The sequence below is a fragment of the Acinonyx jubatus genome, chromosome A2 (assembly GCF_027475565.1).
Source record: "Acinonyx jubatus isolate Ajub_Pintada_27869175 chromosome A2, VMU_Ajub_asm_v1.0, whole genome shotgun sequence".
NCBI classification, from domain to species: Eukaryota; Metazoa; Chordata; class Mammalia; order Carnivora; family Felidae; genus Acinonyx; species Acinonyx jubatus.
This window is the reverse complement of record NC_069383.1, coordinates 155,374,254-155,438,930: the sequence shown is the minus strand read 5'-3', so window position 1 is coordinate 155,438,930 and position 64,677 is coordinate 155,374,254. Positions and strand designations below refer to the sequence as shown.

The 64,677-nt window shown below is 49.0% G+C and overlaps 2 protein-coding genes across 8 annotated transcripts in view; both read left to right on the top strand.

Moving 5' to 3' along the window:
• ZNF333 (zinc finger protein 333) overlaps window positions 1–19,295 on the top strand; it is a 23,886-nt gene extending 4,591 nt beyond the window's left edge. For 2 of the 7 annotated variants that reach the window (XM_027050386.2, XM_053219747.1), the window contains 8 exons: window positions 1–28; window positions 2,359–2,441; window positions 6,362–6,449; window positions 13,165–13,253; window positions 13,872–13,998; window positions 14,438–14,533; window positions 15,036–15,109; window positions 15,994–19,295. The exon at window positions 1–28 is cut by the window's left edge and continues 96 nt beyond it. In XM_027050386.2, coding sequence (XP_026906187.1) covers window positions 1–28; window positions 2,359–2,441; window positions 6,362–6,449; window positions 13,165–13,253; window positions 13,872–13,998; window positions 14,438–14,533; window positions 15,036–15,109; window positions 15,994–17,091 — 1,683 coding nt within the window. In that variant the 3' untranslated portion in view covers window positions 17,092–19,295. Of the gene's footprint in view, window positions 29–2,358; window positions 2,442–3,693; window positions 5,161–6,361; window positions 6,450–13,164; window positions 13,254–13,871; window positions 13,999–14,437; window positions 14,534–15,035; window positions 15,110–15,993 lie in introns of all 7 variants that reach the window. The other 5 variants (XR_008297223.1, XM_053219749.1, XM_027050388.2 and 2 more) reach the window with 5 other exon arrangements.
• A 12,158-nt stretch (window positions 19,296–31,453) lies between these two features.
• Window positions 31,454–62,814, top strand: ADGRE2 (adhesion G protein-coupled receptor E2). The gene is given in 22 exon segments (XM_053219741.1): window positions 31,454–31,528; window positions 35,246–35,299; window positions 35,612–35,731; window positions 38,143–38,298; window positions 38,914–39,045; window positions 39,623–39,769; window positions 40,234–40,380; window positions 40,469–40,515; window positions 40,660–40,737; window positions 41,126–41,303; window positions 44,019–44,126; window positions 44,291–44,511; window positions 44,703–44,882; window positions 45,440–45,637; window positions 45,924–46,159; window positions 54,061–54,127; window positions 54,405–54,496; window positions 55,525–55,693; window positions 55,779–55,889; window positions 57,726–57,758; window positions 57,760–57,933; window positions 60,969–62,814. Coding segments are annotated over 21 exon segments (2,643 nt in total). The 5' UTR covers window positions 31,454–31,497; the 3' UTR covers window positions 57,898–57,933; window positions 60,969–62,814.
• Window positions 62,815–64,677: the final 1,863 nt, after the last annotated feature.

Here is a 64,677-nt window from a genome sequence, read left to right as displayed (position 1 = left end):
GACAAGTGCAGGACTCTGGCCCCCAAGGGTAAGGCTGGCATCGGGCTGGTCCTCCTTCTCCTCCTCCTCCTCCTCCTCCTTCTTCTTCTTCTTCTTCTTCTTTTCAAGTTTATTTTTTATTTATTTTGAGAGAGAGAGAGAGCAAGCAGGGGAAGGGCATAGAGAGTGGGAGAAAGAATCCTAAGCAGGCTCTGAGCTGTCAGCACAGAGCCTGATGCAGGGCTCGAGCCCACAAACGGCGATACCGTGACCCGAGCCAAAGGCAAGAGTCAGATGCTCAGCCGACTGAGCCATCCAGGCGTCCCATGGCTGGTCCTTATATGCAGGTGCCTAATGCTTCTTAAGGGTCGGCTACGCGACCAAGGAAGGTTTGTGGGTATCTGCAGGATGAGAGCCTCATCCATGGCAGTGCCTCCATTCTCCCCATAGTCAGAACCACGTGGGTCTCACTGAGCTTGGGCTTGGGCTTCAGGGCTTCATCCCCATGGCGCAGAGAGGAGGGTATTTGCGGTGTGGGCCCTTGTGAAAGAGCTTCGCTGAGTTCATTGGAAATGGGGCGTGATCACTTTGCTACCCGTGGTGGTCGCTCACCGCCAGGAGCTGAAGCCCACTGCCAACCCTCGCTCCCTCTCTGAGCACGGGTATCTTTGTCCAGGAGCGGGGACTCCACCACGCAAACCCAGTCTGGGCTCCCAGCTGGGGCCAGGGGCAGAGCTGAGGGCCCCATGGGTGTGGGTGAGTGTGTGTGCGGTGCCCGCCGGGTTGAGGGGGGGCGGCGTGCTGGGAAGTGTCAGCCTGAGAGCGTTTCAGAGGTCCAAGGGGGAACGGGGCTCTTTGGGGTGACGTTTCTCTAGTGAGCTCCTTCAGTGTTCCTTCTCTTCTGCTGGCCTTCCTCTCCTACCTGTCTTTGGTCTCAGAAAAAGATCTGTTTGAATCTCTCTCTTTTAGTTTTTTAAGTGGAAATACTCACAAACCATAAAATTCACCCTTTTAAAGTGTATACAGTTCAGTGGTTTTTAGTATATTCACAACGTGCAGCCATCACCAGTATCCGCCCCCCCCTCCCCTCTCTGCCACCTCCATCTGCTTTCTGTCTCTGGATTTGCCTGTTCTGGACGTTTTGTACAAATAGGATCACGTAAATATGGCCTTTGGTCTCTCTTCTTTCCCTAGTGTGACGTTTTCCATGTTCGTCCACACGTAGCATGTGTCCCAGCCTTGTTCCTTTTTAGTGCTGAGTCCTGTTCCGTTGTACGGGTAGACCACGTTTTGTTTGTCCAGTCATCTGCTGATGGGCATTTGGTTTGTTTTCACTTTTTTGGCTCTTGTGAGTAGTGTTGTGAACATTCACGTACCAGATTTTACGTCTCCAGTTCTGTTCGGTTGATACTTAGGAGAGGAGTGGCTGGGTCATTGACTTAACTTTTTTTTTGTTTAATCTTTTTTTAATGTTTACTTATTTTTGAGAGAGGGAGAGAGAGAGCACAAGCTGGGGAGGGACAGAGAGAGGGAGACACAGGGTCCGAAGCAGGCTCCAGGCTCCGAGCTGTCAGCACAGAGCCCGACGCGAGGCTGGAACTCACAGACCGTGAGATCATGACCTGAGCGGAAGTTGGACGCCTAACCGACTGAGCCACCCAAGCGCCCCGTATACTTAACTTTTTGAGGAACACCAAACTGCTCCCTCGGACAGGCGCACGCACCATTTTACATTCCCACCAGTGGTGGTGGAGAGTTCTGACTTTTCCACGTTATACCCACACTTACTGTCCAATCCCTCTTTTTTTTTGTTATTGTTTATTTATTTTGAGAGAGAGGGAGAGAGCATGAGCAGGGGAGGGGCAGAGAGAGGGAGAGAGAATCCCAAGCAGGCTCCACACTGCCAGTGCAGAGCCAGATGCGGGGCTCGATCCCACCACTGTGAGATCACGATCTGAGCCCAGATCAAGAGCCGGACGCTTAACCGACTGAACCACCCAGGCGCCCCTCCGGTTCCTCTTTAAATTGAACATTTCTGGTGTGTTCTTTGTCTAATTGCTTGCTACTTGTTTCTGTGATAATGCTGTCTTACTGGCGACATCTGTCTCCGTCTCCATGGGAAACAGCCTCTCATCCCGGCCCCCCGCCCTGGTCGCTGCCAAGTTCGTCACACGCCCATAGTCCTCAAGAGCCTCCCTTTGCTCACTGATGCCTTCTTGCCTTTCAGTATTGTCCCCAGTTGAGAGTCAATACTTCAAAAACAGTATTTTAAAACAGCAAATAAATAAATAAATACACAAGTGTATATTTTGGTCAGTTTCATACCCCTATTTGTTTCTGAAAGAACTTAACTTTTTTTTCCCCCCCAATTCATTTTAGACTGGGACTCTCGACTCAAATCCCAAGCGTCTCCTCCTGTGCAGGATATTTTGGAGGGAAATTCATCCCCGGGTTTGCACATGGTAAGATTCACAGGGGCTTGTCCTTGTTCCCCCTCTCGGGAGAAGGTGAGGAGTACGTGGGTTGCAAATGCACACCAGGGCCAGGGGGCCATGGGGGGGGCACTTCCTCAAAGACATTCCCACGTCGTGTGAAGCCGGTGCCCATGGCTCATGAATTTGGACAAGCCCTGCCTGTCCCTCGAGACCCTTTCTTCCCGGAAGGTTCCCCCGAGTCAACATGTCCGTTAGCGGGAGTCAGACATTGGTCGTGTGCGGTGCGGTTTGCTCCTCAACAGTCACGGGAAACTCCTGCCTGCTGGAGAAGCCCCAAGGAAGTCGGGAACGGGAGAGAGCCCGCACTGCCCTGGAGCCTGCAGCCCGCCTGAGCGAGGCGCATGTCTGAGCACGCTGCAAATGTGCCTCGGCGGGGAGGGGAGCAGCCCTGGGTGCTTCACGGGTGTCAGCAAGGTTGCCCTCATCGCTCACCCGCTGCCAGGAGCGGACTCTGCCCGGAGAGCGGATTCGGCCACAGCCCGAGCGCCTTCAGGAGGAACTCTAACCTGGACTTGACTGAGACAGCCCTGGGGGACAGCCACCCTGACTTATGTAAAGGATGTGAGAGCGCTCTCGTGGATCGCTCCCCACTTAGGGGACATGTCGAGATCCCACGCTGGAAATCAGCCCTTGTCAGGGCGTGGAAAAGCCTTCAGAGCCGGCTGGCGCGTCCCAGTGCACCAGGGAACACACATCGGGCCCCCCGGCCCCCCACTTTGGCCCTGGCTTCCTGCCTCCCCAAACTATAGGAATTTCCAAGGTTTGAGTCCCCAGACTTTTGGGGACTTCAAAGGTTAGGGTTCAGGTTTGGATAGAGGGACATACAGAGCCCAGTCTCCCCACCCCCACCCCCACCCCCACCCTCACCCCCACCCCCACCCAAGCCTGGGCCCGTTTGTGCCAGAGTCAGTGAGATCTCTGGGCTCCCTCAGTCTGAGCCCCTCCACCTCTGTCATGGCTGGTGTCAGTCTGACAGCGTCAGAGACGCCGGCTAGTGGAGGGGGTGGTGTGGCCTGGGTGGTAGAGACCTGCTTCATTCCTTTGCTCTGAGTGTGCAGAGCCTCATCCCTGCACAGCCTGGTGTGGGCTGCAGGGCATTGGAAACCCTCAGCCCTGCACGGCTCGCATCAGACCCCAGAGCAGCTGAGACTACCCACCCCCCCACGCCCCCCCCCCCCCCCCCAGGTCCTCCTCACCGTTGTTTCACGTTTTTGTTTAGGTGGAGAATGTCCTCCAGTAGCTGCTTGGGAAAGGGCGTGTTGCTTTTGAGTCCCTGAAAATATGTGAAAATATCTTACTGGAGCTGCCGGCTTGCAGGGGCCTCATCTGGCAGGATCGTTGTGGTAACCCCATGCAGAACATTCTGTGCATCGTTACAGAGCCCTGGACTAATGCTTGTGCAGGGAAGGAATGAACACGGGTACCCCAGGCCTTCACCCCCGCCATGAGCAGATGGACCCTGTGAGGGAGGGAGCGAGGATGGCCCACATCTGTCCTCTCCAGTTTCTGTGGGCTCTTTCCTCTTAGTACGGGGTTCCAGCACCTTCCACAGAGCTCCACCTTCAGCTCAGAAGCGAGCACCGAGTGTGGGAGAGGAGGGGCTTCTGCTGCATCGAGCCCCAGGAAGCAGGCGGTCGCAGAACGTTCTGAGCGGGGAGAGGAGGGCCACTCGGACACGCGCGTGCAGAAGTTGAGTGGTTCGTCATGAAGACACGTAGCCCGTAAGTGGTACGGCCACGTTTGGAGCTGGGAGTCCAATCCAGGCCTACCGCAGAGGTGCAGAGGTAGCCACCGGGACCTGCTGCCCGGGGGTCACACATCCTGCCACGCGGCTGAAGGCGCTGACTGTTGGGCTCTTCCTTCCGGGCTTCAGTGGGCCTTGTCCCGACGACTGAGGCCCCCATGGCGGCCCTGAGGCCTCCCCGTCATGGCTAGATAGGCCAGGGGACGGCACGAGAGAGCTGGGGACTGCTTGCACAAGAGTCCCGAGAGGAGGCTGCGGAAGGGGTGTCTCCGGGCTCAGTCCTTCTACCGTCCCAGCCGCCCTCCCCGCTGCCGTGTCTCCTCCATGCTGTTTCAGGGCACGGGGATGTTAGCTTGTGCGAGCGCTGGAGAAGGGCAGCGTTCAGAGGACGGGCTCTGGATGGCAGGGCAGATGTAAGCCAACTGTGGCCCGTAGGTAGGCCCCGCGATTGATGGGTGTCAAATAGACAAACACAGGCTAAGAAAACACCGAACAACGTTCCTATTCAGAGCTCAGGGCTCCCAGCCTTCCTTGAGTGAAGCACGTTGCAGTGTCTCTGAGGGCCCGTGGCCTGACCTGCAGTCGGGCCCCCCACCCCAGAACCAGAAAGGGTCGGGTCCACCTCGGCGCCTGTGGCACGATTGGTCCTTGAGACCCTTGGTGGCTGGCGCTCACCGTGGAATAGGGGGAGTCACCGGATCTGAAGCTGCCAGACCTGCACGCCTGACTTCTCACAGCACTGCCCCCAAACTGAGGGTCCCTCGGGCCCAGAACACACTCAGTGCCGCCTCTGTCCTGCTCCGTCCCCTCCGTGCCTTCTCCTAGGGGCCGGGGCCAGACCTGAGGATGCACATCAGGCCCACAATTGGAGACAGAGAGACACCTTTGATTCCAGAGGACCGGCTATCTCTCTGGCTGTCACCTTGGTCTTCTGGATACGTAGTAAGCCTGGGAGGAGGTTTGCTGCGAGGGCCCAGCCCCAGCCAGAAAGGCCTGGGCTTTGAGACTTCTGCAGATGGGGTCGCGGGGGGAGAGGGAGGAATCTAGGACCAACTCTTGGAAACTGGGGACAGGCTGGAGGCGCAGGCTCAGCTCCCCGGTAGGAACTACCGCATGGGTCCTGGCGTTCCTGTGTCCCCAGGGTGGTGGTGGCCCAGAGCAGGCCTCCAGGAGGAGCAAGCACCCAGGGCCTTGGCCCTGCCTCCCCTGGCCCAGCCTTTCTTCCTCCATTCCTTCCACTTTCACTCCCACCCTGTCCATGACCGTGAAGCCTATAGGAATGAGTGATCGTGTGATCCCAGGGCTGGGTGGAGAGCCCAGGCTGGTGACTGAGCTCTTGGCTCAGGGTCCTGTGTTTCCACCCTAAGGTGGAGAGAGGATCAGAGAAGGACACTTTAAGGCATGCTTTGATTCTTCCCCCGGGGAGAAGGGCTGCCCCCACCTGCCCAGGCCCCTCGCCTGTCCTGAGACACCTGCCACATTTTCTTCCCTTCCACCACTAAGTCCTGGGAGTCCCCTCCCTGCCAAACGTAACTTATCTCTAACTGTTCCTGCTGTCCACACTGCCACCACCCTGCCCAGAGCCACTGTTAGTTCTCGGGGGCCCCTGGAACTGCTCCCTACAGGCCCCTGTTCCCACTGGGCCCTACCTTGGACAGAGTCTAGAGACATCCCTTAGACATACAAGTCAGATGAGACACCTTTCCTGGGGAAGCAGCCACCAGTGGAGGAGAGTTCAGATCCGTTCTCTCACAACAGGGCTGCCTTCCGAGAATAACTTACAACCATTCCTCGCGTGTCCAGGCCCACCTCCACATCACCCCCCCCCCCCCCCCCCCGCCCCGCCACCCCAGCCTGCTGGTCGTCTCCGCCCTTCTTTGCTCCAGCGTTTCCCCTGCTGCTGGAGGCAACTCCCCCAAGGCGGCCCCCTCTCCATCCCATTTTGAAGTTGAAATTCTACCACAGGGATGAGTGTTGTACTCATGAATTGGATTGGTTTGGACAGGCTGAATTGGGCATTGTCCCAATTTTACCTTCGTGTGGCTTGGAGCAGGGTCAGTCTTGCAAATTCAGTCAGGGCGAATGGCTGTGAGCAGATTCCATCGACCGTGTGACCCTAATCTGTCCCTGTCACTGTGTCTAGGGGCGGAAGGCGGCCGCGCAGATTCAGAGGGTGGCTGTGCCGGTGCCTGCACTGAGTCTCCCTGAGCTGAGGATGGCTGGGGATTCTGGTGAGTGAGCACTGGCTGGAAATGGCAGCCCGAGGGCCTCCCATATGCTGTGCTGTGTCTGGGAACTTGGATCTCCCGCCTTCATTTCCTGGGACAGCAGGCATTTCCTTGCCCCTTAAGGAGGATCCATAAAATCATGTCACCATTCTTTACGTATTCAAGGGGAAAGGCACTTTCTCAGGATCGTGAGCTGGGATTCTTTCTGTGTATGTGGTTTTTTTTTTTTTTTTTTTGGTCTTTGGTCTTTTTGTTCAGAAAGAGTAGACTCCATTCACCTGTGGCTAAGTCCAGACCTCTTTCTGGGCAAGGTTAAATTCTTCACTCCACAATTTTGTTGGTGCTGAATTGACAGTCAAATTTACTCTAAATTGAATATGTTTTAACTGAGCTTATAAAAAATGAGGTTGAAACAGGCCACATGTCCTGAGGAGTGGGAGGGGAGGGGGGTGGAATTAATTCTGGAGGACAAATGGTATCTTAGCTTTAATTTCAAGGGATTTGCTTCCTTCCATCGTGCCTTCTTTAAAAAAATTTTTTTTTATACATTTATTTAATTTTGAGAGAGAGGGACAGAGCACTAGTCGGGGAGGGATAGGGAGAGAGGGAGACACAGAATCTGAAGCAGGCTCCAAGCTCCGAGCTGTTAGCACAGAGCCCGATGTGGGGCTTGAACTCCCAAACTGTGAGATCGTGACCTGAGCCAGAGTCGGACGCTTAACCAACTGAGCCACCCAGGCGCCCCTGCCTTGAAGTACTCTTAAGATACTTAGAGTACCTCATGCCTTTGAAGTACTCTTAAAAATTTTTTTTAATGTTTATTTTTGAGAGAGAGACAGAGACAGAGACAAGAGTGCGAGCAGGGGGCGGGCAGAGAGAGAGGGAGACCCAGAATCCGAAGCAGGCTCCAGGCTCTGAGCTGTCAGCACAGAGCCCAACGCGGGGCTCGAACTCACAAGCTGTGAGATCATGATCAGAGCCGAAGTCAGACGCTTAACTGACTGAGCCAGGCGCCCCTCGAAGTACTCTTAAAGTGCTTAGAGTACCCTGTACTTGAAGGACTCTTGAAACACTTGGAATACTCCATGCTCTTGAAGGACTCCTGAAGTGCTCTAGTTGGCCACCCTGTGGTGAGACGGGCCCTGCGAGAGAATCTCAAACAAGACATTGACCCCTCCCCTGTGGAGCTCACAGTCTGCCTGGGCAGTCAGATGTTTCAGTGAAGACCAGAATATGATGGAAGCATGTAACACAAGGACTTACCCAGAAGGCAGAGAGGAGTTTCGGGAAATTTGAAGTCAGACCATGGGTTCTCACCTGTGGCACTGGCGACACTGGGACCAGATCATTCTCCTTGGGGGCGGGGGGCGCCTTCTGTGTGTTGTGGGGCCTCCACCCCCTAGATGTCAGTAGCATGTCCTGCATTAGCCAGCCAGGGCCGCCATAACACAAAGGGCCACAGACTGAGCAGCTCAAAGAAGAAACATTTGTTTTCTCACAGCTCTGGGGGCCAGCAGTCCGAGATCTAAGGGCTGTGATCTGTTCTGGGCATCTCTCCTTGGCTTGTAGATGATTGTCTTGAGTTTTCTCTTTGTATGTGTCTGTGTTCAAGTTTTGTTCTTACAAGGACACCAGTCAGAGTGGATTAGGGCCCACCCAACTGGCCTCATTTTAGTTTGATTAGACCTCATGTCCGGATATGGTTATATTCTGAGGTACTGGGTAGCTGAAGTTTTGGAGGGGCACAAGGCCATAATAGGTCCTAGTCGTGACAGTCGAAAATGTCTCCAGAAGCTGTGACTGGTCCCTGCCTCTGCCCCCCAAGATCATACGCTGAAGTCCTAACCTCCCATCTGACAGTGTTGGAGACTGGGCCTTTAAGGAGGTGGCTAAGATTAGTTGAGGTTGTAAGGGTTAAGCTCCAATCCCATAGAACTGGTGTCCTTATAAGAAGAGGGAGAGACACCACATTCTCTGCTGTGTGAGGACACAGTGAGAAGGCAGTTGTGTACAAGCCAGGAAGACAGCTCTCATCAGAACCCAACCATGCTGGCACCCAGCCTCCAGAACTGGGAGTAAGTATTTTTTTTTTTTAATTTTTAAAATATTTTTATTTATTTTTGAGAGAGCGAGAGAGAGAGAGAGACAGAGCACGAGTGGGAGAGGGGCAGAGAGAGAGAGGGAGACACAGAATCCCAAGCAGGCTCCAGGCTCTGAGCTGTCAGCACAGAGCCCGACGCGGGCTCGAACCCATGAACTAGAAGATCATGACCTGAGCTGAAGTCGGGCACTCAACCGACTGAACCACCCAAGCGCCCCAGTAATTTTTTTTTAAAGTTTATTTATTTTGAGAGAGTGCATAGGAGGGGCAGGAGAGAGAGAAAGAGACAGAGAGAGGGAATCCCAAGCACTGTCATTGTAGAGTCCAATGCAGGGCTCAAACTCATGAACTTCAAGACCATGACCTAAGCCAAAATCAAGAGTCAGACACGTAAATGACTGAGCCACCGAGGTGCCCCGGAAATAAATTTCTACTGTTTCAGCCCCCCTGTCTGTGGTATCTTGTTATGTAGCAGATCTGACCAAGATGCCAGACTGCCATGTGTCCCCTGGGGGACGAGTGTTGGCTTAGACCGTGATGCACGATTACTGTATCATTTAGGTTGGCGAGATGTTGGGCTGTTTGGAGAAGGTTTGGGGGGAGGATTTCAGGCCTGGAAATGGCATCTGGAAAATTCCTTGGGGGGCAGAGAGGCCGGGGTGCCCAGGGGCCCACGGAAGGCTGTGCAAAGGGAGCAGAGGGAAGGGGAGTGTGGTGTGAGCTGACTAGAGAGGGTGGGGCTCTGGAACACTCAGGCCTGGAAGCATGAATCCTGGCCTGTGTCCTTAGGCTGCTGGGAGCCAGGGATGTGTTTGGGTGAGCAGTGCTGTGCATCTGTGGTTTTAGCAGAACTCTCCAGCACCTGGGGGGTGGCAGGGCCTCAGGGAGTGGGGGGGGGGGGTGCGTGGAGGCAGTGAGGAACAGAGTGGTCGTGGCCTAGGCCCCAGGTGAGTGCGGAGTGGGTGTGGCGGGGTCCCTGAGACCGTACCCGGTCGTGGCCATTCGCTAGGAAACCCAGGCCTCGGCCTGCAGTCGTGCTCAAGGTGGTGATTTATCACAGCGAAGGGACACAGAGCTGAGTCCTTGGCGCATGAGGTGAAGTCTGGAGGAGTCCAGGCCCGAGCTTCCGGAATCCTCTCCCAGTGGAGTCACACAGGAAGGACGTGCTTAATACCCCCTGCAGCAAGCCGTGACAACACATGTGAGGTGATGTCTACCAGGGGAGCTCAGTAGAGGCTCAGAGCGCAGGTTTTCACTCGGGGCTGGTCACACAGGCACCCTTGACTCTGCCTTGAAGTACTCTTAAGTCAGGCGTGCACCTGACTCTGGTCAGCGTGTCCCAGCCTCCCGGAAGGAAAGCAGGCGTTCGGCACAAACCCCAGTGTTCGTAGAAGGAATTTAAGCAGGGTGAGCCCCTCTTACCAGTTAAGGTGCTGGGAACCCTCTCAAGATCCGTGTTCCCAAGGGCCGCCAGTCAGGCCTGTGGCGTTAGCTCTTGTCTACACGGTAGGGAATTGCAGGGTGATTTAAGGCCTGTGTGGGTGGTTGAGTTGAGATAATTTGCTGAGTCCTGTATGCTTTCATTTACCAGACAATCTGGAGCATTCCTGTACCAAGTGGGGCGGGGGGCGGTGAAAGGAGAGGGGCCCAGGCTTGTTTTCGCGAAGCTTCCAATCCCACGAAGGTGGCGGAAAATACACACCTAAGGCAGCAGATGACCACGTGGTACAAATAGGTGAGGGCTGTGAGGAAAGGGGGACGGTCCTTCTAGAGAAAGGAAGGACACTGGGGAGGGGGACGGGGAGGTGCTCTGAGGGAGTGACCTTTCAGTGGACTCAGAAAGGAAAGGCCTGATGTGGCATTAGCCACAGTGAGGACAGGGGTAGGAGGAAGGGGAGTGACGGTGGGGTGCTCCCTGTAGAGATGGCGGCACTGATTTTCTTTTTTTGGATTACTTGTTGGGGTCTGGAGAGCGTCAGGGAGGGGTGAGAGGCATGGATATCACTTCCTGAGATCAGGGGCACTGGAAAGAGAACAGGCTTTGAGAATGAGGCGATGAGCACATATTTTGGGGAGGGAGGGCACGAGACAACAGAAATTCACGTCTCACGGTTCTGGAGGCCAGAAGTCTGAGATCAGGGTGCTGGTGGGGCTGTGCTGCCTGCGAGGCCTGGAGGGAGGCTCCTTCCTGGCATCCAGTGGCGGCTGGCAGTCCCTTGGCCTGAAGTTACATGGCTCCGGTCTTGGCCTGCATCGTCACGTGGCCTTCTCCCCTCGTGTGTCCCTGCTTCTGTCTTTCCTCCTCTTAGGACACCAGTCATATTGGGTTTGGGACCCCCCCGACTCCACTGTGACTTCGTCTTAGCTAATCACACCTGCCAAGACCCTCTTCCCAAGTAAGGTCACGTTTTGAGGTACTGGGGAGGTTACGACTCCATAACTCTGGGGGGGGGCGCAATTCAACCCATGACGGTCTGCCCTCTGTACCCCCCCAACCAAATTCATGTCCTCCCCAGATACCAAGTACACTCAGATGATCTTGACACCCCCAGAGTGGGTGTCTTGACACCCACTTCAGCATCGACTCCCAAGTCCCAAATCTCATCAGCTCAGAAAAGTCCTTGTGTCCTCATATGAATCATCCAAATCAGGCATGGGTGAGATTCAGGGTGTGGTCCGTCCCGGGTGGCAAAATTCTTCATCTGTGAACCTGTGAACCGAGGAAACAAGTCCTCTGCTCCATAATGCAGTGGTGGGACACGTACCGGGAGCTCGTTCCCTCTCCCGAAGGGAGAGAAAGAAGAGCTCATGGGTCCCAAGCAAGCTCCACACCCAGAAGGGCAAGTTCAAGGCTTGATGGCAATCCTCTGCTTGTGGTGGGGGGGGGGGGGCGAGGGGAGGAGGGGGGCAGTAGTCTCACCCCCCAGCTCACTGAGTCCGCAGGACAGATGAGTGGGGACACGAGCTGATGGTATGGAGGTGGGTCTGGAGTTGAGGGGGGAGAGTCAGCCCGGGGTCTGGGCCTGGTCAGGCCATGAGGCTGCCTGCTGAGGCAGAGGCTAAGGGGAGTGAGGACAGGGGTCACAGTCACGTGAGGGATGGAGGAGGGTCTTGTACGGAGGAGGCTGGGGCCGTGGTCACTGAAGCCCCCGGGGTGGTGGGCTTCAGTGTGGAAGGATGGAGGGCCGAACACACGACTGGATCCCCACCGCAGGTGGGGGTCGCTGGTGGTCCGAGTGCGGTGCCTGTCCTTGTGATCATGAGTGAGCGGGAGGTGAGGAAAGGGACACAGAGGCTTGGTTGCCCACGGTGGGGAAGCAAAAACATTATGCATTATGTAGAGGGAAAAGCAGAGTGTTGTGGCTTAAATTGCGGTGACCCCCAAAAGATCCACTGAAGTCCTAACCACCGGTACCCGTGACCGGGACTGAGACCTTACTTGGAAATAGGGTCTGTGCAGCTGCAGGTTAAGATGAGGTCGTGATGCGGGGGCCCAGAGTGACTGGTGTCCTTTTAAGGAGAAAACACCAGGTGCAGACAGGGACACTCGGGAGAGGATGGCCATGTGATGACAGGTGCATAGATCGGAGGGACGCAGCTGCAGGCCAAGGAGCACCCAGGATTCTGGACAGTCGCCGCCAGAAGCCAGGAGGAGGCGAGGAGGGATTCTACCCAGAGTCTCAGAGGGAGTGAAGCCCTGCCGCCACCTTGGTCTTGGACTTGTGGCCTCCGGAGCTGAGACAGAAGATGTATCTGGGGTTTTGAGCCTCTCAGTTGGCGGTGCTTGGTTACAGCAGCCCCAGGAAAGGCATACATGGGGTCAGAGATTGGACGTGGGTCAGGGTTCTGTGTTTTTGTTTTTTTTAATGATTAGATGCAATTAATTTTCTTCATTTGCATGATATGCTTTATTTTTCAGTTCAGGATTAGTTCCCAGGGGGAAAGGTCCCGTGGCAGGGGGAGGTGAGCATGTAGGGAGACAAGGGATGGTGGGGGAGGTCACTCGCTCACCTGTCACGGGCCCCGGGCAGATGGAGGGGTGTGGTGGATTTGAAGGCAGGAAGGGGAGATCCTTCCTTCTCGTAGGCGGACCCCTGGGGTGGTGGCCGCTTCTCTGGCCCCTGCTTGTGCTAAGTCCTGGGCTGCCCCTGGCCCTGCAGAGTGGGGCAGAGGAAGGAGCTGAGCAGCTTGGGAGGGAATGCTGACCCAGGGCTGAATCAAGGGGCAGTGGGGGTGCCCCAGAAACCCCAGGGTCTGTTGACTTGGGACTGTATAACTCCAGAGATTTGGAACGGAAGCAACATGTGCATATATGTGCGTGTTTGCACGTGTGTCCGTGTGTCTGTCTGTTTCTGTGCGTGTGTACTCGTCCGTGTGTGTCTGTGCGTCCGTGTCTCTGTGCATGCGTGTGTGAATGCATGCACGTGTGTGTCCTCGTGTGTGTGCACGTGTGCGTAAGCACGCAAGTGTGTGTGTGTGTGTGTGTGTGTGTGTGTGTGTGTCGTACGTGCGTGTGCATACGTGTGTGCACCTGTGGTCACTTCACCGTTTTGGGGTGGGCAGCCCAGGGGTCCTGTGGGTGTGCTCACTGGGCCTCCTGGCTGCCCTCTCCTGTAGCTCTGCTTGCCCAGGACCCCGCCTGGCTCCGGAAGGAGAACACAGAGGGGGAGTCTGTGGCTCCTGGGATGCTGCTCAGCTGTCCGCAGGTGAGTAGGAAACCCCTGTTGCTCAGGCCCTGATTCTCCTCCCTTGGCCTGGAGCTTCTCTCCCCCACAGGGCTGGTGTCCAGGCTCCTAGGCCCTGGGCCTCTTACAGTGTCAGAATCGGGGTGGGGGGGGAGGGATGTGGGGGCAGCCCAGGTGGTGATCCCGCCCCTTCGTTCAGACCTTCCCTAGCCGAGGAGTGCCTGGTTCTACTGGGCACCAGGAGGGAAAACAGCAAGGTTGTGAGCTGCCCTTGTTCACTAGTCCTCACGGTTTCCCGGGACAGATAGTGGTCATCTACCACGTGTTTCTCTCTTGTCTGCCACGTGCTCAGGCCTGTGGGACCCTGGAGCCGGAGGGGAATAAAACTGCCGTGGCTTCCCAGCTGGTAGCTAAGTCCTTCGATGCCACACCTCTGGATGCTGTCCCTCGGGGACAAAGGTGCAGATGGAGGAGAGTTCTAGTTCTGGGGCCTGAGCCAAGGGGCAGCCTCCGAGAGACCTCAGGGCCCCGTGTGACAGTCCTCTGCACGGTCTTCCTTCCCCAGGCCGGCCCCTCACCAGCCTCTTTGGTACTGGTGGGGGTGCCCCCTGGCTGAGCCGGGACGGGTGTGTGTTTCAGGAACCAGTCACCTTCGAGGATGTGGCTGTGTTGTTCACTCCGGAAGAATGGATGTTTCTAGACTCTGCCCAGAGAAGCCTGTACAGAGACGTGATGCTGGAGAACTATAGGAACCTGGCCTCTGTGGGTAAGGCCAGCCCCGTGGCTTCACCCACATACCCATGCAGGCCCTACGGGTTCCCGGAATTGTGCCGGTTTGGGAAATCGAGAGGCAAAAAAAGAGAAATCCTGCCCTCACGGTGCTTACGGTCTAGCAGCTTCCCTGTGGCGATGGAGCTCTCTCTGCTGCTTTCTGTTTCTCCACAGTTAAAAGTGTCTGGGCTTTTCTAGTGCCTCTCTGAGTCAGGCCCTGGGTTTTGGGGACTGGAGAATCCCATTATCCTTTGGGACCCAGTGAGGGAGCTTGTACTTTGGCCCCTTAGTGGAAGGGCCCCACCGTGCCCATCGGAATTTAGGGGTGCTCATTTTGTTCTTCCCATCTCCGGTGCCCCCTAAAGACGTCAGGATACGGGCCCCGGTTTACTGGCAGGCACGGCTCACGCCCTGCGTTATTTCCCCACGAGCAGGAGATCAGCTCGGCAAATTCAGTTCGTTTTCCCATTTGGAGCAAGGAGAAGAGTGGTGGCCGACGGAGAGAAGAGTCTTCCCGGGAAGCTGCCCAGGTGACGCTTTCAGTGACCTTGACGAAGCCGCTCTACTGGATGCCACCGCCTTCCCTCTTTATCCCGAATACTTTACTCTGGTTTCACAGGATGATTTGTCCTGCCTCCTCGTCACCTTGGTCACCTCCATGTGTCTGTTTTATCCTGTGTGTGTTTTCCGCGGACGTAGCATGTGCATGTTTTATCCGGTGCCTCCCCGCCCCCCGTATGTTCTTGCTAACACTTTCTCTCAATTTCGGCCTCAACCTTCATAGGCTCCTTTCTCAGTAACTTATCTACCATTTCTAATCCTTGTTGCTCTGGTTACATAGCTCCTTACAGAGCCAGATGCCTTAACATTTCCTGGACACTCTGATACATTCCTCCCCTTCCCAGTTTCTTCCCGTAGTTAGAATCAGTATTAAAAAAAAACAAAACCCCACATGCCCTGCTTATTCTTCTGGTTGCCCTGTTTGTACAGTTTTCTCTGTGCACTTACTTTTTCCTTCCTTGTCCATTTCAGAACCTTCGCTTCCACCCCAAGGTTCAATTCCTAACCAAGATATTTTTGCAGAGATTTCCGTTGGCATGGAAAGGGTAAGGCACCCAAGGAGCATTCTCAGTTCTGTTGTAGGACAAGTCTGGGGTTGCTGCAGTTTAGAAAAGCAGGGCTGCCTGGCTGGCTCATTCAGAGGAGCCTCCGACTCTTGACCTCGGGGTGGTGAGTTTGAGCCCCATGTTGGGTGTAGAGATTGTTTAAATCAATCAATCTTTTAAAAAAAAATTTTTTTAATGTTTATTTATTATTGAGAGACAGAGCACGAGCAGGGAAGGGACAGAGAGAGAGGGAGACACAGAATCTGAAGCAGGCTCCAGGCTCTGAGCCGTCAGCACAGAGCCTGATGCGGGGCTCGAACTCCCAAACTGGGAGATCATGACCCGAGCCGAAGTCAGACGCTTAACTGACTGAACCCCCTGGGCGCCCCAAATAAATCAATCTTAAGAAAGAAAGAAAGAAAGAAAAATAGCATGAGGCCAGAGAGAGAGAGAGAGAGAGATTGATTCAAGGTGAGTGGTGCTCACCTAGGAGAACACAGTGTCCTGGGAGAGAGTCTGTGAAAGTCATGAATTGGGGAAAACTACATGTAGATTAAGGCATGTGTCTTCGCGGAATTCCCACAGGCAACCGCTTGCACCAATGAACAGGTACCAAGTGTTTAAGGCTCCGTGTGGCTTTAACTCGGCAAAAGTCTGCATCTGAGAGGCCTCATGAAAGTAAAGACAGTGACAGTGCTTTGTGGGCAGCATCCCCTTGAAGGGACTCGGGGCGGAAATGGTCCAGACTCACCAAGAGAGTAGATACTAAAAGGCATCTACGCCTCGGCTGTCGATACCTTTCCCCTACGCCCAGTTGCCCCCCGGGGGAGAATGTCTGTGAACGTAATAAAGCCTCAGGTCTTCGTATTTTCCTCCATCGACAGGGGCGGCCTCAGACGGGAGAAAACCTCTACGAGCCTAGTGAACTCGGAAAACCCTCGCCCGGCGTCCGACCGCTTTTTCAGTACCAGAGCATTCGTGCTGGAGGCGACCCCTGCGAATGCCCAGAGAGCGGAAGATCCTTCTTCCAGCCCGCTCGGCTCCTCGCGCCTGAGAAGATCCGCCGTGGGGACAGAACCTTCGCGTGTCGCCAGTGTGAGAAGTCCTTCAGATACAGCTCCGACCTGATCAGACACGAGAAGACCCACACCGCAGAGAAGTGCTTTGAGTGTCAGGAGTGTCGGCAGACCTTCAAGTACTCCTCGAATCTGCGGCGTCACCTGAGGACTCACACCGGAGAGAAGCCCTTCGAATGTGCCCAGTGTGGGAAAACCTTCACCAGGAACTTCAACCTGATTTTGCACCAGAGAAACCACACGGGCGAGAAGCCCTACGCATGTAAGGACTGTGGGAAAGCCTTCAACCAGCCGTCCTCCCTGCGGAGCCACGTGAGGACTCACACTGGCGAGAAGCCCTTCGGGTGCAGTCAGTGTGGGAAAGCCTTCAGGGAGCACTCGTCGCTGAAGACGCACCTGCGAACGCACACCCGGGAGAAGCCGTACGAATGCAGCCAGTGCGGGAAGCCCTTCCGGACGAGCACGCACCTGAACGTGCACAAGAGGATACACACCGGGGAGAAGCTGTACGAGTGCGCTACGTGCGGCCAGGTGCTGAGTCGCCTCTCGACCCTCAAGAGTCACATGCGAACCCACACCGGAGAGAAGCCCTACGCGTGCCAGGAGTGCGGGCGCGCCTTCAGCGAACCTTCGTCCCTCCGGAAGCACGCGAGGACCCACACGGGCAAGAAGCCCTACGCGTGTCAGGAGTGCGGGCGCGCCTTTGGTCAGTCTTCACACCTTATCGTGCACGTGAGGACCCACACCGCAGGGAGGCCCTACGCGTGCAGTCAGTGTGAGAAGGCCTTCAGGCACAGCTCTTCGCTCGCCGTGCATAAAAGGGTTCATGCCGGGAGAGAAAGCACTAAGAGCGGTGGCCTGCCTCTATCAGTGTCCCAGCCGTATGTCGGGCCCCTTGCTGATTAATGTTCGACTTTTATTTTTTTAATTTAATTTTTTAATTATCTGAGAGAGAGAGAGAGAGAATGCATGTGCATGGGGGAGGAGCAGAGAGAGAGAATCTTTTTTTTTTTTTTTGGTATTTATTTATTTTTGAGGGAGAGAGAGACAGAGTGTAAGTGGAGGAGGGGCAGAGAGAGACACACACACACAATCCAAAGCAGGCTCCGGGCTCCGAGCTGTGAGCACAGAGCCCGACGCGGGGCTCGAACCCACGAGACGTGAGATCACCACCTGAGCCGAAATCGGTCGCTTAACCGACTGAGCCACCCGGGCACTCTGGGAGAGAGAGAATCTCACGCGGGTGTGGAGCCCGATGCGGGACACGATCCCACAACCCCGGGATCATGACCTGAGCCGTAAACCAAGAGTCGGACGCTCAACCGACTGAGCCACCCAGGCGCCCTCCAAGTTTTCTAAAAGTATAAACGTTCCAGGCTGTCATCCTCTCTCGTGGCACTCGTTTGGCCACATTCCATGTTTTGATGTGTAATATTTTCATCTTGGTTGAAATCTAAGTATTGTCTTAGTTTCTGTTACCACTTATTCTTTGGCCCGTGAGTGATCTGTAATTAGATTTTAAAACCATGGGATGTGGATATATTTTTCTAGAGGTATAATTACTCCTAGCGAAATGCATAAACCTTAAGTGTATAGCTGGAGGAGTCTGACAGGTTCGTACGTATGTTCATGTCACCAACCCGCCATTCAAGGTATACAACATTTCTGTCATTCCGGAAAGTTCCTGCATGTGTATGGGTGTTTTTTTGTTTTTTTTTTTTTTTTTTTTTAGTTGCCTTTTTGTTGTTGGTTTTTAATTTAATTACATTGTGAGCAGAAAATGTGGTCTTTATGTTATTGAATATTGGGTATCTGTTTTGTTTATAACGTGGCATATCCTGCTAGTTGCCTATCAAAATTGCCCCTTGTTCCTTAAAAAACAACTTAGGTTTCTCTTGTTCAGGTTGGTACGATGCGCTCTTGAAAAACCCCGTACCTCCCAGCCTCCTCCTTGCAGCTAGGGGACGCCACGGCCCTCCCCCCAGTCCCGGCCATTCTAAGTATGAGAAGTCATTGGGTGTGATTCCGGGGAAGGATGTTGCAAAGGAACATTTAGCCAGATCCCTCCACTTCTTGGCCTTTGTACAAACAGACATGATGCCCAGTGCTCGAGAAGCCATCCCACGGCCATGAGGGTAAAGGCTGCAGCTGAAGAGAGTATAGCCAGACCTCACGACCATCCCGGCTCCCCAGCTGGTATCTTTGTGTGGCTGCCCCGGACTGTTTGTTTCTGGATATCTTGCTACGTGGAAAAGGTGCACTTCTTACTGGCACAGGACATTGCTGTTTTGGGGAGGGGGCCGGGGAGGGGAGGGATGGGTTTATTACGGCCAAATGCTGTATCCAGCTGGTGCACTTAGTGTGTGGTCAGTTGTCATAAATGCTTCCTGTGTCGTTGAAGCCAATGTATTGTATTCTGCATATAGAATACAATCCGCTAGATCATATTATTTGTGTTTCAAAATCTTCTCCACATTTATAGGTATTGGTCTCTATCTTCGTCTGTTCGGGCCGCATAACAAAAATACCATAGACTGGATGGCTTATAAACAGCAGAACTTTCTTCTCAGAGTTCTGGAGGCTGGAGTCTGAGATCGGGATGCTGGCAGATTTGATGTCTGGTGAGGCCTGCTTCGTGGTTCGTAGATGGCTGTCTTCTTGCCTGTGTCCTCACATGGCAGAAAGAGAGCAAGGGAGCTCGTGGGGGTGTCTCTTATAAAGGCACCAGTCCCATTCCTGAGGGCTGCGCCCTTTTGATCTCATCACCTCCCTCCTTATACCATCACAGGGTGGGAATCAGGCTTCAGAATGTGAATGGAGGGTGGGGCACAGACATGAATTATTCAGTCTGTGTCCGTATCCATATCCGTATCCATATCTGGGCACAGACATGAATTATTCAGTCTGTATCCGTATCCGTATCCATATCCGGGCACAGACATGAATTATTCAGTCTGTATCCGTATCCGTATCTGTCTTTGATCTGTTTACCAGAAGAGCTATGTTAAACTCTCCCACCATGGTTGCTGAATAAATCTTGTATTGCTGTCAGTTTTGAAATTTATATATTTTGAAGCAGTCAAATTAAACGAGAAGGTTTTTATATTTTATGTGTCAGCAAATTGTTCCTGTTATTCTCACAGTGACCATCCTTCTCCCTAGTGATGAATATTCAACTCCTCATTTTCATATTAGCAAGTCATTATTTGGAGCTTACTGGTAATAGATAGTAGATACTACCCTAAACTTTGAATCTTATTTAAAAAAAAATTTTTTTTTTAATGTTTATTTATTTTTGAGAGAGACAGAGACAGAATGCGAGTGGGTTAAGGGCAGAGAGAGAGGGAGACACAGAATCCGAAGCAGGCTCCAGGCTCCGAGCTGTCAGCCCAGAGCCCAATGAGGGACTCGAACTCACGAGCTGTGAGATCATGACCTGAGCCAAAGTTGGACGCTCAACCGACTGAGCCACCCAGGCGCCCCTGAATCTTATTTTAAGTTAACTTGTCACAATGACACTTTGAGGTAAATGCTATTATTATCCCCAATTTACAGGGCCAGTGGAGGTGAGTTAACCAAGATGAGACATGTGGTAAGCAGTGGAGTCCGGCTCGAAAATCCATGGGCTGTCCACAGTACTTTACCCCAGCGGGCTTTTAAAAAATTTTTTGCCTGTTCTTACAGGGATGTGTCTTTGTATTTTAAAATTCTTTTTTTCCAAGTTTTTAAACATTTATTTTTAAGGTAATCTCTGCACCCAACATGGGGCTTGAACTCACGACCCCGAGATAAAGAGCCACACGCTCTTCCGACTGAGCCAGCCAGGTGCCCCTTGTGGTTTAAAATCCTGAGGTATAACTTATGTAAAAGTTCATAAATCTTGGTGCACACTTGATGAAATCTATGTATGTCTATACCACCATAACAGCATGTGAACTATTTTATCTCCCCAGAAGGTACCCTTGGGCCCTACTCCAGTCCTAGTCAATAAGCCCCATCCAGAGGTAACAAGTATTTTGACTTGTCACCATAGATTTGTTTTTCTGTTCATAGAAATAGAACCACACAGAGGTGCCTGGGTGGCTCAGTCAGTTGAGTGGCTGACTTTGGCTCAGGTCGTGATCTCACAGCTTGAGGGCTTGTGAGTTCGAGCCCTGTGTCGGGCTCTGTGCTAACAGCTTAGAGAGCTGGAGCCTGCTTCCAATTCTGTGTCTCCCTCTCTCTCTGCCCCTCCCCTGCTCGCTTGCGTTCTGTCTTTCTCTCTTTCTCTCAAAAATAAATACATTAAAAAAAAAAAAAAACTAAAAAAAAAAAAAAAAATAGAACCACACACTATTGCCCTCTTGTGGCTGGTGTTTCCCTTAATAGAGCGCCTGTGAAATTTATCTTTAACCATTGCTGTGTAATATTCCGTTGTCTGAATATCCCACAGCCCCGACATTCCATTCTGTTTATGGACATTTGGGTCCTTTCCAGGTTTTGCTGTCGGGAATAAAGCTTCTGTGGATGTTCTTGTGCAAGTCTTACGGTGAACCAGTGTTCTAACTTCTCTTGGGTGCAAGCCTGGAGTGGAATCTCTGGGTCATCACGTAGGCAGACCTTGAGCTTTGGCGGATGCTGCCAAGAGGTCTCCAAAGTGGCCGAAACAATTTATGGCTCCGTCATCAGGAAAGTTTCGTTCGCTTCACATCCTGATAATGCATGCTCCTGTTAGTTAGATTTTAGCTACGTCACTGGATGTGTAAGTGGTTTCTGGTGTTTTACTTTGCACTGGGTGTGCGTGCGCGTGTGCGTAGATAACGATGTAGTAGTGGTGGCCACGATAATTCCTCCTATCTCTCAGCGTGCATCTCTTTTCAGGGTGGGTTTTGTTGTTCCCTCGCATCAAGAGGTGGAGTTTATTTCTCTACCCCTTGAAGACGCGCTTGATCGCACGACTTTCTTTGGCCGATGGAACGTTATCAAACATGGCAGGAGCAGACGCTTGAAAAACACACGCCGGGGTTTGCCCACTTGTTGTTATGGTTCGAGTCGTAAGAGCAAAGTGTGAAGACACCTGGGCCAACCTCTCCCCTAGGATGCGAGGGTCCTTGCTGACAGCTGGCACCACCCACAGGCAGGCGAGTGAGGCCATCTTGGACCATCCAGCCCCAGGCAAGCCAGCAGGTGACCTCAGTTGCACGAGTGACCCTAGGTGAGACCATCAGAAGAACTAACTGCCCAGCTGAGTTCAGCTCAGATTGCTGACTCACAGAATTAGGACAGAATTATGAGCATATAAGGTAACGGACACAGGAGTGAGCGATGGGGACAGGGCGCTGCTGTAGCAAACATTTAAAATGTGGCATTGACTTTGCAACCTGGCAGTAAGGCAGCAGCTGTAAAGGGGTGAAGAAATTTCAGCCGGAAGCATGAGGAAACTGCCAGACGTTAGGAAAAGGCTATGTGGTTATGTGGTATGAGAACCACTGGCAAAAGTGTTGTTGTGGTAACTTGGGGAAGGTAGGCCGTGAACTTGTGGGTCTGGTTGAGGAGTGGGGGGGGGGGAGCTTCCCCCCATCTCTGGCCCTCCCCCCAGCCTTCCTCATGACCTCCTGAGCCCACGTTGGACGCCTAACCGACTGAGCCACCCAGGCACCCTATCGAGGTTTATATTTTTATAACGGTATTACACGAGCGGCCGTGAAACTGGAGGCAGACCGTACGACCAGGGGAGCTAAGCAGGGTAGGATTAAGTCACCTCCCAGGATTAGGAGGATTATTTTATTTTATTTTCTTTTTTCTTTTTTTTTTTTTAATTTTTTTTTCAACATTTATTTATTTTTGGGACAGAGAGAGACAGAGCATGAACGGGGGAGGGGCAGAGAGAGAGGGAGACACAGAATCGGAAACAGGCTCCAGGCTTTGAGCCATCAGCCCAGAGCCTGACACGGGGCTCGAACTCACGGACCGCGAGATCGTGACCTGGTTGAAGTCGGACGCTTAACCGACTGCGCCACCCAGGCGCCCCTTATTTTTTCAATATATGAAGTTTATTGTCAAATTGGTTTCCATGCAACACTCAGTGCTCATCCCAAAAGGTGCCCTCCTCAATACCCATCACCCACCCTCCCCTAGGAGGATAATTTTAATGAGAGTTTTGAATCCCCTGAAAGTTGAAAACCATCCTCCGGATAACTCCCCCTGGGGTTTTAACCGTTCCGGGTCTGGACGGGGACAGGAGCAATCCTTTTCATTTGATTTGCGATCTCTTGCATGATTTTTTTTTCTCATGATCTATTTGTAGGCAGCAGTTGCTTAGGTTAAACTTTTTACAAACTTTTCTCTCAGAAGCAAGCAGGTAATCTGAGGCCACGCGATTCTGATAATGGCATTGCACATTTTGGTTTGCTGCTTGCCTAGTAAGTTAAGAGCTCTGGCAGCTTCACTGGTTATAATTTTTATAACTGCTTGTAGTCTGATTATGCGGTCTAGCATGTAAATGGGAGCACGGTGGCCCCAGGACCCGTCCTCTGTCCAGGTGGCAGGGCCATCATATTGGATTTATGCTCGGGGGGCCATTCCTCATCTTTTTAGTTGCCAATTTGTAAGGCACACCGCTTTCTTTGAGTGTCCCTGTCCCCATACACTTGAACTCCCAAATGTTTCCTTCTGGCAAGTGGGAGCAGGAAGAAAGATGGACGAAGAGTTCCCACCATGTATGACCCTGACCAGACTGAGGGAAGTACTATATAGGCTGTCCTTCCACGTATCCAGGCTAGTCCACCTGGGACCCGCCCTTTGATGGCTGTATGGACCTTGTCCCAGGCCTCTCGGAGATGAAAGAAGTTAGACAAGGGGTGGGGATCTGGCTCAAGGTGATCTGGGGTCCCCCACCATTGGGTTTTCCGGACAGTTGAGTTATAAAATCTTTGGCTTATGCATGTAAAGTTTTATTTATTTATTTTTTTAATTTTGTTTTTTAACGTTTATTCATTTTTGAGAGACAGAGAGAAACAGAGCATGAGCGGGGAAGGGGCAGAGAGAGAGGGAGACACAGAATCTGAAGCAGGCTCTAGGCTTTGAGCTGTCAGCACAGAGCCCGACGCGGGGCTCGAACTCACGAACCGCGAGATCATGACCTGAGCCGAAGTCAGATGCTCAACTGACTGAGCCACCCAGGCACCCCTCGCATGTTAAGTTTTCAACAGAGACGACAATGAACTTTTTCCCCACCAGGCAAGACAGTTTTTCCCAGTAACTGAACTTTTGAGAAGCCAAACCCTGGTAATAGGACTGGGGTATTTTGTTTTACTATAAGGTTTGTGGGGATCCAATTTTCTAGTCTCTTATGGCCATTGTTTCCCCGTGTTGGTACCAGCGAAGTATCCGATCCACAAAGGGAAGGTGAGTGTTCACAGAAACCTCTCACCACGTTTCCAGCTGGCCGGGGTGGCCTCGGCCAATCCTATGGCAAAGAGTAGAGCAAGAATCATGATAATAGTGAGAAACGAGGCGTGACCGTGCATCACAGCAAGGAAACATACAGAAAATAACTACGGTCTTTTGTTTCTCCAGACTGCCGATTCCTCAAGCTTCTGCCGTGTGTAGATCAGCTTCTGGAGTGACTAAAGCAGGGCTGCAGTCTCCTGGAGCCTCTGGTGTTGCAGAATCTTCCGTATGATCAGTTTGCACAACACTGATGAGTCAGGAATGCCACTCCCAGTTTTGAGATGCCGGCTTCACTCTGCTGTAGTGAATCCAGGGACCCACGTTGGCCACCTTTACTGCGGTAGGGGCGGACAAAATGACATGAACGGGCCCCTCCCGAGGGGTTTTAGCGGTTGGACATTTCACTCCTTTATCCATATTGCCTCTCCTGGTTTAAAGGGATGAGCGTCTGTGGTCAGATTCAGATAATCGCTCCCTGACCCAGGGGTGTAAGGTGGTTAGGGTAGAGCCAAGGCCTCGCATCTGTTGTCTCAGGGCTAGTTGGTCTATCTCATTTAGATCCCTCCCCCTAAGCCCTTGATAATGGGGGAGAGGCGCCCATAAAGGATTTCATGAGGGGAGAACCCCATCCGCTTCTTCAGCCTCCCACCTGCATCTGCCGTCTGCCTCCCTGAAGGTCCCTTCTCTCTCCCTGCCTAATGTTAATCCTTTCCCTATTTATTTCTCCGCTGGAACAGGGCCTGGAAGCACTGTTAGGGAACAGGGGCAACGACTGTTCTGGCTTCTTCAGGCTGATAAGGGACGGTGTGGGGGTACAGCAGTTGGAGTCTACCCAAGGGGTCGGTCGAGTGGCCCATAGTATGGTTCTTCAGGAAGGCTGGCAGGCATTAGCAGACACAGAGAAAAACACAAAGTAAAAATTACACTGACCAACAAGATGGCATCTTAAGATCATGTCTATGGTTTCCAAACCTGTCAAACAACCTTTGTAAACAACGCATGTCAGGGAATCTCTCATGACCCAGGTGATGGAGAAGCAGGAGCGGTAAGTAATCAACGGTGGCTCTATTTCCAAGTTTGGCCTTAACTGAATTACGAAAAATTTTTAAAGCATCTAATGCTTGTGAAGTGTTATCTAGAGTTTTGCTGAGTATAAGCAGACAGTCTCCTTTATTTTGAGGTGTAAAACTTTTCCACGAGCCAGGACTGCTACCAGAGAAAGAGTCAAGGCAGCTATTGACCATTATTAATTTGAAAAATTTTTAGGTAAGCCGAACCTGGTATTATTTGATAAAGCAGAACTTTTATTACTTTCTGTGCCTTTCTTGTCTGGCAGGAGGAGGCCTTCACTCAACTAGTAAAAGTATCACTCCATACCAACAGATGCTAGAATTCCTTCGACCTTGGTATATGAGTGAACCTAATTGTCAGTCTTTTCTGGACAGCCTCCAGTTTCTTGATTGCCTGGGAGAGCAAGTTTGTGGCTGAAAGGATTGTTTCTAAGACATACTTCACAGGCTGATCCTGCTTGCAGAACTGTCCTTGACAAATTTTTTTTCCAGTAAACATCCTTTGGGCCATTTGAGAAGTTTTGTCCCTCCCAAAATGAAAGGCCTGATGCTGTGTTTTAATGCTGTCTTACCTCTGAGAGCTTGGTAAGAGTAATTGCCCTGCTCTGTTTGTAACCATTCCAAGGGCTGGAGACAATGTCTAGGAGTCAGACCCCAGTTCATTAACTTTTTGGGGGAGAGTAGGTCGGCTTGAGTCTCCTTTAATAATTGATATAGCAGCAAACTATTTTCCTGAACCCTTGTATCTACAGCCTACAATATCCAGTAATTTTCCAAAACTCATACAATTCTTTACCTGTCCTGGAGTTAGTAGCACCATAATCTCTAATTTAGTTATAATGTCCCTTTCTAGGAAGGGAGTAAGGCTCTCTGGCATTATCAGGAAAGAATGAGAAAAAATTAGGTTTCCCCATAGACATCCCAGGGGCTGAGGGAAACATTTAGTTAGAAGTTTTCCGGAGATGGCCCTAATTGTCCTGCTGCATTTGGATAGTTGGCCTGGAGTGGAAAGGAGGACAGAGAAGGTCGCTCTGGTGTCGAGAAGGAAATCAACCAGTTTTCCTTCCCTTCTATATTTAGGGTTACTCGAGGTTCTGGGTTTCTGATAGACAGTTGGGTTAGGGGGGGCCACTGTGAAGAGCCCCGGGCCCAGGTTAATCCCTTCCAGGGACATTGTTATCTGAGCCCTCACAGATAGAGGTCCCCGTAGGGCATTCAGATCTCCAGTGATTGGCTCCACATAAGGGGCATGGCTTATGGGGTTTTCATTTTGGTTGTCCCCTCTGAGGACATTCTCATTTTAGTGCTCTCAGTGCCCATATAAGTGGCACTTGGTGCCAGGACCTCGGGAAACCCGATCTCACATAGTACCTAAGGCCACAACTAAGGCCTCAGATTTTTTTAAGCCTCCTTTTCTGTTTTTTTTTTTTTTTTTTATTCTCTTGATCTTGGTTGTAATATACCCAATTGGCAGCTCGTAACAGCTCCTCCAGTGTCCCTTCAAGGCCAACAGCCAACTTTTGCGTTTTCTCTGAATACGTAGGGCTCAGTGAGTGACAAATTTGTCCTTTTAATCATCTCAGCCTTAGGGGTGTCAGGGGAGATAGCCATGTATTTAATGAGAGCCTCCCTCAACCTTTCCAGGAAGGCCCTCTGGCTCTCATTTTGTGTTTGTAAAATAGTGGCTAATTTAGCATAATTTAAGGGCCAAATCTAGATTTCCTTAGTTTTTTTTTTTTTTTTTTTTTTTTTTTTTATAAAGCATCTGTCTCACTAAGAGTCTGGTTTAACAAAAGCATTATGTCTTTCCAGGTCAAGTCAAAAACATACGTAATATTTTGAAAAGGCCTTATATACTTATTCAATCAGAAAATGTACCTAGATCTCCTTTTATCTGTCTTAAACCTTGTAATGTAAAGGTTTTTTTCTTCTGGCATTCTAGCTTCTTGTAAGGGAAACATGCCTGTTACATTATGGGGAGGGCCTGGATAAGGTGGGTAGCAGGGAGCAGAATTGCATTATTATTATTATATGTAGATTGAAGACCTGAGGAGGAGGAAGAGGAGGGGGAGGGGGAAGAGGAGGAGGGAGGATTCCCTTCCTCCTTCTCTAGGTCTGTTTTTGGTACAGGTGAGGGGCCCTTAATTGTGTCCCCTCCTGATTGCTGGGCTCTAGAAAGGGTTGCCATTAAATGACAATCCACCTTACGTTGCTTACATATATCTCGGTTTTTTCCTTAAGGCCCAGGAACAATGAACATAGGGGACTTCTCCCCATTTCCCTTCACGTTTGCAAAACATGTCCGATTGTAGGATAGTATTGCCATTGATATTTCTCTCTGGCGTTGACTGAGGCCAGGTTCCCTCTTCCAATTGGTATTGGGGCCAAGCCTTTGTGCAAAAGAAAATGAACCATAATGCATTCCAAAGGGGTAATGGCCTTGGTTGGGGAATTACCCATCTATAGGAAAAAGGTGGAAAGTTGTCCCTTGTCTCAATTTCCTATAGCTGGCCAGGAGAAACCTCATTTCCTGGCCCCGCGTTTTGGCTGGCCCTGTAACTGGCAGCCCAAAGCCCTGTTAGTCTTGCAAGGTGCTGGGAGTAGTCATTCTTAACCCAGGCTTGACTCTACCTCCAAGAGCTGGCCTGGTCTTTCCTGTTCTTTCTCACCCTTTCGTTTCCTGCCTGTAGGACCTTTGGGTATGGACTGTGACCAAGCAAGACTTTCCTGGTTGTCGTAGGACGCACTAATTTCATTTTGGCCCAACAGTAACTTACATATTGATCACTGGCTGTTGAGGGCGGGGGTTAAAGGGCCAAAGTCAAGGTCTATTCCCCTGCCCTTTCTCAACAAAGCCCACATAAATATGTTTCAGCTGTGTGGGCATCCATTTTTGGCATACTATCGGCTAGGTTTGGTAAAACGGCTCCCATGTATCTTAGTGAAAGCCCTTTATATATCACCCATCCCTCATATGGCAGAGGCATCCAGTCCTCTGCTGAACAGGAACAACACAAATGTGGAGGATTTGGAGGCTGGCACCAAGGGTATTGCTATCATTTTCTCAGCCTTTGGATCAAAGGAGGAGGAAGTTTAATCTTAACCCCGAGTACTTTCAAAATCCACTTATTTTAATCTTAGTCCGTCCTGACCACACATAAAATTTCTTTTTAAAGACTTTCCTTCGCGAACCTTCCACAACTTTTCTTTGCATTTAGATTTTGTCCCAAGCCATTTTTCTCCAAATAACCAGTCTCATTTAGGACAAAATTACTTTTTTTTTTAATTACCTTCAACAAAAATGTATTTCCATTTCTTGTATCTTTCTTTCCTATCTCCTGCTTATCTATATACAGAGTTGCTTTTGCTATTTTCATTAGTTTTAATTACATCTGGCAGAAGTTTAACTCTTAGAAACTTTAGTCTCCAGTGAAAACTAAGTGGTAACCAATTGTGAACCGTTACATTAGAATTTTTTCAGACGGCAAACTTATGAATTAAGCACAAAGCATGTTTTTTAACAGATCCAAATATCCTTGGTTTTTCCCTGACACGTCAAAAAGCACAGACCTACATCCAGTCATCAGTGCTTTAGCCTCTTACCTCGTTAGATATCCAATGAATTTAATCCCGATTTATTATGCAAGCAAAATCTTTCACGTTTTAGTTTACCAGAGACTTTCAAAGCTGTCTTAACAATTACCCATGAAAACTATGAGACAGACAAAGTTAACCATTACTTTAAATTACCCTTTTGTTAACAAATTGGAACAGAGATAGCATGAGCTTATTTGACCTTCAGCAACTCTAGGTAGAATAAAAGTGGGGTGTTTTTGTTTTTGTTTTAATGCTGATGAACATTGTCTCTCTCAAACCAACAAATTCGCTTAAACACTGAATACGTTTTACTTGGGTCCTCGTAAGACAATTTGTTCCCCATGGTGAATTTTTACCAAGGACATTGGTGGGGAAATCTGACTTCGCTGGTCTTTGCTCCTTGACATGGGGGCAGGGGGAGTAGAGGCTGATTGTGCCTGAGGCACTGAGGAGCCAGTTATGCAGGCTGCCCCCCTCCCCACCCTGGGGGTGCAGAAAAGGAGGGGGGGGAGGGAAGGCAGAAGAGGAGAGGTGCCACCAGAAGGCAGAGAAAGAGAATTCCCAGTTTTAAATCTTGTCGGCTCAGACAGAGGGGCAGACTCCAGATTTGTTTTGTTTTGTTCTCCACCAGTGGAATTAGGCAGTTCACGTCGGTCCAGAGAGGACAGGGAATTTCCCCCAAACAAAAGGAATTTCGGCAGCTGCTTGGGAATATTTCTTAAAGTCCCTGTTCTGAGGGAGACTAACCAGACTCCAACCTGCCGCCCAGCGCCTTAGAGTTGCAGCTTCGTTCCCTGTCCCTTGTGGAACTTCTAGGGCAACTCTGGGAGGTGATCGAGCTCCCCTTCTGCTTCTTAGGGGCAGGTGTGCCCAAACGAACCCAGGTTCTTACCCGTCGGTCGGGCCGTGCTCCCTGAGTTGGCTCCTGGGCCCCATGGGTTCCGTTGGTGCACCGGAGGGCTAGTCTCCTGCGGATCAAGTGGTCTGCTGTTACCAGGCGAGGCCCCTCTCCCGGCGCCCTGAGGCTCGAGGTTCGAGGTTCGTATCCCCGGTGGAAAAGAGGGTGGAAATGCACCGTCTCCGAATCCCGGAGGACCCTCCCCAGGTAATGTAGCGGGAATCTCGCACAGAGAGTCGTGACACTGAGGCTTTTCTTTCCAGGAAGCGACTTCATTCCTGCCGGCACTGCTCTGTTGCATTCGTACCCAAAGAACTGAGCCCTGAACGCCATGTGGCATAGTTTTAAATGTATCTTTTACTTCCTTGTCTCCCATATATGGTAACATACATAAACATGTAGTCTGATTAGGTAGTCTCAGTTTACAAGGTCATGAGGAATGTTGTCACGCAGGTACATAGCCAGGTACCTTGAAGTTTTGCTTTTTCTTTTCTCTCCTTTTTTTTTTTTTTTTCTTCCCTCTCCTTAGGGAGAGGATCCTACCACAGTGCTGCTGCTGTTGCCTTTGAGGGCGCAGCCCTGAACCCTGGAGGTGCACCTGCACAGCTAGCCCCATCAGTGATGGAGTGCATGCCAGCCCCTGGGGGACTGGGTTCCTTCACTGACAAGGGGGGGCCGGGGAGACGGAGCTTATTCTGTGAATGAGCCTCAGAAACGGAGTTCCTCTGGACATAAGAGCAACTGTTTCCTCCTCCTCAACTGCCTGGAATCTCCCTCCTCCAACAGCAGCCAACCCTCCCCTCCTCTACTCTCTGGTCCCCAGCTGGCAGCAGGCGTCGTCCGTTCCCTGGGGCTTCTGACCACCGTCTCCGCCCCCACGGTGTCGTGGCTGGAGGTGCCCTTCGTCCTCCAGATCTTTCAGTGGCTCCGCTTGTTGCCATTACCCTGACTCCTATTTCCATCAGGGGAGGCCTTCGGCAATCCCACGATGGGTTGTTAAGGTCCAGAGGCCTGAAGACAGTGGAGGGGCCCATCCAAGACTGTGAGGCATCTGGAGCTCTCAGACCTGAGAGCCGCACAGAAGCCCTTTGTGAAGGGAATACAGGCTGAAAGAAAAGTGAAGGGGAACAAGGCAGGGCTGGCATCGTGGCCAAGAGACGCAGAGAGAGAAGTGTTCCGGCTTTGGAACTAGAAGGCACCAGGGATCTCTCTCCCTCCCTTCCTCCCCTCCCCTCTCTAGCTCCACACACACAGAAAGGTCCTATGTGGACACAGGGAGCAGTTGGCCGTTTACAAGCCAAGAGAGAGCTCTCACTAGAAACCAACCCTCCCAGCACCTTCAGCTTGGAATCCAGCCTCCAGAACTGAGAAAACAGATTTCTGTGGTTTAAACTGCCCAGCTGATACTATGTTATTACGGCAGGGCTAGCAGACTAATAATAGCATGGCCAGGTAGAAAACAAAGGAAATGTAACATTTGGGGACGTTTTTCTCATCTTCTAAAACCTATCAGGAATATTTTCCTTCACCAATACATAGGAGTCTACGGCTGCGTTGAGTGTTGCTGAAGAATAAAAACACCTTAGTTCTAGACCAGCCAGGGATTAGGGATGTTGGGGTCACGTGAGGGTGATGGGATATTTATGTATCTTTATTGTAGTGATAGTTACAGGAACCTGTCTACATAACACGGTGTCACAGAACTATACATGCACATTGTACTGATGCAATTTCTTGGTTTAGATATTTGATGATTGTTAAACACATAAAAATACTTAAATACATAAAAATGTATCTTTGGCAGGAAAGTGGGTGAAGGACCTCTCTATATTAATTTTGAAACTTCCCGTCAGTCTACATTTGTTTCAGAATAAGAACTTAAAAATAAAGAAGTACACAAGTAGATAATAAATAGATTAAAAAGTCTGTTCACTCTCAACCACAGTCCTCAGAGGGGCCAAAAAAGCCAGGAGAATGATTCTCCATAATTGGGAGGTCTTCCTAGATCAAAAAGATATAAAAACCATCAAAGAGGCTTTCAGCACAAATACTGGAAATGCTAAGCAAATACTTAAAAATGGAAATGTGAGTTTCAGAGATGGTCATCACAGGGAAATATGAGGGGCGGGGTGTGGGAAACAGCAGATTGCTGTTTCATCTAAGTTCATCCAATGATGAGTTTCTATCTGAAGTCAGACTTAAAACAGGAAGTCTTTTTAGCGCGCGCACACACACACACACACACACACACACACACACACCCACCCCCAAGACTGGGCAGCATCCTCCGTGGTTGGGCTTGCTGGTATCTTCACCATGAGAAACGGGCATCTAAGTTTGCTGCTGGGTAGGTAGAATTATAACAGTGGGGACAGGCCACGAAAGCTATCAGAGAACTCTATCCAGGCCGAGAATTTTCTCTGTTCCTTGCTTTATTCCTGGGTTTTGCTCTGTTTCTGATTTTTGCACTATCTTTGTAGGGGAGAGTGGGGAAGAAATTTTAAGAATGGTACTAGCTCAATTATATTAATGTCTCAAAGAAGAAATTTGGTGAAACTTATTTCTAGGGCAGACTGGGGGACTTATCAGAGCTTTTTCATTTTACAGCCTGTATTACACCAGGTTCTCTAGAGAAACAGAAACAGTAGTTTCCGTATGTGTATACAAGCATATGTACATATATGATAGAGATGTATATGTGTGTGTGTATATATATATATATATATAGAGAGAGAGAGAGAGATGAGAGAGAATGTGTTAGTTTAAGAAATTAGTTTAGGGGTGCCTGGGTGGCTCAGTCGGTTGAGTGTCCGACTTCGGCTCAGGTCATGACCTCACAGTCTGTGAGTTCGAGCCCCGCGTCGGGCTCTGGGCTGACCGCTCAGAGCCTGGAGCCTGCTTCGGATTCTGTGTCTCCCTCTCTCTCTGCCCCTCCCCCGTTCATGCTCTGTCTCTCTCTGTCTCAAAAATATATAAACGTTAAAAAATAATTAAAAAATAAAAGAAATTAGTTTATGAGATTTTTGAGGTTGGAAAGTCCAAAATCTGTAGGGCAGGTGGGAAACCTAGGGATGTTTCCAGAGATGTTGATGTTATATCTCAAGTCCAAAGTCAGTCTGGAAAAAGAATTCGCTCTTCCTGGTGGGGGGTGGTCAGCCTTTTTTTCTCGTAAGGTCTTCAACCGATGAGGCCCACCCAGATTATGAAGAGTAATCTACTTTATTTTTATTTTATTTTTAAATATAATTTATTGTCAAGTTAGCTAACATACAGGGTATACAGTGTGCTCTTGGCTTCAGGAGTAGATTCCCATGATTCATCGCTTACATACAACACCCAGTGCTCATCCCAAGTGCCCTCCTCAATGCCCATCACCCATTTTCCTTCCCTCCCTCCCCCCATCAACCCTCAGTTTGTTCTCTGTATTTAGGAGTCTCTTATGTTTGCCTCCCTCTTTGTTTGTAACTATTTTTCCCCTTCCCTTCTCCCTCTTAAGTTTCTCAAGATCCACATGAGTGAAAACATATGATATCTGTCTTTCTCTGACTGATTTCATTCAGCATAATACCCTCCAGTTCCATCCACGTTGCTGCAAATGGCAGGATTTCATTCTTTCTCATTGCCATGTAGTATTCCATCATATATATAAACCACAACTTCTTTATCCATTCACCAGTTGATGGACATTTAGGCTCTTGCCATAGTTTGGCTATTGTTGAAAGTGCTGCTATAAACATTGGGTACATGTGCTCCTATGAATCAGCACTCCTGTATCCTTTGGATAAATTCCTAGCAGTGCTATTGCTGGGTTGTAGGGTGATTCTATTTTTAATTTTTTGAGGAACCTCCACACTGTTTTCCAGAGTGGCTGCACCAGTTTGCATTCCCACCAACAGCGCAAGGGGGTTCCCGTTTCTCCACATCCTCACCAACACCTGTTGTTGCCTGAGTTGTTAATTTTAGCCACTCCAACCCATGTGAGGTGATATCTCAGTGTGGTTTTGATTTGTATTTCCCTGATGAGGGGTGACGTTGAGCATTTTTTTGTGTGTCGATTGGCCATCTGGATGTCTTCTTTGGAAGAGTGTCTTTTTATGTCTTCTGCCTATTCTTCACTGGGTTATTTGCTTTTAGGGTGTTGAACTTGGTAAGTTCTTTATAGATTTTGGATACTAACCCTTTATCCAATATGTCATTTGCAAATATCTTCTCCCATTTTGTTGGTTGCCTTTTAGTTTTGCTGATTGTTTCTTCATTGTGGTGAAGCTTTTTTTTTTTTTTTTTTATCTTGATGTGGTCCCAATAGTTCATTTTTTCTTTTATTTCCCTTTCCTTCTGAGACGTGTTGAGTAAGAAGTTGCTGTGGCTGAAGTCCAAGAGGTTGTTGCCTGTTTTCTCCTCTAGGGTTTTGATGGTTTTCAGTCTCACATTTAGGTCTTTCATCCATTTTGAGTTTATTTTTGTGTCTGGTGTGAGAAAGTGGTCCAGGTTCATTTGTCTGCATGTCGCTGTCCGGTTTTCCCAGCACCACTTGCTGAAGAGACTGTCTTTTTTCCATTGGATACTCTTTCCTGCGTTGTCAAAGATTAGTTGGCCATACATTTGTGGGTTCAGTTCTGGGTTCTCTATTCTGTTCCATTGGTCTATGTGTCTGTTTTTGTGCCAGGACCATACTGTCTTGATGATTACAGCCTTGTACTACAGGCTCAAGTCCTGGATTGTGATGCCTCCCGCTTTGGTTTTCTTTTTTCAACATTACTTTGGCTCTTTGGGGTCTTTTGTGGTCCCATACAAATTTTAGGATTGTTTGTTCTAGCTCTGAGAAGAATGCTGGTGCAATTTTGATTGGGATTGCATTGAATGTGTAGATTGTTTTGGGTAATATTGACATTTTAACAATATTTGTTCTTCCAACCCATGAGCATGGAATGTTTTTCCATTTCTTTGTGTCTTCAATTTCTTTCATAAGTATCCAGCATACAGATCTTTTACCTTTTTGGCTAGGTTTATTCCTAGGTATTTTATGGTTCTTGGTGCAGTTGTAAATGGGATTGATTCCTTGATTTCCCTTTCTGTTGCTTCATTATTGGTGTATAGGAATGCAACCGATTTCCGTACATTGATTTTATGTCCCGCGACTTTGCGGAATTCCTGTATCAGCTCTAGCAGTTTTTTTTTGGTGGAATCTTTCGAGTTTTCCATGTAGAGTATCATGTCATCTGCGAAAAGTGAAAGTTTGACTTCTTCTTTGCCAAGAGAGTAATCTGCTTTAATCAGAGTCTACTGATTTCACTGTTAATCTCATTAAAAACAAAACAAAACACCATCATAGCAGCATTATGCCTCCCGTGAATGGAAGGACAGACTCTAACAGGTGACCCAGTGATTGCCTGTAGGGTAGATTCCTTCGCACCTGCAGCCGTTTTCATACCACAAAGCCTGTCCAGTGACCCATCGCTCCTGGTACTGCACCTGGAGAGGCCTCTTAACCAGGAGACGGTGGCTCTACCTGACGGTGCCCTTAGTTGTCATTCCTCACCTGTCATCAGCTCCCCCCTCTCTTGACTCCAGGGCTCCCTGCCCTGCTGATACTGCTGTGAGCTAGGGCTCAGACTTGGGGCTGTCTGACGCCCAAACCCACGTTCTTCTCGTGTGCCCCAAAACATGTATGTCAAAGAGGGGACAGTGACCCTGGGAGAGAAATCCTCAGGGTAGATTTCTGCCATTGCCAGAGAACTAAGAACCTGGCCAATCTGAGGACTTTGTGCTTCAAGATTCACTCTCTCCACCGGGAAAGGTTGGAATTTCTACCTTGTGTCCCTGACGTCACCTGTGTATATTCTGTCCCCTTACCTATAGCACTGAGGCTCCACAAGGTCTATGTCTGTTAGTGACGGACTCCTCGGGGAGTCCAGGGAGACGGAAGGAAAGGGACTGGTCTTCAAAACTTCGTAAGTTACAAGAGCCTTGGGAGACCCATGGACTGTAGCATCAGAACCACCTCCCGGGAACAATGACCACGTGGACAAGGGTTGAAACTGCATCTCTGTTTTTTCTGTCCCAGGACTCTTGACACAGCTGCTGTTGCCACTGGGAGCTGCTGCCCGGAAGACTAGTGGTGAGTCTGCCCAGCCAGCCCCATGGGTAACATACACGGGGGAGTGCATGCTGGGGTCTGGGTCCCCTCACCGACAAGTGGGCAAAGGGGGGCATATTCTTCAAGTGAGGCTCTGGTCTTCTGGAGATAAGAGAAACCGTTTCTACCTCCACAAATGTCCAGAGTTTTCTGTTTTCTTCTTCCAATGGCAGCCATCCCTCTTGCTCCCCCGCCTCTCTTCCTCTGCTCCTCACCCCCAGCTGGCGGCTGGCTCCCTCCATTCCTTGAAGCTTCTGACTGTGGTCTCTGTCCTCTCACCCTTTGCACCCACAGACTGTGCACGGTGGTGCCCTCTGAACTCCAGATGTGTCAACGCCACGGCCTGTCGCTGCTCTCCGGGGTTCACTTCTTCATCCGGGGACGTCTTCACCAACCTCTTGGAGAATTGTGATGGTACAGGGGCCTGGGGGGGTGGTGGTGGGCGCATGGAGATGTTGGGGGAAGTGGTAGGGGGAAGATGTTCTCCTCCCTATGCCTCAGTTTGCTTGTCTGTAAATTGGGGATCATCGTTGTACCCACCCCACACGGATGGAGTGAGATTTAAAATCTGCCCGTGTGGAAAACCGATCAAGACGAGCATGGAGCGGACGGTGCAACACAAGCTCTTATCGTAGCTACTGCTGTTATTACTATGATCGTGCTCATTGCACAAGGAATAGGGGAGAAAGAATGGAAGCAACGGGAGGAAAGAAACACACGACTTGAAAGCCCAGGCTCTCCTCCTGGCGTGAGCTCACCGGGAGCTCCCGACCCCTCAAGGTCATGGAGGGGTCTCACTGTTCACAGCAGACCCATGAGGAAGCAGAGCTACTTGGTTTTTTAAATGATCAAATTTGGGGGGTGCTTGGTTAGCTTAGTCGGTTAAGCACCTGACTCTTGATCTCAGCTCTGGTCATGATCTCACAGTTTTTGAGGTTGAGCCCCACGTCAGGCACTGCACAGACAGCACAGAGTCCGTTTGGAATTCTCTCTTTCTCCCTCTTTCTCTGCACCTCCCTCCCTCGCGTGCCTGCCCGCTCTCTCTCTCTCAAAAATATGTAAACTTTAAATGATCAAATTTGGGCTTAGGGAGATTGAGGAACTTGTCCCAAAGTCCCGCAATTAGTAATATGATGTGAATGTTACGATAAAAATGAAGAAAAAGGAAATTATCCCCATTTTACACCGAGAAATACTCTTCATGTACCGAAATAGACTTAGAGGCATATTTTTTAAAAACGAAGGAAAATATTCCTAGCATGTTTGAAAAGATAAAAGAAAAAAAAACCTCTAAAATTTCCCAGTGGTCCGTGTAGTGCCCTTATGGGCGATTCTCTTGGTTTTCGTTGTTTTACATTTTCTTTGTCTTCCAAACGTCCGTGTGTCATTTAATATTTGGGGGAAAGTGAATTTCATCACGGAAAAAAAAGGTGGTAGGACTCCTGCCCAGCCGCCCCCTCCCGATGCCCAGAGAGGCGCCCCTCGCGCACCCCCTGTACGTCTGTGCGCGCGTCGCACGGAGACTGCGGCCCGGGTGAGCGCGGCCAGGGGGCCTGCGGCTGCTGTGGCTGGACCCCTGCTCCCTTCTGGGAGCACGTTTGCCGGTTGAGAGTTTTTCCTCGTCGTGTCTTCCCCTCCCGCGCGCCTCATTACCACCCATGCCCCGCTGGACCCCACCCCATCCCACGACCCCGGAGACGGGTGTCCAGCCATCGCCCCCACCTGAGAAGACAGGAGGGCGGTCCCATGGCCCAGACGGGGCCGTGCCTCTTGCCGCCTGCTGTCCCGTCCTGGGGCTGCCGCCTACAGCCTGGGCCCGGGGCCTCGGAAGGAAGTCCTCGAGTTCGGGTAGGAGACTCTGCTCTGGGGGAGACCAGCTGTCTGCCAGACCCCCACTCAGCACGAGGTCATGAGCCCTTGCAGGCTCTGAAAGTCTCTGGTCCCCCGATGGGAGTGTCCGGGACCCAACGTTCTGTCCCTGCCCTTTGATTCACCTGATCACGTTGTTGAGGCTGTCGATAGCTGACGGTGTCCAGCCTTGCTCTGTGGGTCCCCGAGCTGCTCCGAGGGGCCAGGGTCGTGGCCATCTTCCCCTCACGTTTAGAGAACAGGAAGAGCTAGGAGGCCAGGAACCCACCTTGCAATAACTCAGCTGTGAGCAACTTCTTGGTGCTTCCTCATTTCGTATCTGCGATAGGCTCTGATAAGAGTCACTTCCTCCAGGGTTGGCGGTAGTAAGACTCTTCCAGAGACACCCTGGGGCATCTTGAAAATGCCTGACACCAGAGACGGGGGAGTGGGGGATGGGCCCTGTGAGGTGTACTTGGGCCACTGTGAGTAATGGGAGGTGAAAGCTGTCAACGGGCAGGGGCTTTTAGCCTCAGGTGTGAGTGGTGAGTGTCACCCAGCCACGACTCCCCCCACTGTCAGCATTGAGAGTGGCCTCCAGTGCCACCATCCCTCTGACTGGAGCCCACCCCCAGCTTCCCGATGGTGCAAACGGTCTCAGAAGGGAGGGTCTGGAGCCCAAGTCAGGGCCTCCATCTGGCCCACGAGGCCCGCAGAGGGGGATGCAGACCTCCTTCTAGCCCCCGTCACGACACAGCAGAGTGTATGGATCTAGGTGCCGTCAGGCCCGGCCGGAGAGCAGAGGTGAGCAGATCAGTCGGCAGGCTTTCTAGAGCAGCTGGCTCCAGCTCAGTCCAACGAACTGTGAATTGAGTTCTCCCTGGGCCCCCACGGCAGAGGAGGGCTGGAGGCCACGGCCTCTGCCCTGTGGGAACTCACTCTTTTGGCTGGTGACCCTTTGTTCTCTTGTGTTCCAGACATCGATGAGTGTGGGCCACCCTTGCCAGTGTCCTGTGGAAAATTTGCAGACTGCCAGAACACAGAGGGGAGCTTCTACTGCAAATGCAGCCCCGGATACCTGCTTGCTTCTGGGGCAAAAGCGTTCCGGAATGAGAGTGAGAACACGTGTCAAGGCAAGAACCACCCCGCCCCTTCCGTCTCCCCGTCTACGAGGTTTGGGGTCACTGGTCTCACTTTCTCCACAGAACGTCCTACCTGGTCTCCTATGCCTTTCCAAACTCCAGGGCTCAAGGTACATCACACGCCCGCAGCATGTGTGTTCCAACACAATATCCACCTTCTTCACCGTCATCAAAGGCTGACGTGAAGAGTCCTTCCCCTACTGGAGCCCACATGCGCTTGGCCACACTGGGAGCCCTCCCAGACCCCCGGGTCATGAGAAACATGGGGGAGGGAGGTTTGAGGAGGGAGGATCCCATCTTCTCCAGCTGGCCCTGGCCCTGGCCAGCAGCCCTGCCCGGAGAAGACACCTTCTGGCTTCCCGGCTTGGGTTCTTGTCCGCTCAGCCTCCATCTGTTTTCCCGTGCAAGGCTCTGCCTGATTCTCCCCAAGAATTTCAACATATGGACAAACATCTGGGCCACCATGCTTTGCCCCTAGGACGCCTCCATGTGAATTAGAAAAGGCACCCCTGCTCGCTGAGGAGGGGATGGCGGGGCCTTCCAGATACTTCTATCCCAGGAAACAGCTGCAGGCAGGCCTCCAACACCCTCTCCTTCCCCCTGCAGACATAGACAGATGTCAGCGGAAACGCAGACTCTGTAAAGGCCGCAGCATCTGTATCAACACCCAGGGCAACTACACCTGTGGGTGCCCACCCGGCTTGGAGCTCAACCTGAGCGACCCAAACGTGTGCTCAGGTAGAGGCCCCGGAAGACCCTGTGAGGCTGCGCCGGAGCTGGGGCGGGGCCAAGGCGGACCCAGCAGCCCACGGAGCAGGGAGAAGAGCCTTGGGTTCCTGAAACACTAGGGCTTTGCTCTGCCCAAGGATCTGCCTCCCCAGAAGGCCCACCACAGAGCGGGGAGGTAGCAGGGCCTTCTGGGCCTGGGGTTCCCTTGTGGAGCCCCCTGCCTCTGTGAGCATCCCCTGGTCTCGCCCCTTCCTCCCCTGCCTCTTGGGAGCAGGGGGAGGGTGTTGCTTCCAGTTCCTGGCAAGGGAGCCTGGGCCAGAGCTGGGGAGGGAGTAGCTGAGAGTCCTTGGAAAGAAAGTCCGGTCCCCATGACTCAGTTTCCCCCCCGGTTTCACAGCCTGTAAACCGGGGACCATGGTCCCTGCCACGCCCATCTTGCAGGGAGGCCATCATAAGGTGCACTGAGATTGAGGTTGAAGGTCACCAGGGGGCAGCACGTGCAATAACAGCAGGGTCACTGATGCCGGGCAGTGAGAGGTGGGTGCAGCCAGTGGAGGGGACCCTGATCCTCTGGCTTTGTCCTCAGATGTGAATGAATGTACCTCGGGGCAAAACCCGTGCCACACCACCACCCACTGCCTCAACAACATTGGGAGCTATGAGTGCCGCTGCCTCCCTGGCTGGAAGCCCATTCCTGGGTCCCCCAATGGCCCAAACAACACCGTCTGTGAAGGTCCAGAGCTCAGATGCCACATCCTGGAGACCCACACTCAGAACAGCTGATTGCATGAGTATTCAGTGGCACCCACACCACCCAAGCAGAATGAATGCTGGCGGTGCCCTGCTGTGCCAAGCATTAATTCTCTTGAGGCTCGATGGGAAAAGATCTGGGGGGGGGGGGGGGACGGGGATCCGGGGGAAGGAGCCGGGGTACTGAGGAGCAGGCTCCTTGGAGATCCCAGGCGGCAGCTAATTACCAACTGGGACAAAGGTGTTTCAATAGTTCACAACCTGAACATCTGTACAGGGCTCACGTGCTATGTGTCAGGCCTCCCCACACTTCCCATAACTCCTGCGTCACCAGGATGTGGGGTCGGCAGGGGACGTCACCTCCAGCCAAGGTGGGAGGTACTAATATGGGGAAAGGGGGCGGGACACAGGAGGAGAAGGGCCCGAGTCCCATCTTTGTGTCCCCAGATGTGGACGAGTGCAGCTTCCGGCCGCCTGTGTGCCACAACTCCACCGTCTGCGTCAACACCGTGGGCTCATACAGGTGCCGCTGCCGCCGTGGCTGGGAGCTCAAACCCGGATTCCAGAATAAGCAAATGAACACCACCTGTCAAGGTACCCGGTCTGACCTGACCCCAGCCGCCATCCCAACACACACACAGACACTCTCACACCTAATAAATGGCTGTTTTATCGCCTGCAGAGATGTCCTTCCCTGCCTGGACCGAACCCCCTGGAATCAAGAGCCAGGTGGGTGGCCCCAGCAGGGACCAGGAGGCAGGAATCCCTCTGTGCCGCCCGCCTAATTCCCCCAGTTTCCCCAAGCTCCCCCCACCCCCACCCCAACACACATACGCGAGGCTCTCTGACCCGCCCCTTCTCCTCTCTTCCCAGAGACTCTCCAACTTCTTTAAAAAAGTCCAAGTTCTGCGCAGAGACTTCAAGCCGGCCTTGGCTCAGGACACCATCCAGGTAAGAGCACAACTCAGGAGAAGAAAGAGAACCTGGGCATCCCATAGAGGCCTGGGAGGAGGCTGCCCCACCACCATGACAGCTTCTCTGAGACCCCGCCCCTCCCACCGTGGGTGGGAGAGCAGACACGCCAGTATTCACACTGCTGGGCACCCACCTGCACCCACAAATGACTTTTCTTCTCACTGTTTCTGGACATTGGGCTTTATGTCATTCTTGGCATTTGTGAACAGGGTTGACCATGAGCGCTGGATTCCAGGGGCAAAGACCCAGGGAATCAGCCCCAGTACCACCTTTATCTACCAATCAGTTTCTAGGGGCTGTTCTCCGGGGCTGAGTGGGCAGGGTCTTCGTGGCTCACTGGCTCCATTCACTCATCCCCCCCCAGGGCCTCATAGAGGGGGTGGATGAGTTGTTGCAGACCCCGCCAGACCTGGAGGCGCTGCCCCGCTCAGAGCAGCACCGTGTGGCCACAAACCTGCTCGCTGGCCTGGAGGACGTCCTGAGAAACATAAGCCAGGCCCTGCCCAATGGGACATTGACCTTCAGTGCATCTGCAGGCACAGGCAAGTACTGGGATCTGACCCTGGCACCTGCCCTGCCCTTCCCCACCTCGTTTATCCCCCAGCCTCACTGGAGCCAGTGACGACGCTTGTATCTCAGTGTTACACTCCCTAAACCAATTAAAAGGTTGAAAAGAAACGAATAAAACTGTAAATCGTATACATTTTCATTGTAATATACATTATCAGCGGAGGAAATCATTCTAATGAAGAATTTAAGATACAAAATGGAAACATCTTCAAAAGAAGACAATTTATTAAATTTTTCAGAATGTAAATTTTGTATTATTTGATATTTAAGTTCATCACCACTTTATTACTTAATTTTATTTAGTTTTTAAGGTTTATTTACTTTTGGGAGCGAGAGAGACAGAGCTTGAGCGGGGAAGGGGCAGAGAGAGAGGGAGACACAGAATCTGAAGCAGGCTCCAGGCTCTGAACTGTCAGCACAGAGCCCAGTGGGGCTCGAACTCACTGACCACCTTTTGTGTAGCCATTCATTCACTGTTGGACATTTGGGTTGTTGACACCTTTTGACTATTTTGAATAGCGTTACTATGAATACTTCTGGATGAGTTTCTGCTTGAATAACTGTTTTCGGCTCAATGTATATAGACGTAGGGGTGGAATTTCTCAGCGATATGGTAACTCTGTGTTCCATTTTTTGAGGAATGACCAAACTAGTCTTCCAAAATGGCAGTGCCATTTTACATCCCCATTGGTAACACGCAATGGTTCCAATATCCATATTCTCAGCAACACTTGGTGCTTACATTTTGTTTTCTGATAGCAACTTCAGTGTATGTCAGGTAATATCTCATTGTGGGTTTGATTTGCATTTCCCAAGTGACTAATGATATTTAATACCTTTTCACATGATTGTTGAATATTTGTATATAATATATATATATGAACTTATATATGTATACATATATGTATACATATATATATATGAGCTTATATACTTTTTTTTTTGGAGACATCTATGCAAGTCCTTTGCCTATTTTTAAATCAGGTTGTTTGGCTTTTGGTTGTTGAGTTGGGAGAGTTCTTTATGTGTTCTAACAGTAGACTCTATGAGACATGTGATTTGCTAATTTTTTCTCCCATTCCACAGATTGTCTTTTTACTTTCACGAACAGATGCTTCTGTCGGATGAAATCTATTTTCTCTACTTTCTCTTTTTTTGCGTGTGCACTGGTGTCTTATCTGAGACTCCATTGCCAAATCCAAGGCTGTGAAGATTTACACCTGTGTTTCCTTCTAACGGTTCTAGTTTTAGCTCATAAATGTAGGTCTTTGTCCCATTTTGAGTTAATTTTTGTGTGTTGTGTGAGGTAGGGTCCCTTCTACTGCAAGTGGAGATCCAGATGTGCAAGCACCATTTGCTGAAGAGACTTTTCTTTTTCCATCGAATAGTCTTGGCATCCCTTGTTGAAGAAAATCAGTTGACCACAGATGTATGGGTTTATTTCTGGACTTTCAATTTTATTTTATAGGTCTGTATGTCTATCTTTGTGCTAGTACCCTACTGTTCTGATTACTATAGATTAGTAGTAAGTTTTGAAATCAGGAGGTGTAAGTACTCCAATTTTTTTTTTTTCGTTTTCAAGATTATTTTGGGTATTAGGGCCCCTTGCAATGTCCTATGAATGTTAGGATGCACTGTTCCATTTCTGAAAAAAAAAAAGGTGGCATTTTGGTATGGGTTGCATTGAATCTATAGATCTCTTGGGAAATATTGCCATGTTAACAATATTATGCCTTTTATTTTTTTATTATTTTAAAAGATATTTATGTAATTTGAGAGGGAGAGAATGGGAGAAAGAGAGAGATAATGAGACAGAGAGAGACAGAGAGAGACAGAGAGAGAGGGAGAGAGAGAAAGGGAGAGAAAGGCAGAGAGAGAGAGAGAATCACAAGCAGGTTCCACAACTCAGCACAGAGCCCAATGTGGGTTTCAATCTCACAAACTGTGAGATCACCATCTGAGCTAATATCAAGATGTTCAACTGACTGCGCCACTAAGGTGCCCCAATATTAAGCCTTTTAATCCACTAACATAGAATGTTTTCCTAGTTATTCAGGGTCTTTCATTTATTTCAAAAAATATTTTTGTACTTTTCTCTGATACAAGTCTTGAACCTCCTTGGGTAAATTTATTCCTAATATTTTGTTGAAGATTCTTTTACATCTATGTTCATAACAAATATTGGTCTATTGTTTTCTTTAATGGCTTTATCTGTTTGTTTTTTTTTAAATCAGAGTGATGGTGGCTTCATAACATTATTTAGGTAGTATTCCTTCCTCTTCCATTTTTGGATGAGTTTATAAAGGATTCTTGTTAATTCTTACTTAAATGGTTGGCAGAATTCACCGGTAAAGCCATCTGGTTGAGGCTTTTCATTTTGGGGAATTTTTGATTACTGATTTGTTCTTTTTGCCTGTTATAGGTCTGTTTGGACTTTAGTTATTTTTCAGTTACTTTTGTAGTTTGTGTGTCTCTAGGAATTTGTTAATTTCATCTAGGTTATCCAATTTGTTGGTGTATAGTTGCTCATAGAATTTTCTTACAATCCTTTATAAATTCAGTGTGTGTGTGTGTGTGTGTGTGTGTGTGTGTGTGTATGTAAACACACATATAAATGATAGTATTATTACAGCCTCTACAGCCACAAATACTATCCTAACTCCCTTAATAACTCTGACATCTCATAGACCTGTCCCTGAAGGTGCAAGAACAAGGAGACAGAAATGTCACCTTGAGTCTGAACCAGGCAAAGATGCTGCTGAGCTTGGATGAGGTGCATGAATCTAGTGACTCAGGTAAGGGCCGAGATGGGAGGTCACAAGACGCCCAAGGACGTGACACACGGGGACCTGAAGCTTACAGGGAGGTAGGGGGCAGAGTGGGGCCACTAAGGGTCCATCTGAGGAAGAAGGGGCGCTGGTGGGCACCCCGAGGTATCCACATTGGCCTGGTCCTGCAGGTCCTTCTGTGGTGGGCCTCGTCTCCACTCCAGGGATGAGCAAGTTACTGGCTGAGGCGCCCCTGGTCCTGGACCTTCAGCAGCAGGCAGTTCTGCGTGAACACAAGGAATTGCTGGGGGAGGTCTCCCCTGTCCTGCTCTCAGATGTCGTCTCTGCCTTTGTGAGCAACAAGGACACCCAGAACCTCGGCTCCCCCGTCACCTTCATCTTCTCCCACCACGTGAGTCCTGGTGGAATGGGGCTGTGGCTGGGCAAGGAACTGGTCTGGGTCCGGGGCTCAGCCTCACTGTCGAGATCACCCTTTGTGTCCTGGGGGCCTCCTCCGTGGGCACCTCCTTCCCCCAGGAAAGCCCTTTGCAAACCAGCTTTGGATAAGAGTCTCCAGCTCCCACCGACGCTCTCTTCCTACAGTCGGTGATGCCCGGGCCAACGCAGAAGGTGTTCTGTGTCTTCTGGGAGCACAGTCAGGATGGAGGCGGTCATTGGTCCACCACGGGCTGCAGGATGGTGGCCACCGGAGATGCCAACACCACCTGCCAGTGCTCCCACCTCAGCAGCTTTGCCGTCCTCATGGCCCACAGCCACGTGCAGGTGAGATCCCTGAGAGAGGCTGCTTTCCACGTCTATTGCTCTCGAACATGTTTCCCCACATGTAGGAGCTTAAAGCAACATAAATTTATGTCTTGTGGTTTCTGTGGGACGAGAATCGGGTGTAGTGTAGCTGAGTTGCCTGCTCTGGGTCTTACCAGGTTGAGACCATTGAGTCAGCCAAAGCTGCATTCTCCTCGGAGGCCTGGGGTCCTCCTGTGAGCTCCCTGGTTGCTGGCAGAATTCCATTCCTTGCAGTTGTAGGTCTGGGGTTCCACTTTCTTTCCGGCTGCGAGCAGGGGACCCTGCTCAGCTCCTAGGGGCTGCCTGTATTCCTTCTCTCTAGGCCCTCACACAGTGTATCAGCATTTCTGTCCAGAGGCCAGCAGGAGAAGCTCCCTCACCTCAAACGCCCTCAAACTTTGAATCCTTTTCTCTAGGAAGAGCCTAGAGCTTTGAGAGCTCACTGATTAGGCCAGGCCCACCCAGGGTGATGAAATTCCTCTTAAAGTCAACTGATATAGGACCTGTGACTGTGATTCCTTTTTGCTGGGTCCCAGGAGGAGGATCCCGTGCTGGCTGTCATCACCTACGTGGGGCTGGGCCTCTCTCTGCTGTGCCTCCTCCTGGCAGCCCTCACCTTCCTCCTGTGCAAAGCCATCCAGAACACCAGCACCTCGCTCCACCTGCAGCTCTCGATCTGCCTCTTCCTGGCCCACCTGCTCTTCCTCACGGCCATCGACCAGACCAAGATCAAGGTACTGACACTGTCCCAGAGGACCCCCTGCCCTGAGCCACGGGATGCTCAGTTCGCGGAGCCCTGCTGCACTGATACCTTGACACAATATCGTTGGGCGACAGGGAGGCTGGAGGGGTAAATAGCCTATTTCACGTTGACTGATGAAGCAGAAGACAATCCTCTCTCAACAACTCGACCCTATATATATATATACGAGTTCTCCCCGCTGGCAAGGTATGGGACGGGTCCTGGGGCCACCCTCCTCCCTGACAGTCCCTCCTGGTGACTCCTTCCTCCTCGCCCAGCTGCTGTGCACCATCATCGCGGGGGCCTTACACTATCTCTACCTGGCCTCCTTCACCTGGATGCTGTTGGACGGTCTACACCTCTTCCTCACGGCACGCAACCTGATGGTGGTCAACTACTCCAGTGTGAGCAGGTTCATGAAGAGACTCATGTTCCCTGTGGGCTATGGAGTCCCGGCTCTAATCGTGGCCATTTCTGCTGCATCCAGACCTTCCCTTTATGGAACACCCACCAGGTAAGTGCCAATTCCCACTGCCCCTATCTTCTCCAGCAGGATCATGGTCACCACCAGAACCAGAGGAGTATTTTTTATTATGCCCAAGCAGAACACAGAGAAGACATGCTAAGTAATCACCCTTAGGACATCTTTCTGGTGGGAAGTTATAAGTTAAGCAGAATGTCTTTAAAGTTCTGTCCTTTGAATAGCAAGACTGAAATCAAAAGACATGCTTAGGACATCATTAAAACAATAGAATCTACTTCTTTCTCCAAATCCTTTAAGATGTTCTAGTTTTTTAAAAATTTGGAGCTAGAGCTGATTTATGTAATCAAGTAATAGATTTTTATATCACGGTTAAGATATACAAGGTACTTATTTTATGCCATGAATTTTTCTAACCATTTTTGTATGCATTAACTCGGTGAATACTCACACTAAAACTGTGAAGTAGGCAGAGCCATTTGCCCCATATTACAGGTGAATAAACCGAGCCACACGTAATCTCATTAAATGCCCCAAGGGGAATGGCTAATAAGTGGCAGAACTAGGATTCAAATCCACGAGTCAAGCTTTAGAGTTTGTACTCTGACATTTCCACCGTTAATGCTTGGTTTCACATTTTTACATTTTTCTTGAAGTATATTTCACATACCTTAAAATTGACTCTTGGAAAGTGTACATACAGATTAGTGTTTTTTAGAATGATCATAGAGTTATGTATGCATCACCAGAACATGCAGACATGACTGGAACACCTTCAACCCCCTAGAAGAAACCTCACACACATTAACATGCCCTCCTCAGTCCTGTTACCCTCTTCTACCCCAGCCCCCTGGGCCACCACTAATCTACCTTCTGTCTCTAGGGATCTGCCTTTTCTGGAAATTTGACTTAAGTGAAATCATACCTGTGGTCTGTTGCGACTGGATTCTTTCACTTCGTAGGATGCTTTCAAGGCTCATCCATGTTGTAGCAAGTATCATGACTTCATTCCTTGTGGTTCCTTGCTGCTGCTGGTGGTGTTTTGTAAATAATATTCCACTATACAGATATACTGCATTTTTTCAATCTATCATTTGATAGGCTCTTGGATTGTTTCCTTTTTTTTTTTTTTTAAAGGAGGCTTCATGCCCAGAGCAGGGCTTGAACTCATGACCCTGAAATCAAGACCTGAGCTGAGATCAAGAGTCGGACGCTTAGCCGACTGAGCCAGTCAGGCGCCCCAGGTTGTTTCCATTTTTTGCCATTATGAGTGATGCTGCTATAAATATACATGTGTAAGTTTTGGTGTCAACATATGTTTTCTTTTGTTTCGGATATGTATCCATTTGTGGAACTGCGGGATCACATTGCAGATCTATGTTTAGCACTTTGACAAACTGTCATCTGTTTCTCCAAGTGTCTGCCCCAGTTTCTATTCACACAAGCCATGTGTGAGGGTTCTAATTGCCCTGCGTTGTCATAGACCCTGGGTCTGGATTTCTCGCTTGTCCAGCAAGAGAGTGGATGCAGGATTAAAATGCGAGAGCGGCTAATGTCCGGGAGGAGACAAGAGCCCCAAGTAAGGGTCCTTGCTCTGTTTTTATTAGGATCAGAAGGCTTACAGGCGTGATGGACGTGCACAAAGAAATGAAACTGTGAACATTAACTCAAGGGCGTGAGGAAAAGGGGGTTTTGAAGATATGCGGTGGTAGGGGTTTGGATCAATACAACACAAAGTCCAGGAGCCAAGCAGATGGTTGTTTACAGCAGACATGAAAAGCCACATCTGTTTACCTAAACTTGCCTAGGGCACAAGAAAGAAAGAGCATGCTACCTCAGGGTCAACGAGGCATGTTTCTTTTGCTAATTAGCTCCATTCTGGGCAGCTTCGCCTTACTGAGGTCTATAGCCCTGTTTACCTGTTTACCTATTTGGGTCCTTCCTTTCTGGGAAAGCAGCTTTCTGCTATTGTGCTAAGTTGGGAGGCATTTCCACCCTGAATACCTAATCTTGTTTACCTAATCTTGGATGCATTCATCCTCTGGCTTTCTATTTCCTTATGCCTTGTTAACCCATCGGTGCAAGCTCAGGGATTCCTAAGCTTATTCCCCACACTCTGCCTCTTATTTTCTGCATTTTTAATTTTAGCCTTCTGCATGAGTTTTAAGTGTTATTTCATTGTGGTTCAGACTTGCAATTCCCCAATAACTAGTGATGCTGAGTGGCTTTTCCTGTGTTTATTGACCATTTGCATATCTTCTTTGGAGAAACGCCTTCTCAAACCTTTTGTCCATTTAAAAAAAACATTTTTTTTAAAGTTTATTTTTATTTTTGAGACAGAGAAAGACAGAGCATGAACGGGGGAGGGTCAGAGAGAGGGAGACACAGAATCTGAAGCAGGTTCCAGGCTCTGAGCTGTCAGCACAGAGCCCGACGCGGGGCTCGAACTCTCGGACTGTGAGATCATGACCTGAGCCGAAGTCGGATGCTTAACCGACTGAGCCACCCAGGTGCCCCACCTTTTGTCCATTTTTAAATTTGGTTATTTATCATCTTGCTGAGTTTTTGAGTTCTTAGTATATTCCGGATGGTAGTGCCTCATCAATTTGTGATTTGCAAATATTTTCTACCTCTCCATGTCTTTTCACTTTCTTGCAAAGTGAAAAGTTTAAAGCAGAGAAGTTTCTTAATTTTGATGAAGTCCACTTAATTTTTCTTTTGTTGTTTGTGCTTAGGATTTTGTATCTAAAACACCATTGTGCAACCTAATATCCCTACATTCCTTTCCTCCTCCTTTTTATTATTGCTGTCATAAAAATTATATCTTTGTACCTTACAAGCCCATTGACATGGTTTTAAAAGTATTGCTTTGCGTGGTTATCTTTTAACACAGGAGAAGAAGAGGATTACAAACAAAAATATACTTCAGTGTCTTTCATAATACCCACATAGTTACTTTTATTGGTGCTCTTTATTTCTTTGTTTGGATTGAAGTTACTCTCTAGTCTCCTTTCATATCAGCCTGACTTATTTAGGGTTTCTTGTGACCACTTAGCAAACAAGAATGATCTTATTTTTATCTTGAAATGCCTTAATTTCTTCATTTCTCAAGGAGAATTTAGCTGGATACAGAAGTGTTGGTTGACCATCATTTTTTTTTTTTTTTTGAAACCTTGAAGATGATATTCCACTGCCTTCTCCATGATTTCAGGCAAGAAGTCACTTGTTAATCTTATTGAGGATCCCTTGTACATGAAAAATCAACTTTCTCCTGCCACTTTAAAGATTTTGTCTTTGCCTTTTTTCAATAGGTCTATGATGCGTTTCAGTGTGGATCTCTTTGAATTTATTCCAATTATAGTTCCTTGAGCTTCACATTTGGGAAGTTTTTAGCCATTCATTCTTTAAGTATTTTTCTGCCCTTTTTGCTTTGTCTTCTGGGATTCCAACTGTGTATGTGTTGGAGCACTTGTCCTATGCCATAAATCTCTTGAGGTTCTGTTCATTTTTCTTCATCCTATTTTCTTTCTGTTCCTCAGACTGCGTAGTTTCTGTCGATGTATATTCAAATTTATTTATTTTTTTTTCTTTTACCAGCTCAAATCTGTTGTTGAGCCCTTCTGGTGAATTTCTCACTCCAGTTTTTGTATTTCTCAACTCTAGAGTTTCTATTTGGTTCCATACAGAATATCTATTGCTTTATTCATATCCCTTATTTGGTGAAACATTGTTGTCCTACTTTTCTTTCATTTTTCAGAAATGGTTTCGTGTTTTTAATATATTTGTAATAACTGATGTAAAGACTTTATCTACAAGATTCGAAGTCTGTGCCTTCTCAGAGATGTTTTCTTTTGACTGTTTTTTTTCCTCTGTGTATGTTGTACATTTTCCTGTTTCTTTGGGTATATTATACTTTTTTGTGAAAACTCAATATTTTAGATAATATATTGTAATCCTGCTGTTTCAGTTTCCTCCACCCTTCAAGATATGTTGTTATTTCTGGTTTGTTGGTGTCTTTGTTTGTTTGTTTAGTGACTTTCCTGGATTAATTCTGTAGAATGGCCATTTCTTGTAGTGTGTGTCCCCTGAGTTCTCTGCTAGCTTTTTTAAAGTTCTTATTTTTGTTTTTAATCATGGGTTCCTAGGGTGTTGGTCGCACCTGGGTCAGTTTATTTAGTGGCCACCAACTGTTTGTTCCGGAAGATTTCCTTAAATGCTTTGCCTATGTACTTTGCATTCTTCTAAAAAGGTATCTGTGTGAGAAGACCGCACCTTCAAACTTCAGGAAGTTTACATCACAGTCTTAGCTTTCACTTTATGATTGCACAAAGCCTCAAGGTCAGACAGAGATGAGAGACTAGTGCTTTCTTTTCTCCCCATGCCTTTTTTGAGTGGAGCCATACCCTTATGCATCCTCAGATTTGCAGGAGTATTTCAGAGATTTTCAAAAATTTTCATCGTCCTTGAGTGGTCCAGTATTTCCTTTTAAATTCCCGGAAAAGTTCTTTTGACCCCACCTGAAATCACAGCCTTAGGCAGCTGGGAATGGGGCCATAATTTGTTATTGTATTGATAATGCCCCAGAGTCAGCTCCCGGTCCCCCGTGATTTCTCAGTCGAATCAAATAGGCACCAAATTTAGAGAATAAAGAGTTAGGAAACTACAGAGTTAGAAAAAAACTTGGTTGTGTTCTGGGGGTGATGATGATGTTTTCCATGGAGCTTCCAAAACAGATCTCTCTGCTGTCTTCAGCGTTGTCAACTTCTGGCTGCTGCACCACTAAGCTGGGGAGAGACAGAACTGAGATAGCTCTGAGTTAAAACGTCCCAGACTCCTTTCTCCCCACAATCTTACTGAGGTTCAGTAGCGTCTCTTGGTTAGACTATTTTTCAACTTGTTCTGTGGTGCTGGGTAATCGCCACAGTTCCGAAGTGGTTGGTTTTAGTTGTTTTGCTTGTATTTTTGCTCTTTTAGAAGGAGAGCAAGTTCATCAAGGTCCTTACTCCTCTACTCAGGAGGTCAGTTCCCAGAACGTGCACTATTAACCACAACGTGCTGCTAAAACTTATGCTCACCTGATTCACCTTAGCTGTCTCCAGGTGTCTTTCTTGGACACTGCAGTTTTTTCTTGCTTACATTCTTTTTAGTCTATACTTCAGTCGTCCTGAAATGGCCTAGCAAACTGTCCATTGCTCTTTTCATTTTTTAATTTTTTTCATGCTTTTTAAAGTTTATTTTTGAGACAGAGAGGGACAGAACACGAGTGGGGGAGGGACAGAGAAAGAGGGAGACGTGGACTCCGAAGCAGGCTCTGGGTTCTGAGCTGTCAGCACGGAGCCCAATGTGGGGCTCGAACTCATGGACCATGAGATCATGACCTGAGCCGGAGTTGGTCGCTTACCCAACTGAGTCACCCAGGTGCACCTGTCCACTGTTCTGAAATGCCCTGCTCACTCTCTTCTTTACCCTAATGTAGGATCAAACGTGAATTCTGTCACTATCAGTAAAATCTTCAGCAATAGGCCTAAGCTCTCTATGCATTAATTACCAATCTGTGGTCATAAGAGAATATCTGTTTTGTGCTGGTGTTAAAATTAAATCAAATAACTCACCAACAAAACACAAATAGCTCAAGTTAAAAATGGACAAAATAGGGGCCCTTGGCTGGCTCCGTTGGAAAAGCATGCGACTCTTGATCTTGAGGTCATGAATTCAAGCCCCCATGGGGGGCTATAGAGATTATTTGAATAAACAAATAAACTCAAAGGTGGACAACATATTATAATAGACATTTCTCCAAAGATAGGTAAATGGCCAACAAGTACACGAAAAGATGCTCACTAGCCTTAGTCATCAGGAAAATGCAAGTCAGAAACTGTAAATGAGATATTACTTTATACCTATTAGTTGAAATGGTTAAAAAAAAGACAATAAACACTACTTGCAAGGATGTGGAAAATTCAGAACACTCCTACATTGCTGGTTGGAATGTAAATGGTGCGGTCACTTTGGAACACAGTTTGACAGTTTCTCACAGGGTTAAATATAAAGCTACCACATGACCAACCAACACCACTCCTGGGTACATACCCCAAACAAATGAAAACATATGTTCACACACGGGGCGTCTCAGTGGCTCATTTGGTTAAGCAGGTCAGGTCGTCATCTCCCGCTTTGTGAGGTTGAGCCTTGTGTTGGGCTCTGTGCTGACAGCAGAGGGCCTGCTTGGGATTCTTTCTCTCTCTGTCTCTCTCTCTCTCAAAAGAAATAAACTTAAAAAAAATCAACCTTGTACGAGACGCCTGGGTGGCTCAGTCGGTTAAGCCTCTGACTTCAGCTCAGGTCATGATCTCACGGTTCGTGAGTTCAAGCCCCGCGTCGGGCTCTGTGCTGACAGCTCAGAGCCTGGAGCCTGCTTCCGATTCTGTGTCTCCCTCTCTCTCTCTCTGCCCCTCCCCCGCTCGTGCTCTGTCTCTCAAAAGCAAATAAATATAAAACGCCCCACCAAACCCTTGTACACGAATGCTCATAACAGCAGTATTCACAATTGGAGACAACTGAAAACAACCGGATGCCCCTCAACTGATGAATGGATAGGCCAAGTATGATCTGGCCACACACAGAATATCATTTAGCCGTGAGGAAAAGAATGAGCCATAAAAATGTGCTGTGATGTGAACGGACTTTGAAAACACGGTGCTGAATGAAAGAATTCAGTCACGAAAGGCCACATATCGCATGATGCTATTTATGTAAAGTGTTCACAGTAGGCAAATCCATTAGGTGAAGGCAGATTAACGGTGCCCTGGGGCTCCGGTGGGAGTGGAGTAGAACACAGTGGCTGCTTCTGTGCATGAAATGTCTTTTTTTAAACAATTTTGGCTGAAGTCCTCATGCTTTATTTTTTACTTGTTTTTTTAAAAATGTGTATTTATTTTTGAGACAGAGACAGCACAAACGCAGGGGGGAGGGCGGAGAGAGAGGGGGACAGAGGATCTGAAGCCGGGGCTCAGCCTCACAAACCTGGAGGTCACGACCTGAGCCGAAGTCTGACACTCAGTCCATTGAGCCACCCAGGCGCCCCGGGAACGAAATTTCTCTTAAGGAGTCGCAAATGTCCTCGAGTTAGATTTTGGTGCTGGTCGCACAACTCTGCGAATATTCTAAGGATCACTGAACTGTGTGGTTTAAATGGGTGAATTTTATGGTATGTAAAATATATCTCCATAAAGCCATGAAAAAAAAATTAAAATAAGTTGATGGGTTTTGCAACAGGATGAAAACAAATTAGATTGAACAGTGCAAGAAAGGCCCCTAAAACCATGTTAGGGATGGCTCACACGACTCTCCTGGACTAAGGGGCGCCTGGGTGGCTCAGTTGAGTGTCTGACTCCTGGTTTCGTCTTAGGTCATGATCCTGGGGTGGTGGGATTGAGCCCCAAATCGGGCTCTGTGCTGAGCGCAGAACCTGCTTAAGATTCTCTCTCTCTCTCTCTCTCTCTCTCTCTCTCTCTCTCTCCTTCCACACTTCTCCCTTGCTTGCGCTGTATCTAAAACAAAACAAAACAAAACAAAACAAAACAAAACAAAACAAAACAACAGAAAAAAAAACCAACTCAGCTAAACATATAATTTCCTTAGGGAATCTTCCTTCACCATCCAAATCCCTCAGATTCCAAACTAAGCATGACATCCAATGATACATTCTTATAGCTGCACATTTTTATTGTTACAGTATGTTTAATTATGTGTCTCCTACTCCACGTGAGATTTGTGGGTCTTAAGACTGTTTACTTTCTTTGCCAATGACAGAGCCTGTCATGGAAGAGTCAATATTTGTTGATGAATGAATGAATGAATGAATGAACGAATTTATATAATTGTTCTACATACCTCAGGATGAATGCATTTTTTACTCTCTCTCTCTTGCTCAGCTGCTGGCTCCATCCAGAAAAGATGTTTATATGGAGCTTCCTGGGACCAGTCTGTGTCATTATATCTGTGAGTGATGATGTCAGAGCATCCTTAATGCTCAGCTGAGGGTCATTAGAAGAGCAGAATTATAAGGGGGGGGCGGTGACAGGGGCAGGAATGTCCCTGGATTGTCATTTTTTTTTGGGGGGGGGGTTTGGTTTTCTAAGACTGCTCCTAAAACTATGAGCTCTAACACGGTTACTTAATATGAAAACGACTTAAATGTGGGATTGATGTGGGGCAGGCTGGGAGACAGATAACCGATTGAAATTGTACTCAATAAACCTTCTGTGGTTTCCCGAAGGTCAATTTAGTGTTGTTTTTCATGACCCTCTGGATTTTGCAAAGCAAGCTGTCTTCCCTCAACAGCGATGTATCCACCCTCCAGAACACAAGGTAAGGTGGAGGAGAGAGTGACAACCCCACGGGCATAGGTGGTCCAAAGGGCAAAGCCGTGTGCCTCGGTGGTCCTTAGCGTTTCTTCTGAGGGGACCCAGAGTAAAGAGGTGTAGTTAACCTTCTCAGTCAGAAGAGCTGGCACTCTGGCCGAAATGTTCTGTCCATTTCTAGCCCCAGCTTGTTGCTTCCCTCAGCAACAGGAAGAATTGACCTTGGTCACTAAACATTCTTTGGACTTTTGCCAGGGAATCCTAGGACGAAGGTGCAGGGAACATTTATGTTCCCATGAAGCACTTAGAAAAACCTGTGGCTGTTTCCACAGCCCTGCCTCCACTTGCTGCCCCGCTCAGTGCAGGCTCCTTCTCACCCCTATTCCTGTCCTTTCTCTGGAGAAAATCCTAGCCAGTGTCAAATCTTCTGGGAGGCGAGGGCAATCCTTGTTCCAGTGACCTTTGTGCAGATTTAATGCTATTTCTTCCACGTTCCTACCGTTATCCTTTCCAAATGAAAAGAGAAATCTTGCCTTTGTTTTCTTTTTTTTCTTTTAAGTTTATTTATTTATTTTGAGAGAGAGAGAGAGAGAAAGAATCCCAAGCAGGCTCCACACTCAGTGTGGGGCTCGAAGTCATAAACCACGAGATCACGACCTGAGCCTCAGTCAGCTGCTCAACGGGGTCACCCAGGTGCCCCTTGCCTTTGTTATTTTTAATGCCCGGGTCCCAGCACAGAGCCTCCTCGGTGGTGTTGGTTGAATGAATTTCAGGATCTCCAGGGAGCACCGTAAAACTTTTGAAACTTACATTGTGAGGTATCCCTATCCTCCTCAATGCAAATCAAGACACTCTCCTGGTCCCAAGTGGCATTTTGGCTGTGGGGAATCACTGACAGTAAAGATCAGAGCCGATCACAAGTCAGTCTGAGAACTCGTCACCGACAGGGGGTGACAGCAGCCTCCGTGGGGCGGGGAGGAGAATGGCTTGTGTTGCTCCCGGTGCATCACGAGCCTCCTCTCTCCTCCTACCCAGGATGCTGACATTGAAAGCGACGGCTCAGCTCCTCATCCTGGGCTGCACGTGGTGTCTGGGCGTCCTGCAGGTGGGGCCAGCTGCCCGCGTCATGGCTTACCTCTTCACCATCATCAACAGCCTGCAGGGAGCGTTCATCTTCCTGGTGTACTGCCTCCTCAGCCAGCAGGTACCACGGTCCGGCCCCCATCCAGGACTCTTCCTGTCCCCACCCCGCCCAGTGAGCTGACCCAGAGCGTGCTTCGCCCCTGCAGGTCCGGGAGCAGTACAGGAAATGGTTTAGAAGGGCCAGGAAAGCCAAAGCCGAGTCTGAGAAGTACACACTGTCCAGCAGGGCCGTGTCTGATGCCTCCACCCCCAACACGGTAGGATCGCGTTCTGCTCCCACAGCCCTTCCCTAACTGATCCGCTTGAGTGCCGTCCTTGTCCAAGTACAGTGCTTGTCACACTGAACAACTTTATATGCAGCGGATAGATGACGCTCTAGGGTGGTTCCCCCTTGGTTTGCGTTTGACTCATGGACCATTACCCACGGTCTCGTTGGAAAGGTTTGTTTAAGACTATATGTTGTTCTTAGTCCTCAGGGAACCGTGTTCCTCTTAACTCTTACACACCAACACTCTTATTACACACCTGCCGTGTGGCAGGCATGGCTACCCAACAAACAAGAATCAATGATCTGAAGGGGTGATGCGCGTTCTCGTCAGAGTCGCATTATCCTTATCCTTTTTCTCTACACCCACCCGTATCGCACAGTCACTGAGCAGAAAAGGCAAAGGCCCAGAAAGGCAACCATGGGGAAGGTTGGTGTGCGTATTTATGAATTAAACAGAAAGAAGCGTTGGCTGGCATCTTGGACTTTCTCACCAGACCGCCTGATATTTTCCGCACCCTCTACCCACTGCGGAGCCAGGAAGGAACAACAGCAATGGCGTAGGATAATTCGTGGCGATGGCTACCAAGAGCCAACACCTACTGGTTTAGACTTAACCAAGTCCTTTTAAAAAAGTTTTTAAGTGTTTATTTACTTTTGAGACAGAGACAGAGACAGAGCGTGAGCAGGGCAGGGACAGAGAGGGAGACGCAGGATCCGAAGCAGGCTCCAGGCTCCGAGCTGTCAGCACAGAGCCCGCCGCGGGGCTCGAACTCACGGACCGCGAGATCATGACCTGAGCCGAAGTCGGATGCCCAACCGACTGAGCCACCCAGGCGCCCCTTAACCAAGCTCTTTACCTACGTTTTCTCACCTCTTCCACTTTCTGTGAAATCCCTTGGGTCTTCCTTCCCATCTAAAGGAGCCCCCTATGCTGCCAGGAAGTCCTTCTGTGTTTCTCTCTTTACCTTGTTCACCCAACCTCCACTACCACTGGTTCTGTCCCTGAATCTTCTGTCTCTTCCCCCTTTTGCAGCAAATGTTCTCACCACCTGTTTCATAGGGAAAATCAGAGCCCTCACGATGACACCTTGTGAACTCCATGCCATTGCATATTCCAACCAAACATCCTCGTGCATCCTTTTCACATCCCTGTATCATGGATGCAGTCTCTCTCCTGCTCAGTAGAGACTGCTTCCACCTGCTCTTTGGATCCCATCGTCATGCCTTATCAGTTATCTTTAAGTTACTGTTCACACATTCTCCCTCTCTCCTTCCCCTTCCCTCTATTACCATCTGGGAATATTCCTCCCGTAGTCAAGGAAACATGTTTGGTTCTCTTCTATCTTTAAAACAGGTACCACTGGGGCGCCTGGGTGGCACAGTCGGTTGAGCGTCCGACTTCAGCTCAGGTCATGATCTCACAGTTTGTGGGTTCGAGCCCCGTGTCAGGCTCTGTGCTGACAGCTCGGAGCCCGGAGCCTGCTTCGGATTCTGTGTCTCCCTCGCTCTCTGTCCCTCCCCCGCTCGTGCCCTGTCTCTCTCTGTCTCTCAAAAATAAGTAAAAAATGTTAAAAAAAAATTAAAAGCATGTACTACTTACCTCTTTTTAGCCACAGGCTAAGAGCTGACTTTTCTGTCTGTCTCCACTTCCTTGCCTTAAACTCACTCCCTCAACCTAGCAAATATGGTGTCTTTTCCCCATCATGCCTCGAAACAAACATCTTTTAGACCCACAGTGATCTCCATGGCCCTACGTTTTCTCAGAAACTTGTGACACTGATTCTCAGTCCTTTCTCGTGAAACACTCCATCCTTATCCCCTCTAGATTCTACTCACATGCCCTTCTCTCTCTATGAGAGAGAGAGAGAGAGAGTGCGAGCGGAGGAGGGGCAGAGAGAGAGGGAGACACAGAATTGGAAGCAGGCTCCAGGCTCTGCAACATCAGCACAGAGCCTGATGCGGGGCTCGAACTTGTGAACCGTGAGATCATGACCTGAGCTGAAGTCATTCGCCTAACCAACTGAGCCACCCAGGTGCCCCTTCACTGTGCCTCTTTGGAACAAAGGCTTTGCATATATTTCCTCTCCTTGAAACACTCTTTTGTTTTCCTTGACACCTCATGTGTCTATTCCTCTGAGAAGCCTTCTCTTCTCGCTCAGATTAGGTCAGATTTTCTTGTTTTCCACTCTCATAGCCCCTAGGCTTTTCCTGCCGAGCATTTGTCAGAGTCATTTTACTCTTGGTGTTTGCTCTTTGATTAGTGTCTGTCCTCCCTCTAGATTTCAGCCCCAGCAGGCACCGTGTTGGTTTTCTCTCTAATGTATCCCCAACATTTCACACAGCGTCAGGCATACAGAAATGCTCCGCACATAATTGCTGTGTGGCTGATTAAATTAAATTAAATGAACACACCACAGCTGCAGAAGGGGTAGGAACTTGCTTGTTCATCAATCTCTTCCCAACTTTCCAAGTGCTCAATAATTATCCAATGAGCAAACAAATGAATGAATAAATGAATGAATGAACTGCCTGACCAGGAGGGGAGTAAAATATTAGAACAAACTACTGATTAGTTTATGACGCCTTTCTCTCGGGAATTTCAAGACAATTCTCTGCCCTGTTTTTTTTTTTTTTTTTTTTAACGTTTATTGATTTTTGAGACAGAGAGAGACAGAGCATGAACAGGGGAGGGTCAGAGAGAGAGAGGGAGACACAGAATCCGAAACAGGCTCCAGGCTCTGAGTTGTCAGCACAGAGCCCGACGCGGGGCTCGAACCCACGGACTGCGAGATCATGACCCGAGCTGAAGTTGGCCGCTCAACCGACTGAGCCACCCAGGTGCCCCTCTGCCCTGTTGTTTTATTATTGACCATCATGTCTCCTTATTGACACCCAAGTATTTCCTTATGACCCAAGAGCATCGTGTAGATCTTAGTTCTCCAACTGAAACAGGTCTGGAATGAAATACCAGCTCTATCAAGGGCTTGCTATGTGAACTTGGTCAAATCGGTAAATCTTTCACTGCCTCCTTCCTCTCTTCCATACACATGAGACAGTTTTCTTGGGTTCACTCAACTGGAACGAATTACTTGCTTCCACTTGCAGGCTTTCAGGTGGCTCATGCTTTGGTGGAAGGGGGCTGAACGTCCCCCCCCCCCCCCCCACACACACACTGTGAACGCTTTTTCAGCCAAGGATGTGGAGTGTAACCAGGCAGGACCAATGCAGCATCCCTCAGTGCAGCTGATGTCATCCGTACAAGGGAAGGGTCCCAAAGATCTGAGATGCTCCATTCTGGCTGTATCGCAGCCCTGTCCCACTCGGGGCTTGAGCTTACTCAGGAAGAATGTGACACTCAGCCCACACCTTTCTGTTTAGGGCATGCTAACAGTACTTAACCCTTCATGTTCTTGAATTAGCTCAGCGTCAGCAAGGCATGTTCCCATCCCTGGGAGCTAGCTCCTAGGATCCCCTGACTAGGACCTGAGCTTCCCTTGCTCCAGAGCCCCAGAAGATGGATATTTCCATTCCTATACTTTGATTGTATTAGTTTCTTACCGCTGTCGTAAACAAGCTATCACAGACGTACTGCTAAAAACCACACAAAAATTTATCTTACAGATTTAGAAGTTCAAAGTTTTAAATGGGTCTTAGGGGACTAAAATCAAGGTGTCAGCCGAGCTGAATTCCTTCTGGAGACTATGGGGGAGTTTTGTTTTCTCATCTTTTCCAGCATCTAGAGGCTGCTTGTATTCTTTAGCTAGTGGCCCATTGTTCCATTCACTTTTCTTTCTTTCTTTCTTTCTTTCTTTCTTTCTTTCTTTCTTTCTTTCTTTCTTTCTTTCTCCTTCTTACTTTCTTTTTGAGAGAGAGAGAGAGAGAGAGAGAGAGAGAGAGAGAGAGAAACAGAGCACAAGCAGGGGAGGGGCAGAGAGAGAGGGAGACACAGAATCTGAAGCAGGCTCCAGGCTCTGAGCTATCAGCACCAGAGTCTGACGTGGGGCTCGAACTCATGAACTGTGACATCATGACCTGAGCCGAAGTCGGATGCTTAACAGACTGAGCCACCCAGGCGCCCCACCTATTGTATGTAGGTGTGGTTTGCCTATGGTAGAACCACCAAAAATCTGCCTTATATTATAGTTTTTGAGTAAATATCTACTCCCTACCCTGAGATCATATACCCAGCGAAGGAAAGAAACATACTTTCTGTGAGAAAACTAGCATCAGATAGCCAATGAAGGTGTCTAAAATGCAAGTAATCTGATCAGCTGTTTCTACTATCTGTGGGCAAAGAACCAAGCAATTCCATTGCTTAATGTGACTTTGTCTTCGGCTGTCTCCTAAAACTTGGTGCCTCTAGTGTTTGAAGATACAGGAGGGCCTCATCCTGGCATCTCTTCTGTGGCTTCCTGAAGCCTCGTTCAAGAAAAACAAAATATTTGCTCTTGTGTTCAGTTCTGAATAATTTCATGAAGCACAATTTTTATCAACTTATTGTATAGAGATTAGCATGGGAGCCTGCCCCACTCAAACACCAGAAATTACAGTGATCTTCCTGTAGACCCGGGAAGAAGCAACTTATATTGGGAATGGAAAGGATAAGGGGGAACAAGACGAAATCCATGTTTTTGACTTTACATCTTAGGTGATTGATGACACACAGTATTTCCAGCCTTGCATTAATTTCCCCCCCCACTCTCTTTTATTTCTCCATGTGTAAAGCAACATTTTACAAACTCAGAAGCAGAGAGACCAGGGCATATATCTTGAAACAGATCATTTTTTTTTCTGTAGCGCATTTCATTGTTCTTGTCTTCTATACCTTGGGGGTTAGGAAATGCAGGGAGATGGGACTTTTGAGGAAGACCAGTGTTTCTCAAAGTACTTTGTGATATGGCCTTTATGATGATCCTCTGACATAACCATCTGGCAAGGAAATTTGATGATTGAAACTCACAAAAAAATTGAAGGCTCCTTAAATTTCTTATTTGTTTTTTTCAATGGAAACTTTAAAATTATCTTTCTGTGGTCTTAGACATAATTTGTAAAATATTATTTTTTCTAGGTTAATTAAAACAACCTTTTGAATTATATATTCTTAAATCTGTGGAAAACTGGAACTGTTATTCTCTGAACCCCTGACAGAGGACAAGTAAGACTTTGTTGTGTGTGTTTCAAGAAATTCATCGTGTCGGCAATGTGAAAGACGTCAACCATGCTTGACATTCAGTTCCTGCAAAATCTGGAATTTGTATGTGCCTTTAAGTGTGCTTAGAAAACTTCCAACATAGAAAGGGCCAGCTGTGGCTCAATTTCTTGGTCACTCTGGGTTAAGCCCTTCACCGAAGCCTCTCCTTCCTACAAAGACACGTCCAGATGTTGACAATCTATGAGCCAGAAAACTCACCTCAACGGATTTTCCTACGTACAACATTCATGGCGGGGGGGTGGGGGGGGGGCAGGGCAGTTAGGGAATTTACATATGCATTGGGTAGGAGGGCACAAACATTCAGTCCACAACAATCTGTAAGATGGAAAACCAGAAGAAAGGGGTACTGTGGTCTAGGGGATCCTGTGCCTGTGGGGACATGGTAGGCATGGGACAAACCCTCGTTGGGGAGGGCAGGTGGGAGAGAGCTCGAGGGTTATCTGATAGCAGCATCCCTAGATGGTTACGGTTTGGGAGGCAGATCTCAGCATTTGTCCCTTTATCTTCACTTTTAAAGCCTATCAAATCTTGTCTCCTTATTTATAATGGGAATAACAATGTTAATTTCCTGATGGGTCATTTTTGAATGTTAAGTGAGAAAATAAAGACTAAGTTCTGGTAGGAAACCCAAAGATAAGAGTTAACTGGGGCAAGTGGGCATGGCTGTTTTCTAGCTCATTTCTCCAGAATTCTGTCCTCAAGTTAGACACTGCCATGAGGCAAGTCTCTGAAGTGAGATTCCACTTCTCACACTAGAGCTCCAGTACAAGACCCATCCATCAAAGGTGGCAGCGAGGGACGAAGAGACAAGGTTGAAGAGGTCTTTCCCTTCAGCTCTCTGCTTTGGGGGGCGGCTGTGAGCAGCTTACATCACCACTTGCCCCCATTCCTTGATCTGATGGCTATTGTGTAGACGAGGAAGCAGGGACTCAATCAAGATTTAGCACCTTGGTAGAGAACGTAGAATCTGGACACCAGAAGTATGTTCCAAGAAGCTTTCAGAAGCTGAAAGTTAAGGAGCCCATGTGTCATGGAACTGGTAAGTTTAAAAGTCAGGGACCACAAAACCACAAACAGCAGAACATGCAGACTTAGAGTCATCAAGTCCCAGGGACGACTTTGATATCCAGAGGTTGGGTGCTTGGGTTCTAGCCATGTAAGATTGTGAGAGAGAGCATCTGGGATATGGAAGTTCCCAGGGATTCAGAGGGGGGCTTTAAAAAATGTTTATTTATTTATTTTTGAGAGAGAGAGAGAGAGAGAGAGAGAGAGAGAGAACGAACAAGCAGGGAAGGGGCAAAGAGAGAGGGAGACACAGAATCCGAAGCAGCCTCCAGGCTCTGAGCTGTAGCACAGAGCCTGATGTGGGGCTTGAACCCATGAACCACGAGATCATGACCTGAGCTGATGTAGGCTGCTTAACTGACTGAGCCACCCAGGTGCCCCAGAAAAGTGGGCTTAAGAAGTGAAATAGAAGCCAGGGCACTGGGGGAAGGAGTAGTAAAATAGAATGCATGGAGGGGACCAACCACTGGGGAATGGTAGGGGCTGAGCTAGATCAGTCATCCTTCCTTTGGGACATTCTGGGCTAGGAATTCCAAAGACTGATAGGTAGGGATAGGGGTCTGGGAAGAACTAAGTGAGATATTTTGTGAGTGAAGATGGGAAGATCAGGGATGGTGAGGGGGCTTGATAGGCATTGGGTTGTTTTGAGAGAAGCTGGTGTTAGAGGAACTGGGGAGACACTAGGTGGTGTGTAGGGGCTGGGGGGAAGTGGGAGCAACAGGGATTTGGAGAGAGACTGCATCAGGGGTGAGTACGGCTGTAGACAGGGGGTAGGGGATGGATGGGAGAGACTAGGAGGGACGGGATAGATAGAGGGAGACATGGAGGAATGGTGGCTGGAGGGTGCAGGAAGGTGCAGGAGTGGAGCCCCTTAGAGGGCTTGTGGGGATTCAGGACAGTGGGCTGAATACGTCTGAGGTGGTATAACAACTGGGGGAACAGGAAGGGAGGGGGTGGGAAAATGGGGGAGGTTTGTGGACCTGAGGAAAAATGAGGTGAGCTGGTGGGACTGGAGCACCCAGGACACTCTGGGGATTATTGATCTGGCGATCTGGGATGGACAGAAGTCCAATGGTTCTCAGGTGGCTGGAACCATTGAGTACAAGCAGGGTGGATGGAGGGGAGAACAAGGGGAAACAAGAATGTGTGGTTGTAAAAGAAGGCAGTGAAGTACAGGAGCCCTGGACGCATGGGAAGGAGTGAGAACTTGGGGACAAATTATAATAAATTTAATATGGGGCCAAGTATTTGGTAGAGACAGAGGAAGGCTAGAAGTGTTTGCATCCCTGATAGGGCTCAGGGTGCCAGGTGAGGGGCTGAAAGGCTGCTGTTGAAATAGGGATATAGGAAAAGTGTGAGAAGAATGGGAAGGGTTGGGCAGATATATGAGACCAGGGAAGGAAATAGGTGATGGGTGTTTGAATGGAATCAGAATGTTCTTGGTGTTCTTTGCCATTGGGCGCAGGGTGACTCTGGACTTGGTGGAGGTTACTGGACTAGGGAGATTGGGATGGGAGAGAAAATGGGATGATGAAGGGGTGGGCAATGGTTTGTAGAAAGTGGGGGCGGGGTTGCAGACTTAGGGAAGACTAGGTGGATAGAGGTAGGGGAATATAGTGATGCTGGCAGACCAAGATGGGAAGGGAGGTGGAAAAATGGACTAGAAGTAGGAAAGGGGAGAGCCTGGGGGAGCCTGGTGAAGAGACCTGTCTGAGGAGTTTCTTCAAGAGAAGAAAAAGGAGCAGCTGTGCCCACACCTCTCTTCTCTGCCCCCTCATCCATGGGCAGGTGTGCCATATAATGTCTTCAAGCAGTTATAGCTCAGACTTTGAGTCCAGAGTTCTCGTCCAGCAAGAGAGCAGATGCAGAAATGAAAACGAGAGAGGCTAATGTCTGGGAGGAGACAAGGGCCCCAAATAGGGGTTGTGTCTCCATAGGTATTGAGCTCTCAAGATTCTACATCCGCGGCGAACATGCAGAAGAAAACAATCAGATAGTAGCCATTAACTTGTGTGCGTAAGAAGCAAAGGGTTTGGGGGGCAGGTGGCATTTGAAGTTGTGATCAAAGCACGATGATATACTGGCGCCAGATGGAAAGCGTTTTCCTGTAGGCGATATAACTAATTAGCTGCTATCTTTAAGGTTTAAGAGTGATGGAGCATGCAGCTTTAAGGATAATAATTTACTTGTCTCGCTAACTAACCTTGGGTGCATTCACGCTGCGGGGGGCTTTCCACCCTATGCTTTGTTAACCCTTAAGTGTAAGTTAGAGAATTCTTAAACTTATTTCCCACACAACTATTGTTAAGGTTATGAGTACAGCACTGACTTCCTATTCAGAGAGAACATTACAGGGTTTTCTGATTTCCAAAGGAACGCGAGAAAAATGCAGAACATTTGGAAAGTTTTGAAAAGCATGATGGGAAACTAAATGTTAGGGATCCCACGCTGAGAAAAAGTTCATGGTTGACCTGATGGGCATTTTTCTCTCTGTGTTCAT